The sequence below is a fragment of the Salvia miltiorrhiza genome, chromosome 5 (genome assembly GCF_028751815.1).
Source record: "Salvia miltiorrhiza cultivar Shanhuang (shh) chromosome 5, IMPLAD_Smil_shh, whole genome shotgun sequence".
Taxonomy (NCBI): domain Eukaryota; kingdom Viridiplantae; phylum Streptophyta; class Magnoliopsida; order Lamiales; family Lamiaceae; genus Salvia; species Salvia miltiorrhiza.
Window position 1 is genome coordinate 45,094,480 of NC_080391.1, and position 72,089 is coordinate 45,166,568.

The 72,089-nt window shown below is 33.8% G+C and overlaps 3 protein-coding genes and 2 long non-coding RNA genes across 6 annotated transcripts; 2 read left to right on the plus strand and 3 right to left on the minus strand.

The window, feature by feature from the left end:
* Positions 1–14,163: 14,163 nt before the first annotated feature.
* Positions 14,164–17,082, minus strand: LOC131024493 (uncharacterized). Its single transcript, XR_009101875.1, has 3 exons — positions 17,013–17,082; positions 15,094–15,158; positions 14,164–14,398 (listed from the first exon to the last, which is right to left on the minus strand). It is a non-coding gene; the product is annotated as an uncharacterized LOC131024493 (long non-coding RNA).
* Positions 17,083–31,443: 14,361 nt separating this feature from the next.
* Positions 31,444–35,663, plus strand: LOC131024494 (endoglucanase 6-like). The gene is made up of 7 exons (XM_057954001.1): positions 31,444–31,983; positions 32,345–32,545; positions 33,517–33,606; positions 33,866–34,030; positions 34,301–34,567; positions 34,646–35,018; positions 35,132–35,663. The coding sequence occupies exons 1-7, from the start codon at positions 31,585–31,587 to the stop codon at positions 35,425–35,427; spliced, it is 1,791 nt and encodes a 596-aa protein (XP_057809984.1). The 5' UTR covers positions 31,444–31,584; the 3' UTR covers positions 35,428–35,663.
* Positions 35,664–39,730: 4,067 nt separating this feature from the next.
* Positions 39,731–44,819, plus strand: LOC131024495 (uncharacterized). Of its 2 annotated transcripts, XR_009101876.1 has the most exons (3): positions 39,731–39,803; positions 44,104–44,234; positions 44,319–44,819. It is a non-coding gene; the product is annotated as an uncharacterized LOC131024495 (long non-coding RNA). The 2 variants fall into 2 exon arrangements; XR_009101877.1 differs by lacking the exon at positions 39,731–39,803 and having other exon boundaries at positions 44,082–44,234.
* Positions 44,820–47,249: 2,430 nt separating this feature from the next.
* Positions 47,250–48,779, minus strand: LOC131024496 (probable protein phosphatase 2C 8). Its single transcript, XM_057954002.1, has 3 exons — positions 48,259–48,779; positions 48,123–48,162; positions 47,250–47,690 (listed from the first exon to the last, which is right to left on the minus strand). Exons 1-3 carry the CDS (start codon positions 48,742–48,744, stop codon positions 47,416–47,418), a joined length of 801 nt encoding a protein of 266 aa, XP_057809985.1. The 5' UTR covers positions 48,745–48,779; the 3' UTR covers positions 47,250–47,415.
* A 12,519-nt stretch (positions 48,780–61,298) lies between these two features.
* LOC131024498 (mitochondrial inner membrane protein OXA1-like) lies at positions 61,299–69,479 on the minus strand. Its single transcript, XM_057954003.1, has 10 exons — positions 69,300–69,479; positions 68,638–69,159; positions 68,405–68,495; positions 65,526–65,573; positions 65,339–65,397; positions 64,012–64,087; positions 63,757–63,888; positions 62,650–62,757; positions 62,100–62,154; positions 61,299–61,903 (listed from the first exon to the last, which is right to left on the minus strand). The coding sequence occupies exons 2-10, from the start codon at positions 69,153–69,155 to the stop codon at positions 61,578–61,580; spliced, it is 1,413 nt and encodes a 470-aa protein (XP_057809986.1). The 5' UTR covers positions 69,156–69,159; positions 69,300–69,479; the 3' UTR covers positions 61,299–61,577.
* Positions 69,480–72,089: the final 2,610 nt, after the last annotated feature.

Genomic DNA, 72,089 nt, shown 5'->3' on the forward strand with positions numbered 1-72,089 from the left:
TTCATGCAATTAACCCAAAAAAAATTGAATACTAAAAATTGGGATTAAGAGGATACAATTTATCCAAATTTTTTATAAATTAATATAAACGAAGTATAAAATATTTATACATTAATACAAACGAAGTATAAAATAGTAATATAAATTATCCTTTCCTCATACCTCAAACATGCAATCTTGTTGTGTTTCTAGAATCCAATCGACAAAAGTACAATAAATTTCAATTACGCATTAAGATAATGTAGTAAATGAGTGTTGACATTGAAAAAGTTATATTTTGTCTTGTAGTAAGACGTCGGCCCACCGCGTTCCCAATCACTGCCCAACTGCACGCTCTCGTGTCGTTCCCTCATTTATGCTCTACAATTAATCATTTTCAATTATTTCTCACAAGGACCTCTAAAAGAAAAAGAAAAAGAAAAAAAACGCTCTCTCAAATAGGGATGTCAATCTAGCCCGAAACTCGTTGGCTGACCCAATTAACCCGTCATTCAAGAGGGTTAGGATTGAATATTTTCAACCCGATAAAAGCTACAACCCAATTAGCTCGTAACTGAATAGCCCGAAACCCGAATACTTAATATTAAATATTTAGATATAAAAATAAAAAAATGACAAAATATTATAAAGTCTCATCATTTCACTTTTCTGTATTTTTGATATGCTTTGATTCTATGAATTTAAACTATTGTTTAATATTTTATTATTTTTTCGTTAACAAAGTTGAACATTTTATTATTACCAACTTATTTTATACTATGTTATGTAATCTTGATGTTTTTTTAAATATCTTATATTTTTGCATTTCATGCTTGCTATATAATTTATATCTTTGATTTCTATGTATATTTTATACATTATACTCCCTTCGTCCCAAACGAAATGTCCTATTTCTTTTCGGCACGGAGATTAAGAAATGTGTATAAAGTAGATAACGTGGGTTGGTGGAAATTATTTAAATATTAAGTATATAGAGAGAGTGTATTGCCAAAAAAGAAAACAGGACATTTCGTTTGGGACAGCCCAAAAAGAAAAATAGGACATTTCGTTTGGGACGGAGGGAGTACATTAGATCATTAAAAATAATAAAATACAAATGATTATTTTAGTTTTACGCATTTAAGCCGACTAGCCCGAAACCCGAACGTTTAGGGTTAGGATTGAAAATTTATAACCCAATAAAATCTCCAACCCAATTAGCCGACACCCGATTAATCCGAAACTAGGTGGACTGGCCCGATTGACATCCCTACTCTCAAGGGTGGAGGCCGACGATGTTGTTTCGTGCTCTATTGAGTCTTCCTTTCTTCAATCTTGTCCTCGACGCCGATTCATTTTTACGATAATATTCATAGGATTATATAATTATCAATTAATGCACGACTTTTCATTCATCTTTTAGTTTAATTTTCAAAATATTCTAATAATATCGTTAATTTTTATTTTATTATAAAACTCATATATACCAAATTATATTATCACTAATTTGTTGATATATCGAGCATGATTTTCGCTGAATAAAAAATATGGAGATCGTGCCACCACAATCTAATCTATATTATATATAAAGCAGCAGTTTTAACGGCTAAAAATTCCCGGCAATTTTTTTGACAGTTTCCTTTCCAAAATTTTAGGATTATTTGAACGAACATGGGTAGATTTTTCATGAATCAGTATTTACATTTTCGTGAAACAATAAATTTCCATAAACTTCCATCTTCATAAATTTCTCATTTCAGCATCACAAATCGAGCAGCACACCAAAAAAAAGTATCTTACGAAAAAAAAAAACAAACAAATAAGATTCAAAAAACCTTTTCTTAAATGTGCTTCTTAAGAATAAGCTGTGCTGAAATAAACACATTTAACTTTTGATTTTCTCACGAATGACAAGAAAGACGATGCAAAAAATCGAGAAAAGGAAGTGAAAGAAGACTCGAGAAAGAAGAAAAGGAAGAGCTTTCAATGAAGTGGCAGGTAGTGTAGGCCTTCCCCACAAAAATTCTCTCCTCTTTGGGTGTGACGCACTCCTTTTCGCAGCGTATAAGAAGAAATTTCGTTCTCATGGCCACCAAAATTCACGTTCACCGAATTTCGTTCTCTACACCTTCGTGAATTAATTGGACCTTCTGCTTTCTTGCTCTTCTATGAAGCCTCCGAGACCAAGAAGCGAAGGAAAACAAAAAAAATAGGGAGAAAAAAGATGTTGATGATCAGGAAAAACAACCCACAAAATTGAAAAGAGAAAATGTGCATATATAGACGAAGCGGCGCTAGATAGATGATAAGAGAAACTAGGGATTTTGATTGCATATAAAATTGTTGGGCTAATTATGTTTGGGCCTTTGGACGAAAGAAAATAATTTTGTACATTTTCAATACTTAAACAACTTATTCGTGTTTTATTCGGTTTGATCTGTTTGGATTTTGCACATCTGCACACATACACCAGATTGTTTTTTTTTTTAATCTTTTGATCGATTTGAATTATGCACACATATTAATATTATACATCAAATTCTTAGATAGTTAGATATGACATTATATAATTCAAATTTCATATATTATATTTATACGTGATTAGCAATGTTATATATATATACATGGATATGTAAATAATTATTTTCATTCAAAAATATTAAATGTAACTTTATGGTGAAGGATTTTAAATTTAGTTTTTTTTTTCATCCTTGGATGTCTAGAAGGAATTTTATTTTTAAAATTTGTATTTAAACAAAATGACTCGATAAGTATGATTTCAATATGCATTCAAAATAATATAGATGATTTTGTAAATCTTAGAATACATATATGATAATACTTATTATCATTTATATTTGCTTTGATTTTTGATGAATTTATGTAAATATATAACTATACACATTATCAATTAAAATTAATTAATTAATATTTTAATTATTCAAAATATAAATTAAAAATTAATATGTTTTCATGTTCAGGTTCTTGATTGAGTAATTGTTGTGATATACTCCGTCCGTCCACGAAAGAACTTCCTATCTTTCTTTTTTGGGACGTCCACAAAAAAACTTCCTACCTATTTTTGGACTATACCCCACCACTTAAAATCCTCTTATTTTTCACTTTTCACAACTCTCAATATTAATTATAGTAACACCTTTTCACCACTCCCAATACACTCAACTACCTTTTATCCACTCTCAATACACTCAACAATATTTTTTTCTTAAAACCCGTGTCACTCCCTCCTAGGAAGTTCTTTCATGGACGGAGGGAGTATTTTATTTTTAAAATTTATTCATATTTACATAATTTTGATTATGTTCAATATATATTAATTTATTTAAAATGTAATTTATTTTGATGTTCACCGTGCATCGCACGGACGGGCATACTAGTGATGTCAAAAAGGCAACTTTGAATTGAAAAGCAATTTCAAATAAATATTAAAATTGACTAGTAAATTTGTAATTATAATAAAATTGAATTTTTTTTATAAACTATATATATATATATATATATATATATATATATATATTTCCTTTAACTTCTTATTTCTCTATTTGTTTCTTTTTCTTTAACTTCTTATTTTTCTATTTTATTTTTTAAAAAAATTGTAAAATTCGACTAATTATAAAATACTATTTGATATGCATATGAAATTAAAGATCATGACAAGAACTTTAATTTATTACTCCCTCCGTCCCGCCGAATTGATGCATATTCCTTTTCGGATCCCAACGAAGTTGATGCGTTTCATTTTTTGGAGTAAATTAAACTTTTTTTTATTTACTCTCTCTTCTATTTCACTTTTTTATTCACTTTTTCACTAAATACTAGTTTCTTAAATCTAGTGCCCAAAAGAAAAATCTCATCTTCGTTGGGACGGAGGGAGTATATGTTATGTAAATATTAGATTTAAAATGTAAAAATTATATTTATTTAAAGATTAAAACTTAAGAAAATTCTCTCTCCTTTCTCCTCTTTTTTTTTTTTAATAATAAATCTACTTTTTTATTCTTTTTTATTTCTATTTCTATTTCTATTTTCATTTTCATTTTTCTTTTAACTTATATTATTTGCTTTTTTTTCACAATATCAAATTTTATTATTGTGAACTCTATTTTATTTTTAATATTAAACTCTATTTTTAATATATTTAGCTGAAATTATAGAATTTTTAATTATATTTATAATTTTTTATATAATAATAAATTGATATTAACTTTATATATATAATGAAATAAAAAAAATATTTTCATGCATTGCACGGATACAAATACTAATTCAAAATAAAATTAATATTATAAATTAACCTATACCGGTTAGTTTGAGAATTCAGATGGAGACTACTATAACAAAAGGATAACTTGGAGGGAGAGCTGCTATTCATTCACCTCAATGTTAGTTAGATAGACATAATAGATAGGAATGTTGCGATCAAGACATAATAGACATAATAAAAATGGCCAAATGACATAATGTCGCGATTGAGATTAAACTCGTAATGTATTTTGAAAAAAGTTGATGTACATGGCATGTCTTATTATGTCTATTATGTCTCGATCACAACATTCATTTCTATTATGTCTATCTAACTAACATTGAGGTGAATGAATAATAGTTATTTCTCTTTCTGCCTCTCCAAAATATGCTTTTGTTATAATAGTCTCCATCTGAATTCTCAAAGTAACAGGTACAAGTTAACTTACAATATTAATATAATGGGTTAAACACCAAATACAACACTAAAGTTGTTCCATTTGGATGATAATGTTCGTCGCATTTAACATTATAAGGTCTCGATTAGTATGAAATTTCATCCAACTACATAACGGGCGTTAACATTCTATTTAGATTTTTTTTTTGTGGTGCCCTCTCAATGTATAAAAGCGGGAGAATTCTCTTCCCACTTCACATCGTTCATCGACAACAAATAAACCCTTCATCTCCCTGTCTTCGGCTCATCTACAACGTTCGAAATTAGTGGCCTGAGAGTAATATCGACATGCAATGGCCAGAGAAAATAGAGGAAAAGAAAGGTTAGCAAAAGAGTTTATTTTTTTTGTTCTTATTCGATGGCACAATGTTTATGTGTATAGGTTGATTTTTGGTTGATTGTTGGTTCATTTTGGTGATTGTCGTCAATTTTCATTGATTTGTTCACTTTTTATTGTCACAGCATGAGTGGTGTTAAAGAGTTTATATTTCATTTTGGTGGTGATTGGGAAAAGCATGATAAATGGATATGGGATGGTTATGATATGGAAAAAGTGTATGCTTTTGTAGAAGAAATGTCTTATGAGAGAATATTGAAGCATTTTAGTGGACTATGGTTTCCAAATTCTAGGAGGCTTCATTTCAACCTCCTTCTTCAAATTTACATGAACAATACTTGGGATCTTCATAGTTTAGTTCCATCTTCGACCGTCGACTTGCTAAGCTTGTCCATGAATTGCAAGAAAAATCGAACTCATCTTAGGCGTCCACAGAAGAGAGTGAAACCCTATGTTCAATTGTAAAAAATTTGTCTCAAACACTCTCAATTGATTCTTTTACACCTAGGGTTCCTCATGAACTAAATAAGAAGGAGAGAGTGAAACCTTGATTAATTCTCCCGCTTTTAAATGTTGAGTGGGCCCCACATATTAAAAATAATAATAATTTCTGAACAGAATGTCAATGTCAGTTGCTTAGCTAGATAAAATTGTATACTAAAAGAGACCCTAGGGTGTTAAATGTGACGAGCCTTGCCATAGAGTTATTTTTGCCCCAAGGGGGACAACCTTGGGTTGTATTTGGTATTTTTAACCCTTAATGTATACTAACTATTTTTGCACCCGTACAATGCACACAAAATATTTTTATATTTCATTATATATATATATATATATATATATATATATATATATTGTTGGGAACTTAATAAAATATCTTATCCCTAGTTTTGATGATACCAAAACTCTTAGTTCTTCTTGTACACAGTTTATTCTTTGTTGTGAGTTTTGTCATGTATGTGGTGTTCTTCTAGAATTTGTCATGGTTTCTGTGTTGAGGTTGTTGTTGTGCCCAGAATTAGGAGATGATTTTAGGCCATCTTTTGTTAGCCACAATTTTTTCCAAACACTGTCCTTAACAAAAAAAAATTCATTTGTTATCCACCTTGAGCCTATTTAGCTTTTATTCTGTAGCCGGATGATAGGTGGTGATGTAGTATATGGGGATCTCTGTGTGGTGAATTTTTATAGTGGGTCATGAAAAAGAAGGGGTGATTTTGTGTTACTATTTACTCTTATAAGCTCTAGAAAAGTTGTGAAAAGAATAGAAAAAAAAAACTGTTGAGAAAAAAAAAAGAAAAAAAAAGTGTGAAGTCGAGTGTATGTTGAGAAATTTGTTAGAAAATCGACTTTGTGTGTTGGAAATAAGTGGAGAGCATAAAAGAGTACTAGTTCTATTTTGTGATGATTACATCCCTTGAGTTATGTTGATTATGGTGGTATAGTTGGGAAGAAGATGGAATTTATTCCATAATAGACTAAAATATTTCGAACTCAAGTGTTAGAGTTTATGTTTTCTAGTTAGACTGCTGAAGACTGAAGACCTCAACTGAAGATAACTATGAAAAGACCAAGTCAAATACTGATGTATTGACTGAACGAGGTTCTAAATGATGAATAAGTTATGACTGATTTAATAATGCTGGCCACGTGGAATTAGCGGACTGATACTCATGTCAAGTATCAATTGACATTCTTCCTCGGACTGAAACTCTTAAGTTAAAAGGAAGCCATGTACACACAAGTACAAGCCGCATTAAATGCAGAGATATTAAAGACCGTCCTTTCTCTTCAGAGCATTCATTTTTGGTGCAAGCTTTTTCAGAGGCGTTTTACCGGCTGTACCTGAAACGCCGTTCTTCACCAAATTAGGAACCTCGAAGATTGTAGCTTCAGCTAAAATTCAAACTACTCTCACAACAACGAATCCTTGAAGACCATATCAGCCAACGTATCTATTCAAGACTTCGCCTATAAATAGAGCTCGAGGAACACTGCAATCTTCACCGATTCAAACGCACAAGCTGAACCTTTGCCAAATTTGCAACTCAGCCTTTCACTGCCTTCAAAAGTTTGAATGGAAGAAGAGAAGTATCAAAGCCTAAATCAGTTCTCTGATTACCTACATTCTCTTAGTTTCTTAGGCAAATACTTTGTAAAATCCAAAGCCTAAGTCCCCGATTACATAGAGCATGTTCTCTGTAATCTAGTTGGTATTTCGAACCCTTTTCAACCGAGCGAAAAGAGAGTTTGAGAAGAGAGGAGTTCAGACCAGTGCTCTGACTCTAGAGTTCTTAGTCACCCGCTAGAAAAGGCATTTTGTCTTAGCGTGCTAAGAAAGAGTGAGAAACTCAACCCAGTGTGTTGTACTGAAATTTGTTGTGCACCCGTAAGCACAACCCAGAGTGTTTGTCAGTTTGATCAGCTGGCCGTGGACGTAGGAACTTGTTCCGAACCACATAAAAATCTTTGTGTTCTTTATCTGCTTTTAGTTATTCTTTATTTGTGCTAAAATTGCTTTACAACTGAAACTGACTAACTGAAAAGAGAAACTAAGGATTTCATTAAGTGACAAACTTTCTAAAGGCTATTTGAACTAAGTTTAATTTTCCGCTGCTAGTGTTATTAGTCTAACTGATAAATGTTCGGATAATCAGTAAGATTCGTAACACTCATTTGTTTACAAATTCTAGATTGAAGCTTTACGTGGATAGCCGTTAACGCTCTGTGCTTAACTGAAATCAAAATACTGAAGTTACTTCAGTATCAGTCTACAACCACTTTACAACTGAAGTTTCTTTAACTGCTCACATTAGTCAACTTTCAGTATCAGTCAATAATCTTCAGTTATTTGTAAAAGTTTGTATTTCTCACAAATAGCCTACAAGTGTATTCTCCCCTCCCCCTCCATACATCTGTTCAGCGACCCTCCGGGATGTGTGTGTGTGTGTGTGTATAAAGTTGATATCAATTCAAATATTATACAAAAAATTATACATAATTAAAGAATTCTACAATTTCAGCTAAATATTGAGTTTAATATTAAAAATAAAGTAGAATTCACATTAATAAAAATTGATATTGTGAAAAAAATAAATAATACTCCCTCCGTCCCGGCCAAGACGCTACATTTGCTTTTCGGCACGGGATTTAAGGAGTTGTAGATTAATGTTTTAAGTGTGTAATAATAAAGTGATAAAGTAGGAGATAGAATGTAGTAATAAAGAAATACTTAATTAGTGTTAATTAAGTGTTTAAAATTCCTTATTTTTGTCAAATATAGAAATGTAGCATCTTCGTTGGGACGGCCCGAAAAGAAATATGTAGCATCTTGGGCGGGGTGGAGGGAGAATAAGTTAAAAGAAAAATAAAAATAAAAAAGAATAAAAAAATAAATTTATTAAAAAAATATAGGAGAGATAAAAGATAATTTTCTTAAGTTTTAATCTTTGAATAAATATAATTGTTACATTTTAAATCTAATATTTACATAACACTAGCATTTGCATCCCGTGTGCAATGCACGAAAAATATTTATATATTTCTATAATAATATAAAATTGATATCAACTCAATTATCATATGTATAAATCACAATAAAAAAATATAATTTTAACTGAATATATTTAAGCTAAATATTGAAAAAAAATAAAAAATTTAGAAAAATTAACAACATTAAAAAAGATATTATGAAAAGGCAAAAATAATAAGCTAAAAAATAAAAATAAAAAAAAATAAAACAAAAAAAAATAAAAAATAGATTTATTCAAAAAAAGATAAGAGAGGAGAGAGAATATTTTTAAAAAAATTAATCTTTAAATAAATATAACATTTACATTTTAAATTAATTATGTATATCAAATGAAAGCTCTTATCGTGATATTTAATTTGATATGCATATTAAATATTTTATAATTAGTCAAATTTTAAAATTTTAGAAAGAAATAAAACAAAAAAATAGGAAGATAAAGAAAAAAGAAATAAAATTAAAAATATAGTTTACAACTAAAACTACAAAATTACCACTCAATTTTGAAATTAATTTGAAATTGATTTCAAATTGGGAATTTCTTTTTTTAATATAATATAGATATACTCCATCCATCCAGGAAATATTATCATAATTTGTCATTTTGGTTCGTCCACAAAAAAGTTGTCTTAATATATTTTTATTAAATTTGTGGTTCCATTTCTCCACTCACTAACTTAATTATTTTTTCCCACTTTTCTTCATTCGTGGGCCTCTTTCTCCACTAACTAAATAAACAACACAAATTTTCTTAAAACTCATGCCTCCCTTCCTTAGGATAACATTTCGTAGACGGAGCAGTATCAAATTAAAGTTCTTGTCATTATCTTTAATTTGATATCCATATCAAATATTTTATAATTAGTCAAATTTCACAATTTTAGAAAAGAAATAAAATAGAAAAATAAGAAGTTAAAGAATATATATATATATATATATATATATATATATATATATATATATATATATAGGGGGCCGCTCCAATGAGACCCCTTAATTTTAGTGAGATCTAGGGCACGATCTGGTGTGTTTATTTTATCAATCCTATGGCTGATATTGTATCTGGAGGGAGATTTTTTTTCGCAGGGTTCGAATCCTGGAGGGAGCAGAATATTTTAAATTTTGTTATTCATCAGTATATACCGCATTGTTTATCAGTATATACTGCTTTGTTCATCAGTATATATGTCTTGTTCATTACCAATTTTTAAATTTCGTTTTTCATCAGTATATACATCTTGTTCGTTAGATATACGTCTTGTTCATTAGTATTATATGTCTTATTCATTGTCATCATGTTACACGAAAAATAAGAGGTCTCACTGGAGCGCGCCCCTATATATATATATATATATATATATATATATATATATATATATATATGGTTGATTCGTAATCCCGTTGAATGGATTTATGGTCCTGAGTTCGAATCTCAAAGGTATATAACTCAGGACCATAAATCCATTCAACGGGATTACGAATCAACCGTAGATCTTGATGATCTAAGGGCTGAAAATGATTCTTATTTTATATCTTAAGAAATGCTCTTATTTAGCCTTTCCCTATATATATATAGTTTATAAAAAAAATTCAATTTTATTATAATTATAAATTTTTTTAATTGAAAGTTTTCTTTTTAATATATTACTATTATAGATGATAGATTATAAATTATAAATATGTGCGATATCATCCGAGTTGGTTCGATGCTCTATTCTCTCTGCAAATTATATTAAGCATAACCCATATATTCATGTGCATTGATCTTCTGTCGATGAAGCACAATATCTAACTAGATTTTTTATTTACTTTTTTATGCTTACGTCTTTAAAGCTAGGCACTCGGTAGAATACTCATGCAATATCATCGTTATACTTTAATTTGGTGCGGTAATTGTCGTACAAATTTTGGTAATTATAGGAACGAATGTAAAAAACATATCCCATTCGAGATATATTGTTGGTTTTGAACGCACTTTGTAATTTCAAAGAAAGCGGGTTGACAAAGTTGTAGCATCTCCTTGTGAACATTTTTATATGGAATATGACTATTTCAGCTACAATAGTATTAATTAGTTGTCAAGTTTAATTGCAAATTCCAACCAACCAAAATTGGATGCAAATTTAATTAAAGAACTTTAGTTTCTGCACACCTGGTTCACTATCACTATCATCAAACCATAATCAATTTAGGGCATTTGACTTGGTCTCTTCGCAGACGTGGAAGTTAGACGCCGACTAGTTGACAATTTTCAACTTGTGATCGGTGCCAACTATTTATATTCATTCTAGAATCTAAATTTCAATTCTCAGGATTATAATTGAAAAGGAGTTACGGGGATCTTTAAAATAATTTGATCGCATTCAAGTAATAGAATGTATTTCCCTAAGGCTAAGGGCTAAGGACCACAAATTAATAATATAAAAAGTATAGAAATAAAATTTAATGGGATTCATCCGAACATCATAACTTGGACTTCTACTTCTCAGGTTTAATTTCATTAATATGACCGAGTTTTTTTTTTCAGAAATTATATTTTTGTGGTGATTTTTTAATATATTTATATGTATGTCCTAGTACTGAAATTAAATATTAAAAAAATGTCGGTAGATACTGACAACTAATTTGGTAAGTTGTATAATGAGCTGAATTTAGTAGGAAGAAGTGAAACATCAAAATTTGGAGGCTTAGTTTTTGAGGACGATATCGAGATGACGATGGCGAAATTGTTGAAAAGCGGGTAGGGAAGTTATGGTTAAAGTGGTCCTCTAAGCTATCTCCGCATACTTAATGAGATGCTTACTCGTCTCCAATGAGATTTAATTTGCACGATATTGAGATGATGGAAACATGGTCATTCGAAGAATTAGATAGGACTAGATTAAATTAATTTTATTATATCTTATTCGGTTGGATGGATACGGCCCGTGATTCAATCTTGGGAGAGTGCCACATAGGATTAGTCTTGGTGTATGAATCTTGACTTACCTTCTATGACAAAATTAGTCTTGGACCAATTCAATCTTAGGTAATATAGGGCTAATGTAATCTTGGCAATCAAACGTTGATCGATTGGATGGGTTGAGATAGACTAACTAGGAGAAATGACCCCTTCACCAAGTGTAAACACAAATTTTATATTTAAATTAATAAATAAAAAAATGTGTACTTTAATATTCATAGATTAAATTTATATTTGGTAGTTTATTATTTCTATTTGATTTATTAAATTTTTCTTTTCAAGTTGATTCATGAATGGTCTTTGAGTAATTCTTGAGACTTATTAGAGAAATATGTCACCGATTTTCTTGAACTTGATCTTCTATTCTCTTCACGTTAAATTAACTTAAAAAAACATGGAATGCCTCCCCACTCACACACTTTGCTTTGGGCAAAGTGAGTCAAAAAGGAGGCAGACCAAAACGAAAAGAAAACAAAAACAACATACACATACATACAAACAACAACCGACCTTCTCCACTCACACACTTTGCCTTAGGCAAAGTGTTAGGGCAAAGAGGGCCAAATACACAAAGCAAAAACCAAAAAAGAAAAAGACTCAAAACACACAAAAAAGACAAGGGAGGAAACAAAAAGGACACTAAGACGGGGACATGAGTCTTATATGGGCAAAGCAAGCGTTCGGGACAACATGAACCTCCATCATTCTCTCTTGGCTTTTGCCCAAGGTATGTCATCATTCTGGTCTGATGGATTTGGTTGAGCGGGTTCTGGGTACATAGAGCTGCGATGTTGCTCTGACAGGAGGCTTCTGGGCAGACTCCACCATCCTCATGTTGCCCTCTGGTCTCAGGCTTTGCCCCGGGTCACAGGTCTCACCCTTCTCTCGTCAATACCTGTTAGTTAGGCTCCAACAAAAAGAAAGAAAAAAAAAGGCTAAAACAAGAAAAGAATTACTAGAAATTGATGGAGCCTTGTTGGGACTTAAGCTTCCAATGGAGGTAACCTCTTCACGTCTTAACCTGCCCAAATGAGAACATAACAAAAGCAATGAAAAAATTCAAGAGAAAAATACTGACAAATCCAACTCCCCGGCAACGGCGCCAATTTGACGAAGAGAAAGCCTTTGTCGTTGTGAGCTCTTCGTGCAAATACATTTATAATTTTCCTATGCTCACAGCTAGGTTCCGCTAGCGGTAAGTACATGATCGATCCCACAAGTAGTTGGTGTATTCTTCTCTCTTGTCACGGTCACAATCAATCACTTTAATCAGAGCGTTGGGGACAAAAGGCTTTGCCTAGGAAGGAAAAATTGAAATAAAACAAAGAAAACATTAAAAGTAAAGATAACTTGGTCTGGCACAATCTCGTTAAGTCTGGGCAAAGTCATCGCTCATAGGTTCAAGGACATTCAATGTGCCCATGTATCTTTGGTTATGGACCGTTTGATCAGTGAGATATGCCCTTATTGTCACGTGCACAACTCACCCAGTCCTCATCATCTCCCTTCGTATTGGGTGGAAGTGTACACCCTTCCTCCCTCTGCCCTAGTAGATTCTCCGCATCAAACTATAGTTGTGCGGGTATGCCCAGAACGCATTACCGAATAGCAGACCCCAAATAGTCATAGGCATGCCCAGAGGCATACTACCACCACCCGCATCAGCCACACTATATGGAGCAGGATTTCTCCAAGCTTTTGCTCATGTACTGGTTGTAACTTGATTTTGTCCAGAACGTAATCGGCCAAATAAAGCTCGGGGTTTGTCCAAGTTGTTTGGATTCAGACCTAATGCTTCGGAAACACACATGCACAGCTACTTTGTCTAGATACGACCTCACAATTTCACATGCCCAATACATAACTCGATTTTGCCCAAACCAGGAAGGAAAACTTAACTAGACATAATAAAGTAAATAAAGGCAAAAGAACTAACAGAAAATAAAATACTTTGATAAATGATATAAGGTCAAAGCGGACAAGCAATCTCTACCCAAAACCAACTTTGGATAGAGCAAATAAAAACAAACTAAACTAATCCATGGCTACCCAAACTACTCTAGTGATTACATTGTGATGATTGTAAAGTGTACAAAATGATAAAGATGATGTAGATGTTGCAGCTCTCAAAATTCGTCTTCTGGGCGTAGAGGTGTGTATCTTTATATAGAGAATGATAGTGAGCCTTAGCCAGGTCCATCCAGATTAGGGCTTCTGGGCGCAACCAAGATTGGTGAGATTTCTTTCTAGCCCAATCAGATATGCATCTATACTTTGGCAAGTAAATCACACGCATCTCCCTATAAAAAGAAAGTCAATATCCACTTTATTCTTTCCTTATGTTGATGGATGCGCGCTTGGCCCTTGTACGCTTAGTTTTTGCTCGACTTCTGACTTGCAGTGTCACGACCGGCCTTAATTAAGGATAATTAATCCGGGAAAACCATGACTGGGGAAGGGAAATTAAGAAGCGGGTTGAGAAAGGGGCGCATAAAAGAATACTCAAAGGACTTGAATACGCGTGAAATATTCCTTAAAAAGGAAAAAGGCATAGGTCGCATAAAAAGGGTACTCAAAGAACTTGTATACGCGTTATATTCCTTAAAAGGAAAAAGGCATAGTTCGCATAAAAAGGGTACTCAAAGAACTTGTATACGCGTTATATTCCTTAAAAGGAAAAAGGCATCGTTAGGGGCTTGGCTAAAATATTATCAGAGTTTGCAACGGAAGGCGTAACTGAAATAATCAGTGTTTACAGCGGAATGCATAACTGAGATACATGTATGAAGACATGTACCCTTTCTGAGCCTACTTTAAGTTCGACAAAAACTCCACTCAGCAACAACACTTCATCGCCCATCACAGCTCAACCTGCACAAACATAAACATCGAAGGGCTAAGTACAAGAGTACTTAGTGGGCAGTTGCCAAGCATATAACATAACATCATTAACAATTTCACAATATCGCATAAGAGGCATGAGTTTCTTTCATATCCTTTGCTCATTAAACATTTCCAAATTCATAAATAGCATAAGGGCATTCTTCATCATTAACAATCATAAACACGCATCGTGTCGTGGAGAAGGCCTTCCCCAACGAACACGGGCATCGCACCGTGAGAGGGGCCTCCCTCAGCGGTCACGGCATCGTACTATTGAGGGAGGCCTCCCCCAATAGACGCTGTAACACTGGCATACTGGCATACTGGCATCGCGCCGCGAGAGAGGCCTCTCTCAGCGGACACAGGCATCGCGCCGTGAGGAAGGCCCTCCTCAACGGACACGGCATCGTACTGTTGAGGGAGGCCTCCCCCAACAGACGCAAGCATCAAACATAAGCATAAACTTATCAGCGTAAAGCATTCAAGCGTAAATAAGTGTAATCAAGCGTAAATTACATAGGGCGTAAATAGTATAAACAGCATAGCGTAAATCATTTAACGTGCAGCATAATAAAGCTTAACTCATTTAAGCGTAATAAAGCATACCATACTTGAAGATCCAATTTGCATTTTAAAGCATAACATTTGCATAGCATTTTATTTACGCGTAAGGAATTGCCCACCTCAATTGTTCTTAAAGCTGGCGTGGAGTCGTTTCTTCTTCGGCTTCACTTTCTGTCGCCCGGACCTTCATTGATGAAGAGTCGATAAGTTCGTGAAGTAATTGTCATAAGACAAAGTCTAATTCTACGTGCCTAGGGTATCTTTTAGTTTTTAGGGTTCTAGCATCCATAATTCGTTACATTAAAGACAGTCAAAAATCAATCATACCTCGTCTAATCTCATTCAAACACATAGGCAACACAAACACATAAGGCACATAAGAATCACAATCAAACATCATCAAAACATGCTCTGTTTTTACACTGACTCAACTTCAAAATTTAATCTGTTCTGACTCCGACATCTCCTGGACTCGAGACTCATACCGAAAGAAAGATCTTCGAATCTAGTTTCATATAAAAAAAAGTAGAGTCAAAAACTCCAAGTGGTTTGAGAGATATGACGTTTTTACCACGATCTACCATGTTCGGCAGTTTTGAACAATCGAAAACTTGGATTTTTGAAAAATAGTAAACGTTGTCAAACTGGGCTCAACTTTGGTGGATATCTAGCTAACACAATAAGGTTAATACCATAAAAATTTGGAAAGCTAGATCACACAGGAAGCTACTGAAATAAATGACTCTTTCATCTGTTCTCTGAAATTCTCGGTAGTTATGTGCAGTTTAGGTTTTGCATTTTAAAGAAGTATCAAACGAAGTTGGAATGGCTTGAAATTTTACCAGGGTACTCAAGACTCATGTAGGGACTTGCTATAAAGTTTTCAAAGCTATTAGACATCGACAAACCGTCGATCACAGTAGGTCAGTAGGCCTACGAAATTCATATTTATAAGTCCTTAAAAAAAATAATTTATATAAATCCAGAAATAAGAGTTTAATCCCAAAAATATTCATTAAAAGTCCATCATAATTTAAATAAAGAACGGACCTCATTTAAAATAAATAGTCCCAAACTTGTTACGCACATATACTAAATCTTTCATGAAACATCCTTTAAAATAAACTTTGATACATAGAAAATAATTCAACAACTTGAGCTCTTAAGGGGTTATTTTGCAACAGACACCAAATCTGCCTCGGATCTCCAAATGAGGCTCCAAAAGACATTCTGGAAACTAGACATTTCAAGGATCATTCTTCAATTTGAATCGAATGAAAAACAATTCAAACGAGCAAGATATGCCCTCTCAAAGATGGGTATTTAACAAGCAAAAATCTGAAAATTTCAGATTTCCAGATTACAACCAAGTCAGTGGGCTTTCTTTACAAATTCATATCTCCCTTTACAAAACTCCACTGGGAACTCCAAGGGTCAATCTGGAAACTAGGGAGAGATCATAACACTCTCCAGTTGGATTTACTCTAAGAACATTCATGGTTTAGAAGATATGACTATCTAAAGTTCAATGCACAAAAAGAGTTCAAGTTTGGCAGATTCAGAACATAAATCGGAAAAACCACTTTAGGCTTTACCAAAAATTCTAAAACTGAACAAGTAAGTTCCCAACATGTCAGTGAATATTCAGTAGAAAGATAGGCTTGAGAATCAAAGATTTAAGTCGGTATTTGCCACCTCAAAGTCGTAGGTTTGTAAAATCTACTGGATGGTACAAGGAATAAGAACTAGATTTCAAGAATTTATACCGGTTGTTTCCCTTACTCAAAAATGGTGAGGCCGATTTCAAAAGAAAGATACGGAAGTCTAGAGTGACATATTCAAGTTTCAAAGGTTTTCACCGATTGAAACTTTACTTATGGCCTCCCAAAGATTGTTTACCAAAAATGTATTCCAGATGGGCAGTGATGTTTACAAATTCATAAATAAATCATAAGAGCTTCAAACCTTCTGAGATTTTACCAAAGTATAGAAAACATACGAAAGATAATACACAATTAATTTGGGAATTTTTGGGAACCGTTTGGATGGCTGGAATCGCCTTGCAAAACACTGCCGGAGCAGTGTGCTTATGGCAGATTCGCTGCCTTACCTCATGCACGGTTTTTCACCCAATAAACTCTAGCTTCGAGTGTTGGGGTACTACTGGACTGGAGCAGCTTGAAATCTTGGCAAAGTAGTTAAGCCAAGTCTTCCTTCTCTTTATGATTGCTGGTGCGAAATGGAAGGAATGGGTGAAGTGTTGGAGTTGGTGGGGAGCATAGGGTAGTGGAGTTGGTGGTGCACTAATGTGGTGGGGGAAAAGTAAAGTAGTGGTGGGGAGGTAGGTATAATGGAATTTGGTGGAGTGGATGCGTATATAGTGTAGGAAACATTAGGGAGTGGAAAAATAATGATTTGTAAAGTATTGAAGTTACAAGTATTTGTAAAACTAATATTGGGTTCTACTAAATAACGACACTTCGTTATATCTCTCTGTGAATTAAATATCTAATTTAACTCGTTCTTATGATTCGGAATTAGATCACGACTTCCAAGTAAATAATAGAAATAATATTTCTATCACATATAAATTAATAACTTGACTTTGCTAAGTCAGTTATTAAACTGGATAATAAATTATTGAATGGTTCAATAATCCTCGTCACGTTTTTCTCATACGTTATAAAAGTATAAAGCTAAAATAATAACTCCGTTTCTGAAAAAAAATCAGGACCATAAACTGGATTCATTTATATAAAAAAAAATTGCATTTACTAGTTTTTATCATAAATAAAAGAGCGGGCTACTACATACTACCCCTCTTAACAAAAATTTCGTCCCGAAATTTGCATATCTCTGCTAAAACAGTTCGGGGTATTTTTCCTTCATCTTGTTTTCAAGCTCCCACGTAGCTTTTCTTGTCTGCGGTGTCTCCATAAGATTTTCACTGGTGTGATTGAGGCTGATTTCGCAAGTGTCCACGTATTGCTGGCAAGGGGGTGCGGGTGTTCCCAACTGCTGAACCTCGTTGTCTATTGGGGCATTGCGTGGAGTAGTGACCTTTTTGGCCACAATTGTAACAACCGTTAGTTCCAGCCCGACAGATACCCCTATGCATCTTACCACAATTTGGGCAAGGTAAAACTCCCTTCCGACCTTGGTTACCCCCAGTTGGCTCGAGGTTAATCTGTACCTCGTACCTTGGTTGAATAAACTGTTCGACCCGTTCCTTTTCTTGCCACACTTTCTTACTAGTCTGATTGATATTGTCTTCGTTGTTGTCCCATTTGCGCTTCCCTTTGAGAGTATGTGAGGCTACTGGTGGATCGTTTGGCGTTGAGATCAACAATGGGGCTGACTTGTCCGACGGCATTGCAGCTTCAACGTCAAGTGCCTTGTTCAGAGACTCCGTGTATGAGAGTCCTCCGTGGCTTGCTAGAGCCATCTTAATTTCGTACCGTAGACCGGCACAAAATTTCTCTGCCATCTTCTCATCTGTGTCCACTTGTTGCGGAGCAAACCTAGACAGGTTGCAGAATTCCTTGTCGTATTCAACCACAGATTTATTTCCTTGCTTCAACTCGTAGAACTCAGCTTCTTTCTTCTTCCTATAGCTTTTCGGAATATATTTATCATATAATCCCGTCTTAAAATCTTCCCAAGTATAACTTGCCCATTGTTCAGGTGTCAGAATTTTTCGACGTGCTTCCCACCAGAAGTCAGCTGATCCTGTTAGTTGGAAAGAGACGCAAGATAGGCGCTCCTCATCAGTACAACGTAGAAAGTTGAAAATGCGTTCCATTGCACGCACCCAAATCTCAGCTTCAGCCGGTTCACTCGTTCCGTCAAACGTAGGTGGATTTTGCCTTAAAAAGAGTTCTTCGACTTTCCTAGTTGGGGGCGGAGGGGATGGGTTATGTCCTTGAGCATCTTGTGGTTCTTCGGGTACAGCGTTACGGTTTCTGCGATTGTTATTGTTTCTCGCAGGGCGTCCTCTCTTAGGCGGCATTCTGATAGCAAAGATGTGCCAATTAGTACACTCTAGCATAATCTAATACAAGCCTCAAAAGAATTCTTGTACAGGTTAAATTATTCTAACTTGTAAACAAGTCATAACTCCAATGACTGCATTGATGTAGTAAGCTTTAAGGGTCCTTAGCATCTCAAATCCATGAGTCATATCAATTCTTAAGCATATAATATCACATCATCTAAATTGGATACTTAAGCATAAGTCATGGAGATTCATAGCGGCTATAAAATCACGAGCTTAAAAATTATTCTATACGCATCACTTATCTTGCTTCTTTCACTATAGCCACCAAAAGATACAGTCGAAGTTCTTCTACGTTTGCTTCTATGTTCTGTCGTAGTGGTGATCTCATAACTTAATAGTTCTATGTTCATAGGGATTTATTCCATAGGCATACTTAATCGTACTTGCGTAAATCATTTCATTCAAACATAACATAGCTATTGACAGTTACTCACTTTGTTATTACGATAATTCTCACTTTTTGTAAACATTAACTCAAAACTTGGAATAGCTTACCATTCTGCTTCGTTGAGTGTGATGCGATGAAGTGCTGAGCTTTGTCGATTGAACTCTAGACACTTTAGTGATCCATTCTAAGTTTGGCTTAAATAAACTCTTAGGCTCAGAGCAAACGAACTGCTCTGATACCACTCTGTCACGACCGGCCTTAATTAAGGATAATTAATCCGGGAAAACCATGACTGGGGAAGGGAAATTAAGAAGCGGGTTGAGAAAGGGGCGCATAAAAGAATACTCAAAGGACTTGAATACGCGTGAAATATTCCTTAAAAAGGAAAAAGGCATAGGTCGCATAAAAAGGGTACTCAAAGAACTTGTATACGCGTTATATTCCTTAAAAGGAAAAAGGCATAGTTCGCATAAAAAGGGTACTCAAAGAACTTGTATACGCGTTATATTCCTTAAAAGGAAAAAGGCATCGTTAGGGGCTTGGCTAAAATATTATCAGAGTTTGCAACGGAAGGCGTAACTGAAATAATCAGTGTTTACAGCGGAATGCATAACTGAGATACATGTATGAAGACATGTACCCTTTCTGAGCCTACTTTAAGTTCGACAAAAACTCCACTCAGCAACAACACTTCATCGCCCATCACAGCTCAACCTGCACAAACATAAACATCGAAGGGCTAAGTACAAGAGTACTTAGTGGGCAGTTGCCAAGCATATAACATAACATCATTAACAATTTCACAATATCGCATAAGAGGCATGAGTTTCTTTCATATCCTTTGCTCATTAAACATTTCCAAATTCATAAATAGCATAAGGGCATTCTTCATCATTAACAATCATAAACACGCATCGTGTCGTGGAGAAGGCCTTCCCCAACGAACACGGGCATCGCACCGTGAGAGGGGCCTCCCTCAGCGGTCACGGCATCGTACTATTGAGGGAGGCCTCCCCCAATAGACGCTGTAACACTGGCATACTGGCATACTGGCATCGCGCCGCGAGAGAGGCCTCTCTCAAGCGGACACAGGCATCGCGCCGTGAGGAAGGCCCTCCTCAACGGACACGGCATCGTACTGTTGAGGGAGGCCTCCCCCAACAGACGCAAGCATCAAACATAAGCATAAACTTATCAGCGTAAAGCATTCAAGCGTAAATAAGTGTAATCAAGCGTAAATTACATAGGGCGTAAATAGTATAAACAGCATAGCGTAAATCATTTAACGTGCAGCATAATAAAGCTTAACTCATTTAAGCGTAATAAAGCATACCATACTTGAAGATCCAATTTGCATTTTAAAGCATAACATTTGCATAGCATTTTATTTACGCGTAAGGAATTGCCCACCTCAATTGTTCTTAAAGCTGGCGTGGAGTCGTTTCTTCTTCGGCTTCACTTTCTGTCGCCCGGACCTTCATTGATGAAGAGTCGATAAGTTCGTGAAGTAATTGTCATAAGACAAAGTCTAATTCTACGTGCCTAGGGTATCTTTTAGTTTTTAGGGTTCTAGCATCCATAATTCGTTACATTAAAGACAGTCAAAAATCAATCATACCTCGTCTAATCTCATTCAAACACATAGGCAACACAAACACATAAGGCACATAAGAATCACAATCAAACATCATCAAAACATGCTCTGTTTTTACACTGACTCAACTTCAAAATTTAATCTGTTCTGACTCCGACATCTCCTGGACTCGAGACTCATACCGAAAGAAAGATCTTCGAATCTAGTTTCATATAAAAAAAAGTAGAGTCAAAAACTCCAAGTGGTTTGAGAGATATGACGTTTTTACCACGATCTACCATGTTCGGCAGTTTTGAACAATCGAAAACTTGGATTTTTGAAAAATAGTAAACGTTGTCAAACTGGGCTCAACTTTGGTGGATATCTAGCTAACACAATAAGGTTAATACCATAAAAATTTGGAAAGCTAGATCACACAGGAAGCTACTGAAATAAATGACTCTTTCATCTGTTCTCTGAAATTCTCGGTAGTTATGTGCAGTTTAGGTTTTGCATTTTAAAGAAGTATCAAACGAAGTTGGAATGGCTTGAAATTTTACCAGGGTACTCAAGACTCATGTAGGGACTTGCTATAAAGTTTTCAAAGCTATTAGACATCGACAAACCGTCGATCACAGTAGGTCAGTAGGCCTACGAAATTCATATTTATAAGTCCTTAAAAAAAATAATTTATATAAATCCAGAAATAAGAGTTTAATCCCAAAAATATTCATTAAAAGTCCATCATAATTTAAATAAAGAACGGACCTCATTTAAAATAAATAGTCCCAAACTTGTTACGCACATATACTAAATCTTTCATGAAACATCCTTTAAAATAAACTTTGATACATAGAAAATAATTCAACAACTTGAGCTCTTAAGGGGTTATTTTGCAACAGACACCAAATCTGCCTCGGATCTCCAAATGAGGCTCCAAAAGACATTCTGGAAACTAGACATTTCAAGGATCATTCTTCAATTTGAATCGAATGAAAAACAATTCAAACGAGCAAGATATGCCCTCTCAAAGATGGGTATTTAACAAGCAAAAATCTGAAAATTTCAGATTTCCAGATTACAACCAAGTCAGTGGGCTTTCTTTAAAAATTCATATCTCCCTTTACAAAACTCCACTGGGAACCCCAAGGGTCAATCTGGAAACTAGGGAGAGATCATAACACTCTCCAGTTGGATTTACTCTAAGAACATTCATGGTTTAGAAGATATGACTATCTAAAGTTCAATGCACAAAAAGAGTTCAAGTTTGGCAGATTCAGAACATAAATCGGAAAAACCACTTTAGGCTTTACCAAAAATTCTAAAACTGAACAAGTAAGTTCCCAACATGTCAGTGAATATTCAGTAGAAAGATAGGCTTGAGAATCAAAGATTTAAGTCGGTATTTGCCACCTCAAAGTCGTAGGTTTGTAAAATCTACTGGATGGTACAATGAATAAGAACTAGATTTCAAGAATTTATACCGGTTGTTTCCCTTACTCAAAAATGGTGAGGCCGATTTCAAAAGAAAGATACGGAAGTCTAGAGTGACATATTCAAGTTTCAAAGGTTTTCACCGATTGAAACTTTACTTATGGCCTCCCAAAGATTGTTTACCAAAAATGTATTCCAGATGGGCAGTGATGTTTACAAATTCATAAATAAATCATAAGAGCTTCAAACCTTCTGAGATTTTACCAAAGTATAGAAAACATACGAAAGATAATACACAATTAATTTGGGAATTTTTGGGAACCGTTTGGATGGCTGGAATCGCCTTGCAAAACACTGCCGGAGCAGTGTGCTTATGGCAGATTCGCTGCCTTACCTCATGCACGGTTTTTCACCCAATAAACTCTAGCTTCGAGTGTTGGGGTACTACTGGACTGGAGCAGCTTGAAATCTTGGCAAAGTAGTTAAGCCAAGTCTTCCTTCTCTTTATGATTGCTGGTGCGAAATGGAAGGAATGGGTGAAGTGTTGGAGTTGGTGGGGAGCATAGGGTAGTGGAGTTGGTGGTGCACTAATGTGGTGGGGGAAAAGTAAAGTAGTGGTGGGGAGGTAGGTATAATGGAATTTGGTGGAGTGGATGCGTATATAGTGTAGGAAACATTAGGGAGTGGAAAAATAATGATTTGTAAAGTATTGAAGTTACAAGTATTTGTAAAACTAATATTGGGTTCTACTAAATAACGACACTTCGTTATATCTCTCTGTGAATTAAATATCTAATTTAACTCGTTCTTATGATTCGGAATTAGATCACGACTTCCAAGTAAATAATAGAAATAATATTTCTATCACATATAAATTAATAACTTGACTTTGCTAAGTCAGTTATTAAACTGGATAATAAATTATTGAATGGTTCAATAATCCTCGTCACGTTTTTCTCATACGTTATAAAAGTATAAAGCTAAAATAATAACTCCGTTTCTGAAAAAAAATCAGGACCATAAACTGGATTCATTTATATAAAAAAAAATTGCATTTACTAATTTTTATCATAAATAAAAGAGCGGGCTACTACATGCAGCTTTTTCCCTGAACACCAGTTTTTTTCTGCTTTACCTTTGAACACCAACTTTTGGCTCAAAGTCTGTATCAAGTCTTTGTCCGGTTCATGTTCAAAGTTTGCCTCGTTGCTTTGACCTGGATTTCGCACGGTACTTGGTCTGGGCAAAGGAGTATGACTGTTGTGCCCATGAATGATCTCAAATCTTTGGCTCTTTTGCGAAATGCAGCCTGCTTTGCCCAAGATCCTTTCCACATGTCCTATTTCCCAAAATGTGTCCTCCCAAACACAAAACACACAAAACACTAAAAAATAAGACTCGATCTATACCTAAACGACACACAAAAAGAGCACGAAAAATGGGCTTGTCAATGGTCTATGACTAATTCTTGAGATTTATTAGAGAAATATGTCACCGATTTTCTTGGAATTGATCTTCTCTTCTCTTATCTTCAAGTTGAATCTTGGATGGTCTTTGAATAATTCTTAAGATTTATTAGAGAAATATGTCTCTGATCTTCTTGGAGTTGATCTTCTTTGTGGTAGAGAATTTTGTTGGTCGTGTGGCGAGTATGTACTAGTGTATGGAGGGGGGAATAATGCTCGTTTTCTCAAAGTGGTTAAGTGTTGAGTAACTTAGCTGATAATGAGTCAGTTAGGTTGATTCAAATCAGCATGCTGATGGCAAGCTAACTGATGTCAAGAGCAAGTTGTTCAAGTTGATGGATTAGTTAGCAATTCTACTGATTGCTCGAAAGTTGATTAGTTGGACTTTTAACTAAAGTGCGGAATGTGGTGGTTGGTAAACTCGCTTTTAGAAAATTATTTTTAACTTAATTTTTCAGCTTCACAAGATTCAATTTAAAGTTTAGTGACTTGAGTCAGTCTGACAATGTATGCTGATGTGCAGTTTAACACTTGTGCTTAATGTAAATGTGATGTTAGTTTGTGAGATAATCAGCAAGATAAAATTAAACTGAAATGTAAGTATAGGAAGTAAACAACGCAATCAGTTTGCTCATTCATATGTTGATTTGATATCTAATAGACGTCCTTGTACTTTTTATCTTGAGAGTGGGATTCACACTTAATGCAGACTTTGTGGCATAAGTTGTCCGGAATGTTTTGATACGCTTGAATAGTAGACTTTGCTTTAATTTGTTGACTTAAGGGTTGATGTGGCATAAAATGTGTCTGAGCATGAGCCAACTTCGTATCCTCCAGTCAACTTGTGTAACCTTATGCTTCCATCAGTCCGTATTTTAGTTCAACAAAGTCTTCGTGCTGATAAATCGGCATGAGTGTGATCAGCTTGGCCTTTTACGGATCTTCATGCTGATGGCCTGATCAGCTTGGGACTTCTTATTAGAATTTCTCTAAGTCTTCTCTTAGATAAAGAATTCAACATATTGCATATTAGTTGTGAGCCTCCTTGCCCTTTAGCAGATTTTGGTTATCGTTAGAGTTTGTGTCGTTGGGTTTTTAGCATTAATCAAAATATTTTTTTTCAACAAATTCTCCTCTAATTATTGAGCTCTTCAATTATTATTTGATGTGTTTAGAATTGATATGAAGACCCTATTTTTAGTCAAAGGGAGAGTCAAGCTTTAAGCCTAAGTATGTGTAATCTTTGGCCTCAGGCTGACATGGCTTAACTTCATTCGCTCTTGAAGATTGATACATATCAATACCAAGATTTGACTTGTGCTGTCAAACAAATTGATCTATATTTTTGAGATATGACAATATCTTTATTAATAATATATATTATTTAATTTTGAATTTTAGATTCTAAAATTAAATAAAGACATAAAATTAACAAATTTTTTCGCTAAAATTATTGTGCCAAATGCCCCCTTGAGACTTGTTCATAAATGACTTATTGTGAAAAGAAATAAATCTATAAAAATTTGAATTTATTAGATCGTTTAAGAGTTTTTCAATTTGAATTTGAAGTTAGTATATGCTCATATCAAGGAGCTTTAGAATTGATATATATATTTTTAAGCTTAAGTCTACAATATTTAGTAAAATGTCTATAAGAAAATTTTGATCTCATATTAAGTTTAAATGTTATTATATATATATATATATATATATATATATATATATATATATATATATATATAGGGAAGAGTTCAATGGAGACCACTCCCTTATATAGAGAATGATTGAATGAAGACCAAATCAGAGCCATTGATCTTACCAAAATCAATGAATCAAATTCATCCGAATTCTTCAAGTTTAGGAAATCCCGTAAATTCCTCATTTTCCAATTCTGGGAACCAACGAACATTATTATGAATTTACGAACATAAGTATGTTTATTTGTATGTTCATTTATTTTTATACGAACATATCGATGAACATTAGTATGTTCATTTGTTTTATACACGAACACATCGACGAACATTAGTATGTTCGTATAATGTTCGTTGGTTCCCAGAATTAGAAAATGAGGAATTTAAGGGATTTCCTAAACTTGAAGAATTTAGATTAATCTGATTCATTGATTTTGGTGAGATCAATGACTCTGATTTGGTCTCTATTCTCTCTATATATAGTGGTCTCCATTGAAGCTCACCCCATATATATATATATATATATATATATATATATATATATATATATATATATATATAGGGAAGAGCTACCGTGAAAACACTTCTTAAAATAAAAATACAAAAGTTTTTTAATGTACGAATTTTATATAGAACATGCATGAATTCATCCAACAGGGTTACGAATTGTAAAAAATAAATTTTTGCTACCTTTGAGATTCGAACTCAGGACCACGAATTCATCCAACAGGATTACGAATCAACCGTAGATCTTGATCTAAGGGCTGGAAATTGTTTATATTTTATATTTTAAGAAGTATTTTTATTTTAGCCCTCCCCTATATATATATATAGATATAGGGAAGGGATCAATGAAGAATGCTAACTGTTGAAGGAAACAACGAAGGCTGAATAACTCAATACATTTACTGAATAAATCACGCGAGCGCATGAACGAAAAATGTACCTGTTTATTCAGTAAAATAACTATTCGTGCGGTCACGTGATTTATTTGGTAAATTTATTGACTTATTCACAACGAAATATAGTTACTTCTTCATATATATAGGGGAGGACTACAGTGAAAACACTTCTTAAAATATAAATATAAACATTTTTTAATGTACGAATTTTATCTAACAGGGTTACGAATTCATCCAACATGGTTACGAATTGTGAAAAATAAATTTTTGCTACCTTTGGGATTCGAACCCAGGACCACGAATTCATCCAAAACGGTTACGAATCAACCGTAGATCTTGATGATCTAAGGGCTGAAAATCATTTATATTTTATACACTTAAGAGTGTTTTTATTCTAGCCCTCCCCTATATATATAGGGGAGGGCTAGAATAAAAACACTCTTAAGTGTATAAAATATAAACGTTTCTTAATGTACGAATTTCATGTACAACACGTATGAATTTATCCAACAGAGTTACGAATTGCGAAAAATAAATTTTTGTTACCTTTGGAATTCGAACTCAAGACCACGAATTCATCCAACAGGGTTACGAATCAACCGTAGATCTTGATGATCTAAGGGCTGAAAATCATTTATATTTTATACACTTAAGAGTGTTTTTATTCTAGTCCTTCCGTATATATATATATATATATATATGGTTAGGTTCTAGTGAGATTGCTATTTTCGTGAGAAGTGAGAATAATGAATGAGCCATTATATAGTGTTCAATAACGATATTAAAAAAATTAGTAAAATTTTATTCAATCAATGTAAATATCAACCATAGAATACATTAAATCAATACCTACAAATCAATCTAAGATCTCACCATATATGAGAGATCTCATTGAAACCATTCTCTCTCTCTAGGGGTGGGCTACCATGAAAACACTTTTAAGTGTATAAAATAGGAACAAATCCTTTTCATTAGATCATAGTGAATTAATGGCCCAGATCAAATTATATGGAGATCTGAAATTCGTAATTGTTTCTCTTGCAATTCATACATTTTTCTTTTTACGAATTGAAAGTAATTTTGTTACGAATTATAATCTATATATGCACGAATCTGAAGTTCTTTTGTTACGAATTATGTTCTGATTAGGCAAATTTCAAGCCACAAGATCAACTAAGATCTAATGGACAAAATTTGTTCCTATTTTATACACTTAAAAGTATTTTTTTATTTTAGCTCACCCATATATATATATATATATATATATATATATATATATATATATATATATGAGTAAATATATAAAACTATCCACTTTCATATTGTAAAGATAAAAATTGTCCACTAAGATAAAAATAATAAAAACTGTCCACTTTTTGATTGAAAAGACGGAAATACCCTTAACATTAAAAACATAAAAATTAACCATTTTTCTCTCATTCTCTCTCTCCTCTTTCTCTCTCTACGCATTCTCTCCCCCATTCTCTTCTCTCTCTCATCTCTCTCTCCACTCTCTCTCTCATCTCTCTTTCTCGAGCGACGCTGCGGCGGACCAGGTCAAACAAGGCGGCGAGGCGCGGGCAGATGCGGCGGAGGAAGCCACCGTCGGCAGAGCCGGGGGAGGTGGACATCAAATGCTGCCTCAACTGGCACCGCATCGACCTGCTGCGCCGCTTCTCCTTCTCGCGGCGGCGCGCGGCGGAGGAACACCCGCTTCTCCTGCTGCTGCCTATTTCTCGCCGCTCGAGAACCGCGGCCTCAACGAGGCGCCATCAGATCCATCCCGATCTTCAAGTTCGGGAGCGAACCCTCCTCCTCTGACGACGACGCCGCAGATCTGGCTCTCTCTCTTTCTCATGGTCGATCTCCGCCTACGAGATCTTCATCCGCACCAACCTCTCATCCGCCTAATCTAGAGCGGTTCCGTGCTGTCACCTCTGCCTCGCGCTGCCTCCGTCAATTGCTCTACTTCGAATCCAATTTCCCGATCTGATTTATTAGATATAAGGAAGAGTAGGAATTCGCGGTGATACATTGGAGTGCAATTCTGCAGCAAGGAGCTGAGGTCAACGCTCAAGGATATTGTTTGGACAACCACCGCTGGGAATTCGTGCTTTTGCTTGAATTGATGGATTGGTATTGTTTAATAAAATATTTTTTCTAAATTCAGATGTTCATTGAATTTGAGATTTGATTGTGAGAGCATCTAAATTGATTTGGTGAGTTTTTTTTTTTTTTTTTAATCGGATTTAGTGAATTTTTAAGATACCAACTTTGAAATTATTGCCCAGCAATGTTCATTTGTTTTGGTTGTTAGGCAAAATTTAGGAGGCCATGATTTTGATTGTATTGTAATGATAATTATTTAATAATATTTAACTGATATTTTGAGAGTGTATAGATCGATTGAAAGATAAAGAGATTTTGGACAATTTGATTAAAGTTCTTGAATTCACAACTAGATCTATGAATTCACAACTTAAATGTTCTTGAATTCACAACTTAATATTCTTGAATTCACAATGAAATCTATGAATTTACAACTAAAACTTGAATTCACAACCAAAATAAATTCTAGTTGTGAATTCGACTGATTGTGAATTCACAACCAACATAAATATGGTTGTGAATTAAATTTTGGTTGTGAATTCGTTTGGTGTGAATTCACAACCAAAAAATTCTAATTGTGAATTAAATTTTGGTTGTGAATTCGACTGATTGTGAATTAAATTTTGGCTGTGAATTCGACTAGTTGTGAATTCACAAACAAAAAATTCTGGTTGTGAATTCGACTGGTTGTGAATTCTCAATTCACAACTAGTGTAAATTCACAACCAAAAAATTTTGGTTGTGAATTCACACGGGTTGTGAATTGCGGGATTTTTTAAAGGGGTATTGTAAAGTGGACATTTTTTTAATTTTTAATGTGAAGGGTATTTTGGTAACAGTGGACATTTTTTAAGTTTTTTATCTTAGTGGACATTTTTTATCTTTACAATATGAAAGTGGCCATTTTAAAAATCCACTCATATGAGTAAATATATAAAACCTCTGTTAAAATGAGAACTAGGAACCTAATCTTGACCTTTTAAATATTAGATCTAGTGGTTAGGATTTAGTCAACAAAAGAAACTGTGCATCTATTATATTTTACTGTGCAATTAAAAAATATGCAATTTATGCAATTGAAACCAACAATGCAAAATACTCAAGCAAATCGAAATTGTGCATCTATGCAATCGAAATTGTGCATCTGTAGTTTTATTTAAATCAATGGTTTTAAATTGGTTCCTAGTTTTCATCTTAAGAGGGGTTTTTATATTAACCCTACCCTATATATATATATATATATATATATATATATATATATATATATTGTGTTTATATTATTATAAGTGTACTCTCTAAACAAAAATTTATGGGCATGGTATTATGTAAAACGTGGTTACCTTACCAATTAACAATAGTTTTAATGTTGAAAAAATTAAGTTAGTTTTGTTTATATTAGAAACTAATAATGCATTATAAATGTTTTTTTACATTAATTAAATATTAAATAAGTAAATTTAATGATCGTGTGTCACACTGAATTTGAACTCAAATTTTTTCGTTTAGGCATTAATCACTTTACGGCTAGATTAACTCACGCATACTTTATGAACGATTCATTGATTTGTAATGAGTTATATCTATAAGTAATATATATGTAAAATCAATAATATAAATATAACAATGTAATATTTTATTGTAATTTTAAATCAACTGATAAATAGTATTAATATTTTGATATTTTTATATAATTTATAATTTTAAAAATAAAATAAATATATTATGGTCCGTGCTGCGTTGGCGAGGGGCACGTGATATGGCTTAAAAAACGAATAATTTATTTCGAAATAAAAAGTCGTGATGGGCCGGGCCGGGGAATAGAACCAAAAGCTTCAATTCGATCAAATCTATTTAAATAATGTTGTTGCTGGAAACATTTACGTAAAATAAAATTAAAAACCCACTAACGAAAAGTCCATTTTCAACCCCCAAACACACACAAAAAGCAGAAAGGAAAAAAGAATGTCAAGTCGTCTAAATTTTCCGGTATGTCGAAATTTGACCAAATCACTCAATGCTTTTGTGGCATTTCATCTAACTTCCTAGTGAAAATTTGACGAAGATAATGCCAAACTTTCGTCTGAAACAAATTCGAGGTGTCGGTTTAAAAATAAAAAACTAAAGAATCGAGGATCAAAATAAGATACTAATAATTTTTGCACATGAATCTGAAATATCTTTTGTGGATCTATGAGATCGTAGTCCAGCCAACACAAAATTTGTAATCGTGAGCCGATTTTGTGCGTGCAATGCAAAAGAAATGTACCCAAAGTTATCTGCGTTTGTGGGTGAGAGAGATATTATTAAAATTAATACATAGTAACTAAATTTATTTAAAATTTTAAATTTCCTAAGAAAATAAACTTGTAAAATGCTGGCAAAATATTTTTGTTTTGGAAAAAGGCCAAAAATGGGGTTATATATCACACTACGTCTTCTTACCTTATTTTCCAATTTTCTCAAACAAATTAGTTACCTTGCTAAAGTCTTGTTATATCACACTAACAATCCAAAATTTTCTAGAGACAATTTCAGTACTTGACATATTATTTTTAATTTAAAAGGCTCGCACTACAGTTGACAGCTTACAGAAGTCAATATAAAAATATAATCTCCACAATTCGGTACAATTTAAATTAATAGAACATGATATGTATCTAACTAATATTTATATACGCACACACACATGCACATATATTTGCCACCTCAATGCAAATGTGCAAAGATCCGAAGCCGATCTTTCCTAGCAAAAACACCGAAACAAAAACACATGCATGTCTCTGCCCATTTCCCATCAAATAATTCGGCAATTTTGCATATGTTTTTATTCTTTATTTTGTAGTAGTATCTCCACCACCTTTCCCTCCAACTCCTCTCTCCATATCACATATATATGCATACACATCTCTTCTCTCATTCTCCCAATCCTTTCGACTTACAAACACTGGCTTGTTTTTTATTCGATATTCAACTTGACGGCCCAAAAAATGGCTGCCTTATTTGTACTAGTAATTTTTTTGCTTTCTCCGGCGGCGATGGCCGGACATGACTACGGCGAAGCTCTAACGAAGAGCATTCTCTTCTTCGAAGCTCAGAGATCCGGCTACTTGCCCACTGACCAGAGAGTCCAGTGGCGGGGCGATTCCGGCCTGGGCGACGGCAAAATCAGCGGCGTGGATCTTGTGGGAGGGTACTATGATGCCGGAGACAACGTTAAATTTGGACTGCCGATGGCATTCACCGTTACTATGATGAGCTGGAGCATTATTGAATACGGCGGCCAGATTAATGCCGGCGGTGAACTTCAGAATGCCGTTGACGCCGTTAAGTGGGGAACTGATTATTTCATCAAAGCTCACCCCCAACCTTATGTGCTCTATGGAGAGGTAAGAGTCACACCCATATATATTAATATTACTACTATCCTAGGCTCCTAGCTCGTTTCAAATATACCACAAAACTCACATTTTTAGCAATTGGAAATATTTACGTAGCTAATCTATTAATTTTAAAACATGGCCTATACTTTGGGCTAGAATGTCGTCCGTCGAACATTTCTAGAAAAAATACTTATATATTTTAAATTAGGAAATATTTACCATTTTTTTGAATTAAAAAAAAATGTGTGTTTTAGGAGGTAAGGATCTAATTAAACTGGAGTGTTTTAGTATGGAGTGTGAATTATTATTTGTAAAGAAATGAATGAATGTAGGTTAAACATATATATGCGAATGTTGCGTTGCGTAGGTGGGAGATGGAAACACAGACCACTACTGCTGGCAAAGACCAGAGGACATGAGCACCTCCAGAGCTGCCTACAAGATTGACGCCGACCACCCGGGATCCGACCTCGCCGCTGAGACCGCCGCCGCCATGGCAGCCGCTTCCATCGTCTTCCGCCCCTACAACTCCTCCTACTCGGCGGAGCTTCTCCAACATGCTTATCAGGTCTAATATTTTAGTCAACCGTTTCTAACCTCTCTTTTTTTCTTTTTTTCTTCTTCTTCTTCTTTGCAATTTTTTACGTAATGTGCTAACTTAATCCTCTATTTCAACGTTGTATATGCATCCTACATTAATCCTACTCCAAATTGGTTTCTTGTCACACAGGTATTCAAAAAGATTCTTCAAGTTTTCAAATGTTATTTTTCAGTAAATATTTATGAAATTTTTTAAATACTCGATCGTACGGTGACAAAAATATGCTGGTAGAATATGATTATAGCCCTTTTAGTAGCATGATAGAATTAATTGAAATTTATTAAATGTTTTCCTTAAATTATTGTTCATTTCTTCCTTTAAATGTATTAAAAATTTTCAGTCAAATATAATTGACCTTTACGGGCTACGAACGGATACTCTCATTAAAAGAATAAAAATATGAAATTAGGCGGGCTGCATCTATGATACATTGATACTAGTACTCCTTCCGTCCCACTATAAGTGAGACCCTTTTTTGGGCACAGAAATTAAGAAATTAAGTAATTAAGATGTATTTTGTGTGTAGGTGAAAAAGTGAAAAAACGTTTAAATGGTAAAAAATTTACCCAAAAAGGAAAGAGTATCACTTATGATGGAACACTCAAAATAGAAAGAGTCTCACTTATAGTGGGACAGAGGGAGTACTATTTTTTGTGGGAATACTATATGATATATACTATTAAAAATTAAAAGGAGTACTTGTATGTGTGTTCAGTTTATAATATTTTTTTAGAAAAATAATCTTTTTGAGGGGATTATATTAATATACAAGCTTAGGTGCTGTTTATTTATGAGCGTTTATTAAAGAACATATCTTATCAATGCAGAATTTGGAGTTTCATGCATTTACAAGACGATTTATGCATTTTCTTTGTACAACAATTCTTTTTTCACTATATAGTAGTAATAAATTAATTTGATATTTGATTAATTTTCAGCTATTTGAATTTGCGGACAAGTACAGAGGCAAATATGACAGTAGCATCACCGTAGCGCAGAAGTACTACCGATCTGTCAGTGGATACACCGTAAGTCATTCTTTCTCTCCTTAATACAAAATACATTTAATTAATTGCAAATCCATGCATCTTCTTACATTAATAGAAAATACATTTAATTAACCTCCCTTATTAGTTAATTACATCAATTCCAATCTGTAGTTAATTACATCTGTAATTTTTTTTTTACATATTTCATGAACCCACTTTACAAAATCACAATCTGCATCATCGTGAATTTCATCAAGCGCATGTTAGTAAAATGTATATCGATGTATGATGTGGGCAGGATGAATTGCTGTGGGCTGCTGCATGGCTGTACAAGGCAACAAATAAAGAGTACTACTTGGATTACCTAGGGTACAACGGCGAAGCACTCGGCGGAACTGGGTGGGCCATGACTGAATTTGGTTGGGACGTTAAATATGCTGGCGTTCAAACCCTTGTTGCCAAGGTACCTATACAACATACATTTTTTTTTTTTTTAATTTATTACAGCCAAATTAAGAAAGAAAAAAACCCACTCACACTCTAACCCCTAGGTGACTCGAACCCCTGACCTATACAACATACATTATCAATTGTTAATATTAAGAATTTAAAATAAAAAAACCGGTCGTTATTTTAAAAATATATGTAATGATTAATTTCGATTTTAGTTTAAGCGTGTGTTTTCTTGTATAATGTCTGAATCATTCTGGTATTTGATGTGTGATTTTTGCAGTTCCTGATGGCTGGAAAAGGTGGTAAGCACAAAGCAATATTTGAGAGATACAAAGAGAAGGCTGAGTTTTTCATGTGCTCATGCAACTCACAGAGAACTCCCGGAGGCCTCATTTTCCGGCAGCGGTGGAACAATATGCAGTTTGTTACCACGGCTTCCTTCCTCACGACTGTCTATTCTGATTATCTAACCTCTGCCGCCACCTCCCTCACTTGTGCTAACGGCCCCGTCTCCCCGTCCCAACTTCTCGCCTTAGCTAAATCTCAGGTCTAATAATGTTTTGATGTGTCTACTTAGTGTTTATAGTTATATATGATCTTGTTTTACGAGTGATGGTTTGATTAGGTGGACTACATTCTGGGAGACAACCCTCGAGCAACGAGTTACATGGTGGGATACGGGAAGAACTACCCTCAACAAGTGCACCACAGAGCTTCCTCTATTGTATCCCACAAGGTGGATCCTTCATTCGTGAGCTGCAGGGGAGGCTACGCTTCTTGGTTCAGCAGAAACGCCAGTGACCCCAACACCCTCACCGGCGCCGTCGTTGGCGGCCCCGATGCTTACGACAACTTCGCCGATCACAGAGACAACTACGAGCAAACCGAACCGGCTACCTACAACACCGCCCCTCTCCTTGGCGTATTGGCGCGTTTACACGCCGGCTACAATCACCTCCTTTCAGTTGAGCTACCGGAGACTGCAAATCGAGGCCAAGGTATATACCACTTGGGGGCGTTTACTATTCATGATTGATTAATTTTGAAATTGTGCCTAATATGATCTTTAATGGTGCAAACATTTAATGCTAGAACTTGTTTGAAATTGCAGATTCCTCGAGCTTGATTTTTGTTGAGCAGAAGGTGACGAGTTCATGGAATGAAGAAGGCAAGAGTTTCAATAGATACTCGGTGATGGTTAGCAACAAGTCTTCCAAGAAATTGAAGAATTTGAAGCTACGTATATGGAATCTGCATGGGCCTCTTTGGGGTCTCACGAAATCCGGTGACGATTACTTATTCCCTGAATGGATGGAGTCTTTGGGTGCAGGGAAGAGTATCGAGTTCGTGTATATCCAGTCGGCTTCTCGAGCAAACGTTTTGGTTTCAAGTTACACTCTTGTATAGTTGATTACACTCTCTCTCACTTTGACTATTTTTTTCTTGATTTTGGAGTAGGAGTTGTATATATAGATATATACTTTTTTTTTTTGTTGATTTGGGATATTATAGTAGGATTTGGATTATATGAGGTTGAAGTTTGTTGGAGGTCATTTGTCCCTCATTCTTCAACTAAAAAGAAAAGGGAACTTAGGAGTAGTTTCATGTTTTTATATGAACAATCAAGAAACGTGACATTCTTGTGTTCGTATATTTTGGCTTTATATATTAACAGAATTTACTATAGTTCTTTTTCCGCTCTGTTTGTTCGGTGTTGCTCTGTTTCGAATTTGCAGTAAATTGTGAAATTTCTTATATGGAAATTATAGAGTATTTCTAAGCTTTGTTTCTAACATAGATTTAAGATCAGATTGTGACGAAACTGAAGCATAATTAAGAAAATGGAAAAAGATCTATACTAATAGAAAAAGAGCCCAAGGCATCTTAAGGTACAATTTGTGAATTACCTATTTTACCTCTATTATATATTTTAATTATTTTACATATTATATACTTATAAGAATATATTTTATAATGACGATGAAGCGCAGTCTGTTGGTAAGACGAGTCACCCTAAGAACTAGAGTGTGAGTGAGTTTTTTCCATTATTTGGTTGTAACAAATTTATACATATATACCATTGGATCTGTAGAATCTGACGGCCATCAATTAGGGATGAGATCCAGTGTCCCACAATCTTATGTGTATCACTGTGTCTCATGCTTATATCTATTATTTTAAAAATATTTTTTATAAAAATAAAATTTATTATAATACTATGAATTATATTTAATTTTTATTTCAAAAAAATAATTTTTTTTAAAAGTATATGCTATGACTTTGAATTTATCAACCTATTATTAGCTAATAAAAGTGAAATTAAATAATAAAAAATAATTATATACCTTAAATTGATGGAATAAACCCTAGTTAATAATCACAAAATTAAACTAAAGCATATAAAGTTGAAATTGAAGAAAATATATATAAGAAATTAAATAAAATTGAAAGTGTGACACAAATTGGGACATAAAGTGTGGTACACTGAATCTCATTCCCATCAATTAGCGTGTTTGAATTATTTAAAACATTGCATATTCATTAAAAACGATTTTTTAATTCAAATAGGGATAAATATCTAAGTTTCGTTGAAATGGTAACTACTCTATCCCTATTTCACCGCCATTCACTATTCCATTCAAGACGGCTGAAACTTGGTAAGGTTTTTTTTGCTGACATAAAATATTTTGTTCAGTGATTTATAAAAATGGATTAGCATGAAGCTTTTCGAATGAACGGTCATAAAATTATGAACATTCGAGTAAAGAAGTCTGAATATTGATATTTGATTGAGAATTGTAAAAATATTTAACATAATTTTTTTGAATAAGCATAACGAAATTACGAACATTTAAATAAATTATTCGAATATTTTTTTATGAATATGGTGTATGAGTTTACTGAATAAGTAAGAAAACTTATCGAACAAGGTCAGATTTATAAGAATAAATCAATAAGTTATACTGAATAATATAATAATATGAAAAAACCTACTAATATTTTGAATATTCAATTACATATTTTTACCACATGAACAAATGGAGGATGCAAAAAGATAATTCTTCAAAATGTAATGTAAAAATATATAAATAACGTATTGAACTGAAAAACTTGATTAAAACAAATTGAAAATAAATTATGCTTAATGTAAACCTAGGTATTAAAAGCAGCTAAAAAATAAGTAAAAAACTAAAAAAAATATATGAAATTTAACTACCTAAAATATCAAGATTCGGTCAACTATGATTGCGTATTGGGCGGTTACAATTAAAAAACCAATTACTAAGAATAGGGGTGTCTAAACGGGGCGGGTCGGGTACCCTACTCGAAATTTGTAGGTATCCGACCCCGATTTTTGTGCAATTCAGCTACTCGATACCCGACCCGACGGCAATGTCGGGTACCCTAATATCCGATGCGGGTATTAGGGTACCCGCATACCCGCATTTCAATGAACTTTTCAATTTTTTATTTCTTTCATTTTTTTCTTTCAATTAATTCTGGCATTCTATCGCCTAGCTAACACATTTCAGTGGGATTTGGGTTTGTTGGGAAAAACTTCCTTAGTTAGCAGAAGCAGCATAAATGGGTTGATTAATTAATATTCTTTTCTTTTTTACATGTAGTTTAGCAAATCATTCTTTGATTTATTGAATCTGAATCAAATTAATATTAATTAATACATGGGTATCGGCGTAGCTCAGCGGCGGGATAGGCCTAAGGCACAGCTTCCTTCTGTCGAGACTGGAGCATGGCAGAAGAGAGAAACAATGGGTAGGATTTAGGATTTTGAATTTTAGATATTAAGATATTATTAAATTATATAAAATATAAAAAAGTATATATTAATTAAATATCAGGCGGGTATTCGGATATACCCGATATCCACATTTTTTGGAAATCCACCCGATCCCGACCCGCACCCCGTAAATAGTGGGTATCGGGATCGGGTCGGGTATACCCGATACCCGCAATCCGTTTTGACACCCGTAATTAAGATACCCTTTTATATAATAATCGACTTCATTAAATTGAATTACCAAGACCGTCGGATCATCCATATCTAAGGGTGGATATTAATTCTCCATTCTCTAAAAAAGATGTATTCTTTATGAATCCACTCTCTCTCTCTCTCTCTCTATATATATATATATATATATATAGGCGAAGGTTCAATGAAGAAGACCTAAACGTAAAAAAGAAGAGAGAAGTAAGAAGTAATCTCATCCGTTGATCTTATCTAATCTAACAGACATGATTAATTCACGCCATGTTCAACGAATTTTTTCGTTGAACATATGGGGGGTCAAAACCCAACCCCCAAAAAGATTGTATATGTTCACGAATGTTCAATGAAAAAATCCGTTGAACATGGCGTGAATAAATGTCCGTTAGATTAGATAAGATCAACGGATGAGATTACTTCTCTCTTTTTTCTTACATTTAGGTCTTTTTCATTGAACCTAACCCAATATATATAGGGTTAAGTACCAAATTGCCCCCTATCGATGGCGTCCCTATGACTTTTAGCACCCTAAAGTAAGGGGGGAGAGCTGCCCACTACCTCAATGTGGCTTTTTGGCACCAATATCCCCCCTATCGATAGGGGTCCCTGTCGCGTTTAGCCCCCTAAAGTCAGGGGGGAGAGTTGCCCCCGTCGAAAGGCTGGGGAGGAAATTGGTGCCAAAAAGTTACATTAAGGTAGTGGGCAGCTCCCCCCCTGACTTTAGGGGGCTAAAAGCCATAAGGATGCCATCGATAGGGGGCAATTTGATACTTAACCCATATATATATAGGGTTAGGCTAGGGTGAAAACACCTTTAAGTGTTTATAATAGGAATACATATTAACCATAGATCTTTTAATCTGTACGGTCAAGATTTAAGTTTTACTTATGGATTGGTGCAAATTAATTTAATGGGTGAATCATACTGTAAACATTCGCCAAGGGTATGTTTGTAAAAAAACATACGTCTGCTCATCTTCGCAACTGCATTCCTCCGAAAATAGAGCCCAATTTATTTGGAAATTGAATTTGGCTGCAAAGTGAAATGATTGTTTTGGTTGAAACGTATCTCTGGTAATTAATGATAGATATGATCTAATTTGAGTAGATATTCCAAACAAATAAGCTTCCGCGTATGAATTAGGATTCTTAGGGTTTTTTCTCCACACTTCATCACTTCCGGCGCTGATTCCAGGCGACGATTCATAAGCACTAGAATACTAAATTAAGTCGGGCTAGAGTATAATTTATCTATAATGGTGATTACGAAAGCAAAGCGAACTGGTATGTAGACGACGATGCTTTGCCTTTTTTTATTTTTAAAAAATTGTGTTTTTTTTTTCGCTTGAATCAAAATCGAAATCGGCTTGAATGTTTGATTCGTCGATGGTTTGAATGTTCAATCGATGGGTTGTTTTGTTTGATTCGTCGATGGCGACTTCGAGGGTTCATTAGTGAAAATTTTTTGCCGAAAAGGTTGTGGTATTTATTGAGTTAAATACAAAAAATGATATGTTATCTATCATTGTCACTATATGCAATTGGATGTTATGTATTCCAAAAATGGTGGTCCCCCACCATTGTTGTTGGTGAACCCTAGCACTACTATTTATGTATGAATCGTTTTTTTTGTTTTCTTTTTGCTTGATTTAAAAAACAGTAATATGTCGATGGTTTTTAACTCTTTGTTGAATCGCAATATGTATAGGACAAGATAGCTCGAAGGACAAAGGGAAAAGGATTGCTAGAGACGAAGATGAAGATGATGTTTTCCAAGGTTATGTGATTGTTGTGTGGCAATATTTTGAATATAGTAATGTGCGTGCTGTGCTGTATGTAGTCAATGGCTGACATGTTTATTGGAATTTAGTAATGTGCGTGAAAAAATAATGTATTGTGCATGAATCGATGGTATGGGACAGGGCAATAGTAGTCATACGAAGTAAGCAATAAGTATCAATTTATATAGCATGAATCACATATTATGTTTGGATTAATCAGTTATGTAGTCGGGTGAAATATATAATACAAGGGATGAATCATGTATGATAGTATGTGATTCAAACATTAGTGCTCTGTGATTCATTCATTATATTGCAATTTGTTAATCTGAATTTCGAATGCAGTTGATTCATCCATCGTTCTTTAGTTGTTATGACATGATGCATGAATTGTTCTACGAATCTGCATGTCTCATATATGTGTGTGGAATGATTTACGTGCATAAAAATGAACCACCTTATCTGGAATTTGAATATGTGGTGTATGCAGCATATAAATGAATCAATATGAAATAAATTATAATTAGCGAGAATATTTCCTATGATGTAAGAACAAACAGTTATTACAAGCATATAATTCTCTAACCTTATATAAATCTCTAACGTTATGAAATGTCATTTTTATGGCAGCTTACATTGCACAAAAGAAAGGGAAATGAGTAGTAATTGGCGATAAAAATGATGATGCAGATGAAAATAGAAGGAAAGAAGGTTTGAATCATGCTTTAGTATGCGGTGTTTAATTTTAATTTATTTAAGATTAGCACGAAAAATAATTGTCCGTCTTGTTGTAGCACGAACAAAGCATATGAATGATGAATTCATGAATGATATGAAGCGTGCTATGATGGAGAGCTTGTTAGACGGTATGTAGACAGATATTTTTTTTTGCAAAGTTTACTTTATAATAGAATTGGTGGATTTTCTAATTGGCGTAACTTATGAATTATGGGTATTGAGTAAGAGGAAGAGAGTGGATGTTGCGGACAATTCTGAGCAAGAGACATCGGATGATTCGAACGGGGAGGATGACTCTCCTGTTGTAGTCGTAAAAAGACTAGGCATGAGAAACGGAAGGAGGGGATGGTGAACTAAAAAGAATGGTCTGTTAGAGCGTATGAGGATTATCCGACATTGTTCACGAGAACAACTCCTGCTGTGTTTGTGAAATCTGTGCAACAGATGAACGAGCAACAAAAGCAGGCAGTGGCTGATTTGGGTTTTGATTATTTACTGGATCTTCGTATTACTGAACTACCTGGGAAGTTAAATTACTAGTTGATGGATAGCTACAATGCTCATACGTCAGAGATTGTTCTTCCATCTGGTAAGACGATTCCTGTTACCGAGGAGGATGTGTATCGAGTATTGGGGTTTCCAAGAGGATATAGGAATATTGTTCTAGTCGATAATGATGATAGAACACCTTTGTTTGATGACTGAAAAGTGCGGTTTCCTGGAAGAAATCCTAGAAAGATAAAGATCAACCAGGTCAGGGATGATATGCTGGCTTGCCAGGATGGAGGTAGATGGTTCAAAATTCAATTCATGATTATGGTTGGTCATTGCTTGATTCAGAGCTTTACGAACGGCTCCGTAGTGCCTAGAGTTATTAGATGTTTGGAGGATCTGGATAGTGTTCAAGATTGGAATTGGTGCGAGTATGTGATAAGATCTCTGATTATGAGCAAGGAGCCATGGCAGAAGAACACAAAGCAGTTTTACACTGGTCCGACAATGTTCATGACGGTATGTAAACAAAATAATTGATGCCTTTAATACTTTCATAATTCGGGATTACCTGAATCAGATGCTTATCATTTTAATGTTATGACATTTATGTTTTTGCTTGCTGTAGGTATTTTACGTTGACAGGCTGAACTGGGTTAATTCGGATGTGAAAAGAGACTTTCCTTTGTTTAAAGCATGGAACGCCAAGAAGTTGAAGGATAGGGAGCTTGCTGAAGTAAATGGCGGTGGGTTTGGTGATGGGATAATTCTTGATCCCATTACGATATATGGGCCAGCACCTCCTGATCATTTCCAAGTGAACCAGGTTGGTGTTAACGAACAAGTGGCAGATGATATAATTGGGGTAGTTACAGATGAAACTATTTTGGATAGGCTGACAAGAGAGATGGTTCAGTTCGAGAAGGCAAGAGATAAGATTATGGCAATTCTGAACATAGCTGATGATGCAGACCTTGCATCATATGCGTTCAAGCAAAAGTTTGAAGAAGCAAAGAAACTTATGGTTAAGACTCCATATATGTTAACGAAGATGCCTGTTGATAGGCTTGATAATGCCATTTGCGGTGAAGGTCCGTCGACTGGTGCAGTGTTTGATGATGGGCTACGTTACGATGATGCTCTTTTCAAATCATGTGATGCAGCAATGTCTAAGTCCTGCACGCATATAGGTCTTATTGACGATCTCTCGACTTGCAACCTTAGTGCAGGAGACCCAACGGGCATTGAGAACTCATATGGGCTGGCACCTGGTTTGGTGGACAGAGATCGAGAGCTATCAAAGGTTTATATTTTATTTGATAATGTATAATTAAATTTGTAAAAGTGTTAAAAAATTTAGGATTAATAACAGAACGATTTAGTTGTGTTACTATTTTTTTTGTGAAACTATTTTATTTTAATGTTCATATTGTACAGGACATTGGAGGGGAAGGTGATCGTGAGACGCTGTTGGTTAGAAAGGAATTTCCAATTCAGCATCAGTCAGCTAATACAAGTTTGAATAATCCAGATGTCAATGTAGGTTGCTTAAAATGTTGGCAAGACCATTTTTACCATTTATTAGTATGAATAAGCTGTTAACGTTTTATGACCAGGTTGCAATCAACGAGGCTGCACGTGCCGCAGCCGCACCTGTGAATGTGCCTGAAAAAATGGTGCGTACACCTTTGTGTGTAAGATTGCTTTATTTATACTATAATGGCTTAATTTGATGCACTGGCAATTATAAGTTACTTGAATCAACATTTTTATTACTTGGACAGATTGATCGTGTGGATGATGAAGCTGGGCAACAGAATGTGCAACCTTCACGTCGTGCGAGGACCAATATTGCAAAGATTACAATAAAGGATGGCCAAGCGAACATGGTTTATAAAAACCCTACGACACTTGTAAAGCGGTTGCGTAGTGGGCATTTGTAAGATATTTCGATTTGGTTGTAATATAAACTAATTGAATCAGGTTTCGGGTGCGTGCGTCAGGAATGAAAATGTCGACCGATATGTGTTGAAGCCTCTGGAACAAAATGTATGTATTGTAGTTTGACAAGTTTTTGATGGTTGGCTGAATTGTGTTATATTATTTTGTGCGATCTATGAGGATGTTTGTAGTATGCAGAAATTTGTAGTAATTTAATCTGTTAGGTGTAATTTCAGTTGGCGCGTAACCAAACATTGATTGATTCATGCGGATGTGGTTCTAGGTTCTTACGTATACATATTAGAAATTTGTTAAAGCATGATTCATGCATCTCACTTGGTTGGTTCGTGCAAAAATAGATTATTTTGCAGACACCAGAACCGTTAGGACCAAAATGCAGGGGGGAGGAATTACTTCGGAGAACTACTTTCAATTTATCACCCTTCGTGGAGAGGACAGTCAATACGACGAAAAGGTTGACTAAGAGGGAGAAGGCAATTGGACTGTTTGCGTTGTACAACCGCGCTCATAAGCCGTAAATGATTATTTCATAGTGCATATAAAATACAGTATTTTTTTGTGAAAAAAAAATTGTTCCTATAAAGTTTATTCTAATGAGTTTTCCTTATTTTGCAGGAATGATGTTATTTTTGAGAAAGATAAAAAGGTTCTTCGCAGGGTCAACTTTGTTTCCTTATGCAGGGATAGTCTAGTCGATCTTGAGTTAATTGATACATGGACTTCATTTTTGAATTGGAATGAACAGTTCCGTTCCGACACATCCCCCAGTCGTTTCTTTGCATCTACTCAAATCTGTGTAAGTAATTAGATGAGACGGTGTATTAATTTTATGCATAAATAGTTCGAAATTGATTGGATTTGTATAATTTATTTGTAGTTGGAATCGATTGTTCAACCACCAAGCAGTTGGCCTTATAAAAGGCGGAGAGATATTTTTTTCAGGATGTTAACAGCTGAACTAGTCAATCTTCAACATACAAATATCAATGATATTGATATGGTTCGTACTTAAATGTGATAAATACAATCTCTAAATTACTTAGGACTAATATGTCATATGTTAAGTAAATTGTCTCCAATTTGGTGTGCAGTTTGTTTTTCCAGTATGTAGAGTGATGAAGTATTACGCTTTATGCGTGGACCTGAAGAAGGAAAGGGTGCATGTCTTAGATAGTCAAAACGAGAGTGAAGCTCAGATCAAAGAAGAAAAATACACCCGAACAGTTGATGAATTGGTATGTTTTGTTGTATATAGTTTTCTTTTTATGTTTTTATTCTGTTATACCTTGTTCTAATAAGTAATTGTTTTATTGTCTTAGAAGCAAATGATGGTGGACTACATGACCAATATCAATGAAGTTCATAAGAGCATTATTGTGAAGAGGTCAAAGATGTCTATAGTTCATATAAAATGGGGTGATGTGAAGAACATTAATTAATGACACAGGAGTATACCTAATGAGGCATATGGAGACTTTCATGGGTGAAGGTGCATATAGTTGGAGCTGTGGGCTAACTGCGAAACTGAAGAAGCAATTGAATCTGTTGAGGGTGAGGTACTGCGCAACTATTATTGGGTGGGAGAAAAATAGTGTTAAAGATGATGTTACTATTAGTGCGACTGACTACTATGAGGAGGTTGTTGGTGACCCGATCATTAACATCGACATGACACTGCTTGGATAAAAACAACATTATTGGCATGACAGTTATAAGTTTTTTGTTTCTTGGTAAAAACAAGTGGACAATGTTTACAGTTATTTAAGCATTTATATGGATGCAAATTTGTTTTTGGATTATGATCGTTTTAAAATAAAGAATATTCATAATATGCGTGAACAGTTCAATTAGTTGGTTTAGTATGTATTTCATTGGTGAACACTTTACCTACGTATGCTTTCTTACAATCCTCATGAATTGGTAGATACGAATGAGCACGTTCAAGTTCACCATGATTAAGTTTGTATTCTATATATTCTTGTAGAATAAAACTTTGGAAGATGCAATGGTTATCTGCAGTAGTAGGATGTGGACAATTGATACAGCCAGTGACAGTGGTTGTTTCGATCAATGATCAAGTATGAATCAAGAGGCAAATTGCATGAATCAGATAACAGTGCATAGTAGTATATAATTTAATTCATTCACTTTCTGGTACAGACTACTCAATCTCTACATACAAACTGACGTAGGAACGAATATACAAGTAACTAATGAATGCAATGAATATAAGGGCACTTTGAATTGTATGTTTCACTGGAATAACATGAGTACTTTGAATTGTATGTTTCAGTAGTAAGTATTTTGTAACCATGGACTATACTGCATGAATCAACAGTAATTATTGTGCTAAAGAAATTTTTTTAACTATGGAAGTTTTGTAGGAAAACATGTTATATGTGGAATAAGTAGTATGAACATTCCTGATGTCTGTATGAATCATATTTCATTATTAGTCATTTAAAAGAATTAGCTAAGTTAAAACAGTAAAGATGGCAAAGGTGGTAGCAAAAAATAGTAAGATTTAATCCATAGACCCTAGACAATTAATAACATGATATTGTTTCGCATGAATCAATAGTATGAATTATAAAAGCAAATGCATGAATCGGAGTATAATTCAGATTATTATACATCACCCCATATAAACTGGACGATCTACTAACAGAGTTAATGGTGACAGAAAATTAGGCAGCGAACATCATATCCAATCAATAACTCTACTAACAGAAAAAATGAAAGAAAATCAGCCACCGAAATTGTAAGGTGAATCGGACATAGATTGATGATATACATACCACACGACACCATAATGTTCTTGAAGACTCGACTGCGTTTTCTGGAAATTGAAGTTTTATGATGATTCAATTGACAGAGGCTCGGTTTCTGGAAATAATAATTAAGTGATAGCCGATTAGGTTAAGTGATAGAGTAATTGAGATTTGGTTTGATATGGAAAGATCATGCAAATAAAAACCAAATCATGTCTAACGGTTTTACTAAATATTAAAATTACATGAATAACCTCATTTAATATAAACGTGTAAAATGGGGCTGCAAAATGGGACGAAATCCAGCCATCAAATCTCTTAAAATCAATGGATGATATGTGATCCTATTTTAAACAAAAAAAAAACTGTTTTTATTTTAAACAAAAAAAAAATCGGGTTTTGACCGAGTGTCTTGGACACTCGGTGGACAAATGTCATTTCCGAAAATAGATATATGAAACTGATTTCCAACCTAAATGACGGTTACAATAAAAAACGAAATTACATGCTTAACCTTACAACATTAAATAAAGTTTTAAAACGGGATTAATCTAAACCGCAAGATCAACTAAATCTAACGCATCATATCAATTCTCTATTCTTAAAAATAAATGCATTCTCCATGGATCCATTCTCTCTCTCTCTCTCTATATATATATATATATATATATATATATATATATACAGGGGCGGATCCAGGTTTCAATCTTAGGGGGGGCTGAATCTATTGGACTACGGCGTCTGAAAATATTTACATGGGGGTTCGGGGGCGGGAGCCCCCGGAGCAAATTTTTTTGAGCATTCCGTACACTTTATGGCCATGCATTTTTTTAACAATCACTTAATATAATAGATAATTGTTCGCAATTCAATTAACTCAACATCAAGTAGATTGAAAGCATATAAAGACATACTTTTATGCATTTTTTTTAAAGAAAATGTTTCATCTTCTAAACAAATAAACTAATTTTCACAGTTAATAATTAGTAATTTTACTTTTACCTCTAGAATTGACTCAAATTCAACATTAAAAATTAACTAAGAAAGAAAAAATGATAAAAATAATATAAATGTAACAACTCAATGTGTTAAGCAATCAATATGGATAATTGAATACTATAAACAATGTATTACTATATTTTTCCTTGTATTTCTTATTTATATACACATAAATATAGATATAAAATAAAATATATATCTATATTATTTATTAAAAAAAAAACTCAAAAAATGGGAGGGGGCTGAAGCCCCCCCTAGCCCCCCTGGATCCGCCACTATATATATATATATATTAATTCATTAGATATTACTCTAAATCTATGTGATATGTATCTATAGTTATTGATAAGGCTTGTAAATAAATATATCAATCCAATAAATTATCTAATAAAAGTAAGTGAATTAATAAATTTTTTAAAATAATAAATTATCAAATAAAATAACATTAATTACACATACAACGTATGTTCTTTCTGCTAGTAGCACAAAATATATGTTAGGCTTAGTGATATCGTTTCATAAAAACAAGTATACAATATGAAAAGAAAAGTCCACACACACAAACACAAACACAAACACAAACACACACACACACACAAAAACAGTCTTACAAATGTAAGATAAGATTTGGCGACATGAGTAGTGTTTAGTTGAGGTGTAGAAGAACGATGGTGATGTTGTCTTTGCTGCCCTTAGCAATTGCGAGCTCAGCTAGCATTGCAGCGGCGTGCGATACGCCGTCGCCGCCTTCGGAAGGCCAGCTCTTTATTTTGCCAGCAAGACACTCCCTCACTACCTCACAAGCTGTGTGTTTCTCAACCACATTCCACAGACCATCATTCGCTATAATTAGGAAGCTGTCGCCGTTTCGCCTCATCACCCGAACCTCAGGCGCCGACCCTCTCACACATTCACCATCACCTGCCAAGTGCGCATAACACCTTCACTTGATGTTCAACCACTAAACAACAATGCATAAATCTAATTACCACCATTTAATTCTATAACACAAAAGGATGTGTACTTTCAAAGGTTAATTTTAATAAATAAAATTAATCTTTTATTTTATTTAAATAAATTGAAAATTTGAGATATCCCAAATCGCCTAATTTATTTCATCATTAGTGCAAATCTTATTTATAAAAGCTGTCAATAGACCCAAGTTAATAGTATAAAATATATTCGGGCCAAAATTTCTAAAGCTTGTTGAGAGGCCCATCCTTCTTGAATGGATACATATGTTTTTTTTTTTTTTTAAAGAATGGATACATATTTACTCAATCTTGAATTATAAGAAATGAAAAATTGTTCTTCCTTGGGACGTTGAAGTGAAGACGAGATCATCGTTCCTACTCATGATCAGAGCTTCAACTCTCTCATCCGCTTCATCAGCCTGCCAAACCAAAAATGATTTTATAGCCTAACCCTATTCTATATATGGAGATAGAATGAGAAAATGAAATTTGAAAAACAGAAAATGTATATATACCTGAGTCCACAAAGGCAGAGCCACTCCACCAGTCCAAAGCAGCGCCCTGGAACCACCGCAATTGACGAGCAACATCTCGTCCTTGTCAGGCAGGTCCAGCACCGCCGTGAACTTGAGCAGGCCGCCCCAGTCCTCATACATAGAAGTAAAGCAGTCCATCACTAATTTGTCCCAAGCGAGCCCCTCCTCCTCCACTGCCTCCGCCATGCGCTTCTCCAAGCACTGATGCAGCTTGTCGGTGCACGTTTCCACCAGCTTGGGTCCGCCGCAGCCGTGAGCTGCGAAAAATGAGTAGCCGCAGGGTAACCTCCGCGGCGGCATCACTATCACCGAATCCTCCATCACTCTCCGCCGCCCCAGAATGGAGACGTATCCATATTTCAAGGGGCGGCTTCTGCTCTCCGACGGCCCTTCTCCGTCTCTTTTCCGGCAGCCCTTTCGCATTTCTGTTGCATGTGAATGGCTTGCTTTAAATGATTTAATCATTATTGTTTTGTTTGCGAGAGAGGCATGTATCTCTTGGCCGATATATATCACACTGCATTCAACTGGATGGAGCCCACATGCCTCACTATTATATTTATCATTTATCAAGCTGCTCTATTGGATCGCGAGCCCAAATCTTTTTTTATCGTGCGAAATAATATGCACAAGTTGCTATTTACGTTTTATAAAAATATTTATTTTTTTGTAAATTTTTTATTTTCATTTTCCTACTAATTCATAAAAAATCACTCATAATTCACCGCTCACTCACAATAAAATGAGACTACTTCTTTAGTAGTTAATATTTTTCAAAATTCGAATTATTAAAAGTGTCGCATATTTTTATGAAATAAATAAGTATTGGTCTAACTTAATATAATAAAGAGATTAAAATAGGATATTGTGACTCTAAAGTATGTGATGTTAGAAAAAAAGTTTGGACTGAATACTTCAATACATTTTTCCTTTTAAAATTCCTTCAGTCACCGCAATGGCGTCGGCATTATCGTCGATTGCAGTGTTTTTTGGTTATTTTTTCTTCAGCCAACCCTATTATTAAATTTTAGATCTTATCTTGATTTTAAAACTCCCTTCGTTAATTTATTCAAATACATATATGATATATCCTCAAATGACACTATAATTTTTATGATAGGAGGGAGTATTAATATTTATTATAAAAATAATAATTATTGTAATATAATTATTAACTAGAATTTATTATTAAAATTGAATCTAAAAAAATATGGTTGTTCTGAACAAGCAAAACATAAATTTCGGCCATTGATTTGAAAAACACAAAATCTGACTATATTTTACGTGTTCTGCCAAAACTACTTTTTTATATTTGTGTTACACGAATGGTACTAGTGACCATATTAGTGCCAAAAATGTTATATACTTATGTTGATACACTACAGTCATATGGTCATTTTGAACACTTCCTCGTAGAGTTTACATTCTCCATTTATGATTTAAATTCCCCATTCAGGGTTTAGATTTCTCATTTAGGGTTTACATTCTCCATTTAGGGTTTAATCATCGAATGATACTTTTAATTGACTAATATTACCATTTGTGCTAAAAGTAGTACCAATTATTTGATTTTTTATTTATGTTGGTACTTTTGGCACTAATATTGTCATTTGTGCCAAAAGTATCAATTTATTTGGATTTTTTTTTATTTTTTTTACTTTCTGTTCGTACTTTTGGCACTAATTACTATTGTCATTTGTGCAAAAAGTACCAATTACTTGATTTTTTTTTTCTGTTGGTACTTTCAGCACTAATATTGTCATTTGTGCCAAGTGTTACTAATGAATGACACAACAATTGTTACAAATTTAGCCATTTGGACGAACTGTATCATCATAACCCACGCGCCCCAACCTGAACTCGAAACCCAATCTGCGCGCAAACTCGAATTCGATCCGCCCTAATTAAGAGCAAAACAGTCTTAAAATGTAAAAAAAAAATGGCCAAAATTTATATTTTTTAGATGAGAGGCCAAATATTGAGTTCCATTGCTTAATATGACAATCTCACAAGTTGACTCTAAAAAATATGTACCTCGGCTAATTCTTTTTCTATAATTCAAAATTAAATTATAATATTATTACCTAATTACATTTCACTTATATTCTTCATTGTGCGTCTGGTGTGTAATAATTTCATTGCTAAAAGGTATAAATTTATCTTCATTGAAGTAATTAAATTGAATATTTATACAAAAAATAGCATATATATATATATATATATATATATATATATATATATATATAGGGGTGGGCTAAAATAAAAACACATCTTATCATATAAAATAGGAACTATTTTCAGCCTTTAGATCATCAAGATCTACGGTTAATTCATCACCTTGTTGGATGAATTCATGATCCTGAGTTCGAATCTCATAGGTAGCAAAAAAATTATTTTTCGCAATCCATACCTTTATACAACGAATTCATACGTGTTCTGCATAAAATTCATACATATTTGATGATTTGCATTTTTTTATTTTAAAAGCTGCTTTTACCGTAGTCCATGCATATATATATACACACACACACACATATATAGGGTTAGCTTCTATTGAGAAGAACCCCTTAGATTAAGAAGTAAGAAGTAATCTCCACCTTTAATCTATAAAAATCTGAAGGTTCACAATTAATCAACTAAATTTATTAAAATTCTCGAAAATTACCAAAAAATTATAAATCTAATAGAGAAGGATATAGCAGTTCAGTATAACGATGGTAAGTTTCATAAGATCCCAGATTTTTCGCAACTTCTATGTAATGACGATTATTTGGGCATTACAACGAATTTTCTTCTGTACATTCTATTTTGCTTTGTCTTCTTGGATATCATCTCCTGTTGTTGTTCGACGGAAAACTTCATGGATCAATCTAAAGAAGAAGGTAATTTTTTGATTTAATTCTTAAATGAAAAATATTGCTCGTCGAGTGGTTTTTCGATCGTCATTTCGCGATGGTGTTCGGCCATGGAAGCTCTCGGCTTATCCGTCTGTGTGCGTGGAAGAATGGACTATACGATGGTGGTTTCTCGGCTCTCTGTTACAGTAGGGAGAGAGAGAAACAGAGGTCGTAAATCGGTCGGTTGCTACATCGGGAATACAACGTTGGTTGCCGAAGGATGTTGCGGCCGTTGGTTGGGGAGATGGAGAGAGTATTTAGGTTTTTCGATTTGTGATAGTGGTAGCCTGAAGATGAAGGAACGTCTACGTGTTGACGGCTCACGGCCTAGTGGCCGGTCGGCGCATAAACGAGCCGGCGAAGGGAGCCCACTTAAGCTCCTGTTCGATTAGTCATTATACCATAAAATGAGTTTGAATAAAAATTCATGAAAGTTTATTACTCCCTCCGTCCACCAATTAAAGGCCTATATGAAAAAACACGGGTTTTAAGAAAAATTATATTTTTATTAGTTGAGTGGAGAAAGGGTCCCACTTTTTAAGAAAAAATATATTTTTATTAGTTGAGTGGAGAAAGGGTCCCACTTTTTTGTAAAGAATCTTTGACTTTTTTGATTAAATAATGAATAAAAACTTACCAAAAATAGGTAGGCCTTGTTTTTGTGGACGGACCAAAAAGGCAAGTAGGCCTTGAATTGGTGGACGGAGGGAGTACAATAATGGATAAGTTCAACAAAATATGAACCAGGTTCGACGACACTGGAATATAAATAGTTATTTTGAATATACATTAAGCAACCCTTAGGATTATTGTTTTATGATACAACGTTCAATAAACAGAATCAATAAGTTCGTTGCAAATTGTTATGTTCATTATATTTTTCAAAATGTTCATTAAGATACCATATATAAAATGTAATATATGCAACTAAAATCTATAAAATGCTTACAATTTCTAGCATGTCTATGTTATTATCAAGATTATATAGTGAAGTTGTTAAAGATAAAATCTATATTAATATCTTCCAAATATAAATAGATTATATTGCATTAATTCAGTTACATTAAAGATATGGAAAATAATCAAATGTCCATACTAACCTTCAACGAATCAAAATTGGCAGATTTGATGCGAGAATACCAGCCGTTAGATATCAAAGAATCAAAGGATGTGATTACTTCTATTTTCTCACTTACATAGAGGTCTTCTTCATTGAACCTTGGCCCTAATATATATATATATATATATATATATATATATATATATATATATATATATAGAGAGAGAGAGAGAGAGTGGATCATGTAGATCTACCCCCTTGCAATAGTATATAGATCCTTACTAAGGACCACATTATATGTGTATGTAGCGCGCTAGGAGAGTGACATGTGTCGAATGTCTTTCAAGGGTTTCCAAGGCAAAATACATAGGGGTAAAATATGAATAAATTTTTTGAAAAAAACAATTAAAAATATATATTTTTTTATTATTAGTAGTATTATTTTTTTTTAACCTAAAATTCATTTCTTTTTCCCGCAGCTGTCGTCAAAATTATGCATATCGTTGAACACCAATATGCATAAAGATGAACATAAATATGCATGACGCTGGATAGAAATATGCATGAGAAAGTATCAGTATGTGACCCATCTAAAAAAAGTATAATCCGTCAAGTAAGCGGCGAGAACTAGCCGACAATGTCGCACAGTACTATGCATATAGTTCAACACGAATATGCATAAAGAAAAACATAAATATGTATAACGTTACACACAAATATGCATAGCATTATTCGACAGCGAGAGGCACTAGATGACTTGCATACTGATACTTTCTCATGCATATACTTGGTATTTTCAATTTTGAAACAATTGATTATATGTACTTGATATTTAGTACTTTGTGGTTAATTTTAGGTATGAAATTTATATTTGCTACAAGATTGTTAATAAAACATTTTGATTTACGGTGGAATGAAATTTATTGTATTTTAATTTTGTTTTGTATTTTAGTATTTTAAAACAGGTATAAATTACAATAATGTTACTACGATTTTATAAAACAATAAATAATGTTTAAAACTATAGCCTATATTTCATACTGTAGTATATAAAAGCAAAATTGTAGTCTTTCGAAAACATATACTATGGTTATCCATTAAAATCGTAGACAAAAGTAAACATGTACTACCATTCGAAAAAAATTAACTACCGGCTAGTACTATCAATAGACTACAATCGTAGACTATGTGCGTGACATACTGTAGTCTATGTCAATTATAGACCACGGTTTTATAATTGTAGAGAAAAAAAGGGCTCTTTTTCTACAATACAAAATACACATAGTCTACAGATTAAAAATGTAGAGTATGAGAGAATTTGTAATAGTGATATTTTTTTCCAACGTTATGCATATTTGGGTTATGTACTTATGTTTATTTATATTTGTGTTTAATTATATGCATAATTTTCACGATGGTCGCGAAAAACAAAATGAATTTTCGATATTAAAAAAATTAATTTTTTTTCATAATTTTTAAAATTACTATTTTATCCCTTCGTGCTTTTTTGCTTTGAAATGCTTTGATAAGTCTTGAGAGGCTGCTATCACATGATGAGTTTCTAGTGAACCACCTGATCCTATTGGTCTAAATTTTGACCTATATACTATAATGAGAATGGATACTACACGATCACATCCTCTATATATATACATATAAGAAGAAACAAAGAAATAGATCCGCAATCAAATTTGTAATTAGCATATGTGTTCTAATAATAGTAAAAGCATAGGCGACATAATTGACTTTGGCATATGCAAGAGGCCGAAGTTTCAAGAAAGAGCTCAGAAAACCACACTTTTTTATTTTATATTATTTTTATTTCGATTCTCAGATGAATGAATCATCGGAATCAACTTTGCCACGAATCAAAGATCATGAGCCACCTAGTTCTATCTTACATCACATTTTAAGTATCTCACCATCATCAATTGCCTAAAATTAGCGCCACTTGCTTGGCCACCCCATTCTTATCCTTTCCCTTATTCTCAATCAAAAGTGTTGAATCCAATTATATATCTTATGAGTTTGTTTAATACATATTTTTGTATATATGAATTTTTCAAAAACTTACCTCAAATGAAAATTCCATTTTTTTTTTTTAGTGAAAGAAAATTCAATTTTGTTTCCCCCTTTTTTTATTGTCAGTATTGAAGATGGTTGGTCGTTTAAAATAACTAAGATCCTTTATAGCAGTTAAAATGAGTATCGACCTAACTTATCCGTTGTTAAAAACTGAGTGGATCGAGATTATATTTTTAATGGTTAGGAAATGGACTAGACGGTGTTTCTGCTCGAATTTTTTTATATACTATGTTCTTGCTAAATACTCCATTCGTCCATAAAAAATAGTCTCCATTTGTCATTTTGGGATTTTCATTAAAATTAGTCTTTTTCTATTTTTGGAAACTATTTATCACATAATGGGCTCTATTCTCCACTCACAACACAATTAATTGTTGGATTAAATTCTTAATTAATCCAATTAGTGGACAAATATATATATAATTAATGCAAATAAATACTATCATATTATGTATATATTAAATATTATATTTATTATTTATTGAGGGACCAAATAATAAATATGGATAACTTGAGAAGTTATAAATATGGGGTCTGGTCCCCGGGAAACTGTACCGTTCTGTATTCTTTTTCCCATCAAAAGAAATACGCTAAAAGAAGATACTGTATTCCTAGAAGATCAAATCTTCATACAAAATTCGTAATGGCTTCAGGTTAGTGATTCTGATTTAATTATTTTCAGTTTATCATCATAGATTCTGTGGTAATTACATGAATTACTTCTAACAATAATTATAATTATAAATACTACTTTTTAAATGAGATCATTTCTCCACTCACAATATAATAATATTTTTTATTAAAACTCGTGCCGTCCACCTTTAGGGCTATTTTTGGTGGACGGAGTGAGTATATTGTTAAATTGAGTTGAGTTTACGGGGGTAAAAAGGTTACATAACAAAGAATATTTCAAGGCCTAAAATTTGAATGAAAAGCGTTGTTTCACAATTTACACTTCTTCCGTCCTAATAAATTTGACTTCTTTTTTTTCAACACGGATACTAAAGAGAGTTAATTAGAGAAATAAAGATTATGATTCGTATATTTAAAGACTTTATTAGAAAAAATAGGGTAAATATCACTTTAAACCTCAAACTATTTTCGCATTATCAATTATATCCTGAACTATTGAAAATAATTTTTTAAACCTTGAACTATCAATTTTGTATCAATTGTACCCTTTATCCATTATTCATCCTTTGAATTTTTAATGAGTAATGCATATAATCACGTCGTTTTATATAATATAGGTCAAAAAAAGAATGATTCTAAATATATTGTGGTATCCGGTGAGCCACGTCAAATTTTTGAAGCTAAAAATATAAACGAATGGTAAAATTGATACAAAATTAATAGTTCAAGGTTTAAAAAATTATTTTCAAAATTCAGGATATAATTGATAGTGCGAAAATAGTTTGGGGTTTAAAGTGATACCGGAGGGTCTTGAATAGGTGTATGGGGGGTGGGGGGGGGGGGGAATACACCTATAGGCTATTTTTGATTTTTACAAGATCAAAACGAAACTTCAAAACACAAACTCACACAACATGTTTTACTGAAAAGAATTTTGACCAAAACAGGGTTGACGACTGATACTGAATCTTCAGTAAAGAGTTATCAATTAAGTCAAAAGACCTTAACTGATGCACGTAAGGCTTCAGTCGAGTTTGATAAAAAGAGATGTTATAAATCTCACTGACTGTCAGAAGATAGATCAGTTAGACTGATAACACACGCAGCGGAAAACTTTTGTTTCGCAATAGCGTGTGAGTTAAGCACGTTGTCAGTCTTTAGGTTTCTCTTTGCTATTAATCAGTTTTCAGTTTACGAAGGGAAGAACACAAGTAAGAAAGTAAATACTGAAAGTTGTAAATAACACAGAGATTTTTACGTAGTTCGAAAAATACTTCCTACATCCACGGTCGGTTGATCAGACCAACAACTTCACTGGGCAAGTGCTTCCGGGTGCACTGCAAACCTGAACATGTGCTTACGGGTTCACACAACTAAAACAACCGAAGATCCAATCTTCAGTACCAACACACCTTGTTGGATTTCTCACTTCTAGCACGCACTAGGCACTAGGATCTCACGGAGACAGAACACAATTCTGAACTCCTTTACAACACAAACACTCAATTCAGTAGGTTGAAGGGAGGTTTGAAAACTTGGCAACTAAACTTCAAATAACAAGTTCTTTGCAGTTAGTTTGACATAGGCTTTGGATATACAAGGTTTGCCTAAGGTCTAAGAGAATATATGTAATTAGCAGTGACTGATTTTTGGCTTTGAGATTCTCTTCTTCGATTCAAACTTTGGAGAGTCTGGGCTTTAGCTGAGAAACAATTTTGGCAGCATTTCAGCTTATGTCGTTGAATAGGTGAAGATTGAAGTGATCCCCGAGCGCTATTTATAGGAGACGTCTTGAATAGATCCGTTGGCGGAGAGGGTCTTCAAGATTTCTTCCGTTAAAGAGTAATTTGAACTTGGGCCGAGGCTTCATTCTTCGAGGTTCCTTGTTTGGTGAGAACGACTATGTTGAGGAGCAGGAGATGCGACATCTCTGAAAAGGTAATCACTAAAGATGAATGGCCTCTGCAGAGAAAGAACGATCCTGAGATCTCTGCATTAAATGTGGCTGTACTTCTGGAGTGCGTGGCTTCTTTTGAACGTTGGAAGTTCAGTCCGAGGAAGAATGTTTAACTGATACTTGACTTTAGTATCAGGCCGTTGATTCCATGTGGCTCGCATTAAGTAATCAGTCAAAACTGATTCTTCGACTGATGCTTCAGTCGGCAACTTCAGTCTTCAGTTATTCGTTCTTCAGTCTTCAGTCTTCAGAACAGCAACTAAACTAGAAAAAGAACTCTAACACTTGAGTTCAAGCAGTTCTAGTCTATTACAAAAGAAACCTATTGATTTTGGTATCATCAATACAAGGATTAGGATATTTCACTAAGTTCCCAACATATTTACCCAATGATATTTACCCTTTAATTTCAGTCAATGAATTTAGTCAGCCTACTTTAAACCCCAAACTATTTTCGCACTATCAATTATATCCTGAACCATTGAAAATAATTTTTTAAACCTTGAACTATCAATTTTGTATCAATTTTACCCTTTATTCATTTTTCATCCTTTGAATTTTTAATGAGTATTGCATATAATCACGTCGTTTTATATAAATATAAGTAAAAAAAGAATGATTCTAAATACATTGTAGTATTCGGTGAGCCACGTCAAATTTTTTAAGCTAAAAAATGAACGAATGGTACAATTGATATAAAATTAATAGTTCAAGGTTTAAAAAATTATTTTCGATAGTTCAGAATATAATTGATAGTGCGAAAATAGTTTGGGGTTTTAAGTGATATTTACCCTTCCTAAAAATTAAAGTAGGCTGACTAAATTCATTGACTGAAATTTAAAAACTAAAATTAAAATGTCGGAATAGGATTTGGGACACCCGCGCCACTTATAAAATTTAACAAAAATTAAAGTCTGACAGTTAAGAATAAAACTCAAATTTCCTTCCAATTTTTTTGAGGAATTCAAATTTCCCTCGATAAAAGTTGGACACAATATAGAATTTTTTTCAAACATCAAATGACCTCCTAAATCCTTCAAAAGCCACAAAATAAGGCGAAATGATTTAGCAATAGATGAAAGGAACTCTATTGTTCATTTTCGTCTTCAAGACAATAAAGGTGGGACGTCAAGTGTGGGAAGATTCATTAATTAAACAATTGTCAAATATGGTGTTTCTCAGCGAACCGTGAGTCGTTTATGGGTTTATGAAATTCAACAACAAAATGGTGAGCATATTCATTCACATAGTGGCAAAATACACAAAATAAGGCGCAATTGAATACAAATTAACTTGAAGTTAATTTCAAGCTTGGAATTAAGCAAGAGATGCACAATTTGAAGGCTTACAAGTGGAATAAGTTGCAGCAAGAGCACAGTTGGACGATGGATTGACAAAGGTTTCAAAGCTCATACAAATACTCTAAAGCCCGACTTAACGGCCCCTAACAAGTTATTACGTCTAAGATTTTCACTCAAAGCCATCGAATATGACATAATTCTTAAGGTTCTTCAATTCAAAATCATGCACAATACGATGCATATTGATGAGAAGTGGTTTTACATAACCAAAGCGTTCCACAGGTTCTATTTGACACTTAGGGAGGCTGAACCATAGGACATGCAAATCAAAGAAATTTATCATGAAACTTATGTTCATGTGTGTTAGTGTGTAAGCACTTCTTTGCACAAGGTGGAAGTGTCTTATTTGATGGAAAAGTAGAAATTATTCCTTTCACAAAATTTATACCAACCAAGAGATCAAGCAAGTGGCACACTAAAACAAAAGCCTATTCAATCCATCACAAAGCCTATTCAATCCATCACATAAGAAGAAGTCATCAATGACTGCCTTATCCAGTCCGCCCTAATTAAGGGCAGAACAGTCCTAAAATGTAAAAATGGCCAAAATTTGTGTTTTTTAGATGAAATGCCAAATATTTGAGTTGCATTGCTCAATAAGTCAATATGACTGTCTCACAAGTTGACTCTTTAAATTATCATAACTTGCTCATTTTAAATCTATTTTTTATGTATTATTTATCAATTAAAAATCATTTCATAATCTTTCGTTCAAGATGCTTATTATATACTCCATTCGTCCCAGTCTAATAGTCCTGTTTTTTTCGACACGGAAATTAAGAAACTTGCTTTTTGGTAGAAAAATGGTGTGACCCATGTTATTTTAGCCATTTAACTACACTCATAAAATAAGAACAAGACTATTCTAGTGGGACGTCCCAAAAAAGAAAGCAAGAATATTAGAGTGGAGGAGGGAGTATTTGACATAATATGAAATTACTTGAAAGAAACCTTGTTCTATCTATAAAATAAGAAACGAAAGACACAAAATATATTAAATTATGTATTGCACAACAATTTGGTGATTTGCTATTTTATTGGTTAACTAGTATGCCCGCTCATGCGATGCACGACCAATATTGGAATTGAACGATATTTTAAATATATATATATATATATATATATATATAATTTAAAATATAAGTAAATGCAACCATAAATCTCAATAAAAAAATATACATCCGAGTTATGAACGTCTTAATCTCAATAAGCACATGAATTTGAAAACATTTGAATTTTCAATTTTTGAAATACCAATTAGTTATTTATAATTGATATTGTGTATAAATATGTAAATCATCAAATATCAAAAGCAAGTATAAATGATAATGAGTATCATTATGTATCATAATATTTTAAGATGTACAAAATTATTTATTTGCATATAGGTTAATATACTTTTTGAATGAATATTTAAATCTTATTTATGTGGTCATTCTATTTAAACAAATTTTAAAATAAAGTTCCTATGCAACATCCAAATAATTGATTTTGCAAAAAGAAAAAAAATAGGATTTGTTTTCGTAAATAAAATTGATTAATTTATTAAGTTATTTTATAATATTGGACTATGATGTTACATTACTTTAGTTGGGTTTCAATTTTAATAAAAAAGAAATTATCTGAAAATAGTTTCATCGGTGAGTCGTTAGTGTATACATGCCATGTAATTTGAATAAGCATGACAAGAATCATTTTTATATGAATCAAATTTTTTATTTGTGTTATTTTACAGTCAAATATTTTTAATCAATGGGAAAATCGAAAAATAAATGGTTGAACATGAGATTGTGCCGTTCATTTTCAAAAATAAAATGTAAATGATTTCAGTAAATTTCAAAAATAAAATGTAAATGTGGGCTCCTTACTCATAAGTGGTACTCAACCACTGTGGATGCTCTAAAAAAAGGACATATGATAGATGAGATAGGAGAGAAAAAAAAATTATTTTGTGACTTTAAATCATTATTTTAAATTTAGCATCGAATATTTTTGTGACTTTAAATTATTATCTTTAATTTAGCATCGAATATTTTTTTATGAATCAAAATTGATGATTTTTAAAAATAAAAAAAATAAATTAGAAAAAGAAAAGTAAAGAGAGAAATTTTGGTGAGAAAAAGTTTACGTTAAACTCATCTTTTATATATTATATAGATGCCTAACTAATGGCAGTTTTTTCTTTAAAAAAGTGTAGTCAACATATTAAATTTGATTTTTGATTATTTATTTTTTCAATTTCAATTATATCCTTCTAATTGAATTTATTTACAAACACTTCTCTTTTAATATATATAGATTTTTGTATTTATAGGCAATTAATCCTTTTAAAAATTACTCTATAGTTGAAGCTATTTTTTTTTTTTTTGATGAAATTACATTGTAAATAATACAAACCACACACACACCCCACCTAGTGGTTATTGTGGCCGAGAGTACTCGAACCTGTGACCTCTTGGACAACAGGCAACCACCCCAACCACTAGGCCATCCCAAAGGGACAGTTGAAGCTATTTTTTATTTTTATTTTTTAAATTTGAATAATTTTTACAAATATCTCTAAAATTTAAGCTACTTATTTATACTTTTCAAAATTTAAACCATTTTTACAAATGTTTCTAAAATCCAAATGACAAACTATAATTAACCCAAATGGAGTAGTATGAAGCTACCAACTTCATTTCATCATTTCGATTAACGAATTTCGAGTTACGATATAAAGTTCTAAAAAAGTCTACTAGGATGTGACAATTTCAATCCATTTACTTGCGTTTGAGTTAACATTTAGCGATTGCAATTATTTAAAAATAAGTGCTTCATCAAAAGTAATATTAGAACAGCTAATCCATACAACTATCATACCATGATTTTTATTTTATTTTTCGGATAGAACTATGAGGCAAAAAATTGTTAAGAAAAGTGGCTATTTAGAATTATCATACCATCTTAGATATTAAACTTGATAATAAAAAATAAAAATAAAAAAAAAAAGAGAGAGAGAAAAAATAAAACAAACGAAGAAAATATAATAGGAGAAAAACAGTAAGATTCTATAACAAATTAGAGATGACAAGAAAATGTTACCAATCGGGACACAGGGCTTATTCCCCAAAGGTAAGTATTCGGATAATTAATCACTTATATTTAAATAGGCAGCTAATTTCCCAATTAACTAACTAATGCCCATAAGTAAAAAAAATATTGTTCCGAACCTTCTCTCTCTACAACTCAAAACATGGTAGCTAAATAAGATTAAATTTGCATTCTTCAAAACAACTATATTTGTTTGGTCATATAATATTTCATCACCCGGAAGACCTCTTGCTCCCTTTCTTCCTTCCCTTGACCTCTTTCTCTAAGTTCCTAATCCTCCGGCTAAGCGCCGATGACGGCGTTCGGAACTTTCGATTTACTGGCTTCGACATTTCATCAGCAGGTGGTGATGAAGATTCCTCTGGTGGTGATAAAGACTGTTCTGTTGGTGGTGGTAAAGATTGCAGATGCTTCTGGGCAGCTGCGTACTTCTTCAGCGACTCCATGAACGAGAGGGCGGGTTTCTGATTAGTCGATGGTGGTGGTGGTGGAATATTCGGTATTCCCAACATCTTCTTCACCTCAGGCTTCTTTATCGCTGCAAACTCGAAGGGCATTCGAAAAAGATTAAGAAAGTGAAAGAAATTGATTTTTTAAAGGTCGCAAATTTGTAAAATCCATAATTATATGAAAGGAATTTAAAGAATTCTTGTCAAATGAAAATGAAAATCATTCGACAAGAATCACAGAGAACTGGTATGAGCACTTCTCAATTATACATAAACAGGACTCACCCAATCCGTAGGCGAGGGAGTACAGGTTCGAGGTAATCCAATAACAGAATATAGCCTAGAGAGAGAGAAAGAGAGACAATGAGGAAGAGCAAGTAAGCAAGCGGTAAAGACACGACAGTAACTCGACAATATATATCATCTAAGCATGGAAAAGGATTACTTTTTCTGGGAAGAAAATCATGATTTTGCTTACTGATCTGATATAAGTTTAAAGTTTGCATAATGATTCTAATCTACGGTATCTACCTCAGTGTATGAACCACTTCTCGTATTATTAAATTAAAAGACCAAGAAAGGGAAAGAATGAGCATCCAGTTAATTAGAAGGCACGGTTATCACAACTGTTTTGAGGTCATGGAGACAATTATATGATGATGTCTTTCTATGTGCCAATTTCATAATGAGGGTATATAATAAGTACAACAAATTATCATTGCGAGTATGAGCAGTAAAAATGGAATAGTTGAAGTAGATATAGGGCGTGATTTATTTATTTTTCCAGTAACTTGGAAACTGAAGTTCAGCAGAAGTATAATGCAATACCACGTACCTTTGAGAACTCAGCAGTAAGAGGGACTGTCAATACTGCAAAGACTCTACAGACGTTCTTGATGGTATTGGCAGCTGGATTGCCTTCCATACCTTCTTGAGCGTTGCACTAAAAAGGGATTATTAATCAAATTAAACAAGTCCTAGTTGTGGACCGAGAAGTAAGATCTGAGAGCAAAAAGGAAGTCTCATTAAACAACATAGGATCCCATAATAACCCTGATCGATAAAAAGGAGATAACAACATGCATGCTGACTATGTCCAACAGCAAGAAAACCCCAGCAATGATTGGGGAGTCGCAAGAAACATCATACACAGTGAAAAATGAATAAATGGATATTAAATTACTAATAGCCTCGCTAAAATTTTCATGGTTTATTAAATAATTTGTATAATGAATAAGACAACAATTATTTGTTAAATGAGTTAGGGCCCATATAAACCACAAATTAGAAACTGACAAAAACATAATATCAAAGAAACTAATGACATGAATACGTACACAATTTGTAGTCTACACTGTAGTTAACATCTTCAAGTGCTTCATTACCATGGCATATAATTTGAAAAGTGCATAAGAGCATTAATTGTGCATCCTAGTCTTAGAAAACTTCACATCAGACATTGATTTGGGCATATATATTTATCAACATTTATAATAGCCTCTTGCAACTTCCCATGTAAATGGATTAACTTTTCATCACATATGACGTACCACTAAAATTTCTTAGATGTAATCATGTGTTATCTTGAGTAAAAGGAAATGGTACGTATACAAAAACAATCAACATGTTAAAGCTTTTTCTAGAACTAATGAAATATTCGATATATTACTCCAGGAATTATTCAATTACAAGTAAATTCTAACCCCTAAACAACATAACGTTTGGAATTCCAATAATATAACTGTGACAAGATACATGGTGCTTCAATCATGATAAGAAAGCACTCTAACAAAACACCAGCACAGCAACAGATAAAACTGAAATTAATATCACTCCATATTGTCAAGTAGAATGATTCGGACATTTTTTTTTTCCGTGGCCTAAAAGAATATACATGTATTGATAGATATCAAGAAACAAAGATACAGTTAAAGTGACTGACCTCCACCGTTATCCAAAATGTCAGTGCTGTCAAAACTGGCAAAATATACATTGCATCCGGAGTGGTCAAATCAGTAAACCAGAATGCTCCTCCCTGCTTGAACGATTGAACCTTCTCTGCCATGTTGGTGATCTGTGATGAAATCACGAGGCAATAGTGTCAAATGGCTTAAAAGTGAAAACACTGAGGGATAAACGCAAATGTACGGGGAGCTTAAGGAATCATCTAGAAGAGTTAAACGAAATGTGATCTTACAGCTAAGAAGAAACAGAGGAAGACAGGTCCGACAATTAGAATTCCCTTTAAAGGGGTGAACGGTGTAACACCATATCTGTAACAGAAAGATGCAACTAATGTCTGTGAATGGCAAATTCTTAATCCAAGTATTTTAATTGAGAAATAAATACAAATAGTATTAGTGATTATCATCATAACAACAACAACAACAACAACAACAACAACAACAACAATAACAATAATAATTAATTATTGGGCTTCATAGCTCTTGTCAAATTAGGAGTCCTTTTCATCTCCTTAGAAGAAGATCGTCTAGGAATTTATTGCTTTGGAAAACAGTGTCTACTGCACTTGGACAGAAGGATCTAGATTCTTCTGATTGTTCTACCAATCTTGTTCAGTCATCATTCCTTTTGCATTTATAATATGGCTAGTGTAGTTTACGGCCCGAACTTTGGAGTATTTTTCAAATACAACCTAAACTTTCGTTTATTTTCCAAAAACCTAACTTTGCATAAAGCTTCAATTTTGGCTCACGACTGATAATCCTGCGTTGGAAAGCTGAAGGCTAGCAGGATTCTCGCACGGCATATACAAAAAATGAGTGCATTTACATTGACTGAAATGGAAGAGTGCAATTATGAAGCCAATTTAGTTTCCATCGCATTTATTGTATAGTCCAAGCAAGAATCCGGCGAGTTGATTTAGATGTCCAATGCCGGTGGCAGGTCAAATTGAAACTTTCTTCAAAGTTTGAAGTTTTTAAGAAATAAACAAAAAAATCAGGTCATTTTGAATAGACTCTAAAGTTCGGGCCTTAAACTATACTTAACCCCTAATAAGATTCGATTTAGTTATCATTCAATCTAACATAATCTTATTACACCAGTTTACCTTTGCAGCCTTGTAACTATACCATTTGTTTGTCAACGTTGGTCATTACTTCACCTTCACGTTGTTATACTGGAGAACTTTTTGATGTTTCCAAAAGATTTTTCTTAAAAACAACTAAACAAGTAATAGGAAGGCATGCTATAATACCGACATGTCTGCAGACAATTGCATGCATATCTTATAAGTAGAGGGAACTAGATAGAAGCTCTGCATTCTAGCAGGTGGATCTAAAGAGTGTATATGGTCTAATGCAACTATGGGGTATTTGTGTCCTTTTTGGCCTTTTGAAGGCGGAAATAAGTGCAATGAAGACTTACAAAATCGCTCTTCCTGCTTTATAAATTAAATAATTAATATGGAAAAGTTGGACAACCCAAAAGAGAAAATGAAATAAATTAAATAAAAGTAAAAAGTTGATAAATCTTAATTAGAAAAAAGAAAAGCTCCATACTCATTAAATATTTTTCTCATTTTTGCCTGACCTTCAAGCACAGCAGCAGGACTCATATCCTGGAAACAACCAATGAGCATTTGTCAAGTGTAAAGCAATTAAATCAAGTAGACGTGAAACCATATGAAGCAACAGAAATGGGTTTACACACATTCCAGCAATCAAGAAGAATTCACGATGCACATACCCTACTCCTCATTTCTTCCTGAATCTTCTCCAACTCGGGCCTTATAAGCTGCATAGTAAGACATAATTTTGGCATCAGAGAAAGAGGCAGGCACTATTCACGACGTACATGGAGTTAAAGGTGATAATCACAGGGATTTGACAGAAGAAGAAAGAGAAACAAAACTAGGGAATGGAGGGGGCTTACAGGAAACAAATGCATCGCAGAACTCAGAGAAGGGGAGGAAAAGGGCCCAGGAAAATTAATATGTTTTATTATAGAAATATTAAATAAGATAAAATTTCTTTTTTTTAGTTTGAAACAAAAGTCTCTAAAAGAAAGTATGCTACAACTTCCTCCAACAATGCATTTACTTCTCAAATAAGAAACATAATATCAAAGTGTACAAGGGAAAACAATCTTTCAAATAATTAAGCCGATAAATGGCATACTTCAATTTGTTTATGAATACTAAGATGTGCAGGCTTAACAAATTTTTTCACAGGTGATGCAGAGAAAAGCTGTCAAGTAATTTGAGATTACACATTGGTTCGATGCTGCCCCAAGCATCAAATATTTAAATTCTATGCAGGAAACTGAGGCACCAATTGGAAACAATGTGAAATAGAAATAACATGGGCATTGGCAAATGATATTTCTATTTGTATCAAATGAAACATGGAATTAGCCATAAGTCTTTCTAGACAAGAAAAGAAAAGAAACTAGCATCAATAGCAGAGAAATTGAAATATATATATATATATATATGGAGAAGATCAAATGAGAATGGAGGATGATTGCATAAGCCAGTATATATGTTGCATAAGCTGCTTGTAATGACTGCATAACGAAATTCAATTAATTAGATAAAATTTTCGCTCCCTCCAGGATTCAAACTCCGGTAAAAATTTTGTCCAGTATTATACTACAACTTATGCAGCACTATATATTGGCTTATACAATCATTCTCATTTCTCACGAAAGATATCATTCTCAGTATATATATATATATATATATATATATATATATATATAGGGGAGGACTAAAATAAATATATTTCTTAAAATATAAAATAAGAATCATTTTCAACCATTATATCATCAAGATCTACGATTGATTTTGATTTATCATCCTGTTGGATGAATTCATGATCCTGAGTTCGAATCTCAAAGGTAGCAAAAATTTATTTTTTACAATTCATACCTTTATACAACGAATTCATACGTGTTCTACATAAAATTCATACATTTTTCATAGTTATTATTTCTTATTTTAATAGGTGCTCTCACGGTAGCCCTCCCCTATATATACATATATATATATATATATATAGGGAGTGGTTCAATTGAGAAGCTCAAATGTGTTGAGAAGTTGAGAAGCAATGTAATAGATGAACATGTTAGTACATTTTGATGAACATGGTAATTAGACCCTAGATCAATAAATTCTTTGAACATACCAAATATAACTGACGAACATACGAATCTATTTAATTTGTTAAAAAATACGTCACCGCCAAGGATCGAACCCTAGATCAAACTCGTGTTCATAAAAACTAATTGGCATGTTCATCTATTAGATTGCTTCTCAACTTCTCAACACATTTGAGCTTCTCAATATAACCTAACCCTATATATATATATATATATATATATATTGAAAACGACAAATATTTAAAGAAGTGAGAAACAATCTCATCCATTGATCACGATCCATCAAACGGTCCACAATTAAGAATAAATCTCATGTCCAGATTTTGATGAACATGTCAGTAATTTTTTATGAACGGATGTATTTGTTGAAAATATGTATTTGTTTAAAATTTTGCACTCAAGAATTCGATCATATATTTGTGACACCTAGGAACTAATCACAGTCGTTGATTTGGATGGATCTAACGGTTTGTTCAACAGTAAGACATGAACATCGTTGTTCGTGTGCTTTTGTTCATGTATTTTATGTATTTTGTTCATAGTTCGTCATGAACAATTGAACATCGTTTTTCATGTGTTTTTTGTTCATGTATTTTATGTATTTGTTCATAATTTTTCGTTCTCACAGTATCCTAACCATATGCTTCACCTTTTCTCTAATTTCTTTCTATTTCCCTTATCCTCTTTTGCATGTCAAGATTTACTTCATTTTCAATTAGCTCAAAGTCTTCTTTGGCTTCTTCCAAAGATATTCTATCAACATCTCTGTCTTCTAGATCTTTCTATGGGGCATAAAGGGGAAAGATGTTACGATATCCCATATCGGTTCCACATGAAAGTGTGGAATGGTATATAAGAGGGGGTCAACCCTTTACCCTTGACCATGGTTTTAGGTTAAGTTAGGGCTCCCTAACTTATACTCCCTCCGTCCGCGATATCATTTCCACGTTGTGGACGGTGTGGGTTTTAATAAAAGTGGTGGATAGTAGTAGATTAGTGAGTGGAGTTTGGGCCCCACAATAAAGGTGGAAATATAAGGTTAAGAGAATAAAGTGTTATATAGACCCTACAACTATAAAGGGAAGTGGAAATGATATAGTGGACGGAGGGAGTATGTCTAACAATTTTCCATCCCCCATTGACTTAACCCAAAACCATGGTCAAGGGTAAAGGGTTGACCCCCTCTTATATACCATTCCACACTTTCATGTGGAAACGATGTGGGATATCGTAACGAAAGATGACAATTTACTAAAAATAGCATAATCAGCAAAGTTGTCATGTATAGATATACAGACATTCAAGTTTAGCTATTTGCTCGACTAGACATATGGTTCCTGGGCAATAAAACAACAAAACATAGAGGAAACAAGTATGCAATTAGGAAATCCACCTTCAAGCCAAAAATCACAATCAAATGGCAACAAAAACCCATAGAAACGGCGAAAAAACATGTTAGAACTTACTGTGAATTTTGAAGTAGCTTTAATTTGATGTATTGTAAGAGGAAGTTGAAGCGTACGAATCAAAACAGTTGTCAAAACAATCGCAGCCCACCTAAACAGAACCAATTTCAGAATATAACTCTCCAGTCTTTAAGAATCATAACAAGAACATAAGTACATAAGCAAGTGCATTTAATTCCACAATCGAATATATGTAATAAAGCGAAACCATCTACACGTAAAATCATCCTCACCAATTCAGCCCTGTAAAAGTGTGCACATAATCAATGATGTATTGTAGTGCAGCCACCGGAAAGAACGAGTCCGCAGCTGCAGCCGCCACCTCACCCGCCACCGGGGCAGTCGCCTGTGCCACCTGTGCAGCCGTCTCTCCCAACACATCCGCCATGTCAGTCATTATCCCAATCTTGTCATCGGCCATGTCAGTCATTAACTCAATATTGTCAGCACCCGGCCCTTCTTTAAGAGACGACATTTTCCTCACAGAAGCCGGCGCGAAAGCAGCTGGAATCGCAAATCTCCGATCTTGGAACAGCCTCGACCCACAAAAACCTCCTACATTTGCCCCGGCCCCGAACGGGCTGCGCCGCCGCGGAATATCAGGGATCCCACTGCCCGTGTAAATGGGGTTATGACGGGGTAAATTTTCGCGGTCGCCATCGTCACGATCGATATGCGAAAATGGAACGGCGACTCGTTGCTGTTGATAGAGAATTTTAGCGCGTGAGGTAACGCTCCGTCTGAAAGCCATTAATCTGCGATCAAAACAGTAACTATAAGAGGGCAAATAAAAAAGGCTTGTTTTTTAATCTTCACATAAATCTTGCAAAAGGGTTGCAGATTTCAGATATTGGAAAAGAATTAATGGGATTTGAGTTGATGATTGAACACTTACGCGTCCTGTGTGGATTCAATTGAAGGAAAAAGATCTCCAGACAACAAGGGTTTAGCGGGTTAGGGGTTTTTGAGGTGCTGTTGTTGCTGGTGACAGAGAAGGTGTTGCAGCTTCAGATATTCCGAGCTGTACTCGGTCTTCTGCTAACACGATTTAAGATCAAAATAGGGGGATTTCGAATTTGCATTATTTTAATATTCTTTCTGCAATTTTTATACTCTGTGCAATGCACGGAATCATAAAATTAAGCGATATTTTTAATAAATAAATATAAATATTAAATATAATTTTTTATATATATAATGTTATGTCAAATTTTAGCAAAAAAATACTTATATTTACACTCATTTTATTTTCTTGATTATAATATATAATCAAATACTATGTTGTCTATTTTATCATACTCCCTCCGTCTCACAAAAACATAAACAAAGAGAAATGCACGGGTTTTAAGAAATGTTAGTTGAGAGTCAAAGTAAGTGGAAAATGGGTCCCACTTTAAAAGATATTGTGAGAGTAATGAATTAATTAAGGAAAAGTAGTGGTGGGCCATGATGTACTAAAATGGAAAGGTTCATGTTTTTGTGAGACACCCCAAAATGAAAAAACGTTCATGTTTTAGTGAAACGGAGTATTTTAGTATATGATCATTATTTTCAACAACTAAAATTGAAAAATATGCTTATAATACTACCTAAATATTTGTTGATAATAATGCACCACAATATTTTATTAAAATTTTTAATTTAGACAATTTTTGTTCATAAATATGCCAACACATAATTATGATGCATAAATTCTTTGTTTTTATACAAAAGATAATTTATCATTATGTATTTATATGCACATGTTTTTATACAAAAGATAATTTATTATTATGTATTTATACGCACATATATATTGGTTAAGTTTAAGGTTAATATAATAAACAGCACATGTTTTATTAAGTTTGTATAATAAAAATATAAAAATAAAGAGGAAAGAAGATAGAGAAAAAATATGTATTTACTTTAAAACTTTAAATACGCATAACTTATTTGTTTCAATTTTATATTTGATTATTTTTATATCAAACTAAACATTTTGTCGTGATATGTCAGTTAAGATGCATATTAAATATTTTTAATAATTCAAAAAATGTATACTTCCTTCATCTATAATTTCGTTTCCATTTTGTGGACGACACGGATTTTAAGAAAATAGTGAATAGTATTTGATAATGGATATTATTGTGAGTGAAATTTTGGTCTTATTATTATTGTGAGTAGAGTTTGTATATCATATTGTTATAAATAAAAATGAAAATGATATTGTGAATGGATCAAAATAGCAAATATAAAAATGATATCGTGGACGAAGGGAGTATATTTTTTCAATAATCAAATTTGGCTAATTTTAAAAATATCTATCTCATCTATTCTATTTTTCCTTTCCATTATCTCATTTTTTTCTCATTTCGTGGAATGCTAAAATGATGATTCCTTTTATTCTTTCCTCTAGCTCTTTCTCTCTCCTGTCTTCTTAACTTTTAAAATAATCGTCTTTAGTTCCAACGGGACACCAAGCGGTGAGACCTCTTATGTTTGAACAGTGTGGCCCCGGGTTCAAACCCCACTGCCCCCTCCCCAACTCCCCCAAGTCAAAAAAAAAAAATCGTCTTTAATTATGCTATAATTGCAAAAATACCATGACCCGACTTTCCATTAATTGTGGCTCGACTGCCACTTCTGCGGCGCTCAACAACAGAGAATGGATCGGAGATATAAAAGGGTTCATCAACCGCCTCAACTGTCACACATCTCTGCTTCTCAATTCTCGTGTGTATTTGGAGTTAGCCCAAATGAGAAAATTCTCCACCTTCACTTTACATTAAAGGCTTCAAAAGGTTGAGCGACTTGTTCAGTGTTGAAGTTGGATCTTTTACTCTGCTCAGTAACTTTAGCACTTCACTAATTGCGGCTGCTTACTTTTGCCGAGTTCTGCATAAGCGTACAACAAAATCAAACACTGAGCACAACTTTTTTCTGCTGCAAATAGTCAATCAGGAGATAGTAAGTATGCTTTCATAAACGGGATGGAGATCCTCTGCGTCTTTCTTACTTCAGAGGAGATCATTGGGCACAGGTGGTAGGCCAGAAGTCTCTGGTATACATTGAAAATAGCGCACAACGTAAATATGAAACACGATTCAGGTTTCATTTTCTTTGGAATTCGATGATAAAGCCAAGGAAAATGAGATTAAATGGTCATACCTGGAGAACACCAGTGGATGTGGGCCGACTTAGGACTCCATGGTGTAGATGAAATGATTATGGATACTAATATTTCCACACAGCAGGATGATGAGTATGGCATCCTAGCGAGTGTAGAGATTATGTGGTGTGTTGGGAATTAAAGACGCCAATAATTTCGCCCGGGATCTAGTGTGACGCAATATTTTGGATATCGATCGATATGAAACGAGAAGAAAAATGACACCGATATTTTTAACGTGGTTCGGCCAAACTGCCTACGTCCACGGACCCACACCAATATATTAGAGAATCTCAAAAGGAGGAGTACAACAAAAATACCACACTGTATTTTGTATCTGCCTACACAGAGGCTATCTCTCAACTCACTTTTATCACTCGTGTATAACTTCCACTCAGAAGCTATCCTCACACAAAATTTCTCTCTCTCTAATATCACACCCTTCTCTGGTGTTGTTCTGGGGGTAATTCTAATGCTGCTGCCATGCCTTCTATTTATAGGCAAAATGAGGGTGGTTGGTGGCAGCGCCATTTTTGA

Bases quoted from the DNA above. Each gene is read 5' to 3' on its own strand.
- LOC131024494 (XM_057954001.1), top strand. From the start codon at position 31,585: ATGGCTGCCTTATTTGTACTAGTAATTTTTTTGCTTTCTCCGGCGGCG. The intron at 32,546-33,516 runs GTCTAATATTTT...ATTAATTTTCAG, and splicing joins TTCTCCAACATGCTTATCAG to CTATTTGAATTTGCGGACAA. The intron at 34,031-34,300 runs GTACCTATACAA...TGATTTTTGCAG, and splicing joins TTCAAACCCTTGTTGCCAAG to TTCCTGATGGCTGGAAAAGG.
- LOC131024496 (XM_057954002.1), bottom strand. From the start codon at position 48,744: ATGATTAAATCATTTAAAGCAAGCCATTCACATGCAACAGAAATGCGA. The intron at 48,163-48,258 runs GTATATATACAT...TTGGTTTGGCAG, and splicing joins CTCTGCCTTTGTGGACTCAG to GCTGATGAAGCGGATGAGAG. The intron at 47,691-48,122 runs GTAGGAACGATG...CGCACTTGGCAG, and splicing joins AGTTGAAGCTCTGATCATGA to GTGATGGTGAATGTGTGAGA.
- LOC131024498 (XM_057954003.1), bottom strand. From the start codon at position 69,155: ATGGCTTTCAGACGGAGCGTTACCTCACGCGCTAAAATTCTCTATCAA. The intron at 65,398-65,525 runs GTATGTGCATCG...GGTTGTTTCCAG, and splicing joins AGGAAGAAATGAGGAGTAGG to GATATGAGTCCTGCTGCTGT. The intron at 64,088-65,338 runs GTATGGAGCTTT...TTTCTGTTACAG, and splicing joins ATGAGAAAAATATTTAATGA to ATATGGTGTTACACCGTTCA.